At 45.7% G+C, this 72,089-nt stretch overlaps 2 protein-coding genes across 2 annotated transcripts in view; both read right to left on the reverse strand.

Annotated features, from left to right (window-relative positions):
• The window catches only part of LOC101994843 (guanylate cyclase soluble subunit beta-2-like), a 55,914-nt gene extending 54,547 nt beyond the window's left edge, over positions 1 to 1,367 (reverse strand). The window contains exons 1-2 of the mRNA XM_013355124.2: positions 1,350 to 1,367; positions 654 to 727 (exon numbers count right to left, since the gene is read on the reverse strand). Coding sequence (XP_013210578.1) covers positions 654 to 727; positions 1,350 to 1,352 — 77 coding nt within the window. The 5' untranslated portion in view covers positions 1,353 to 1,367. The remainder of the gene's footprint in view (positions 1 to 653; positions 728 to 1,349) is intronic.
• An 11,577-nt stretch (positions 1,368 to 12,944) lies between these two features.
• On the reverse strand, positions 12,945 to 38,687 carry CUNH13orf42 (chromosome unknown C13orf42 homolog). The gene is made up of 5 exons (XM_026777987.1): positions 38,297 to 38,687; positions 36,174 to 36,193; positions 16,350 to 16,497; positions 13,982 to 14,216; positions 12,945 to 13,156 (listed from the first exon to the last, which is right to left on the reverse strand). The coding sequence occupies exons 1-5, from the start codon at positions 38,685 to 38,687 to the stop codon at positions 12,982 to 12,984; spliced, it is 969 nt and encodes a 322-aa protein (XP_026633788.1). The 3' UTR covers positions 12,945 to 12,981.
• Positions 38,688 to 72,089: the final 33,402 nt, after the last annotated feature.

Raw genomic sequence — 72,089 nt, forward strand, 5'->3', positions numbered from 1 at the left:
CATCGGGGGGACCCTGTTTTAAGGCTTATTTTAGGAATAGAGAAGATGGGGAGCTGAGAAGATGCCTCAGTCAATAAAGTGTTTGTCACACAAACACGAGGGCCTAAGTTTGGATCCCTAACACCCACGTAAAAGCAGGGCATGGTGGTACACATCGGTAACCCAAGCATAGGGGTGGGGGAAAACAGAGGCAAGCATGTCCCTAGAATTTGTCAGCCAATGGTCTAGTTAAATCAGTGAGCGCCACGTTTAGTGAGATACTCTATCTCAAAAAAGATAGTGGGAGAGATTGAGGAAGATACCTGATGGCTCTCTGGCCTTTCCATGCAAACAATACACATGTAACCACATACTCACACATGGACACAGTTGCACAAAACCCAGATATGGTTTAAGGAGTTTCTTCTGTTTCTAGCTAGTATGTTTAAGTGTCTCCAAGTCACTAAAACTCCCTGAGAATTAGAAGGGTACAGTTATCCACTCAACTGACTCTCTCATCAAGAAATCAGTAAAATACTGGAACCCTTCAAAGCAAAAGAAAACAAACAGCAAACCACGTGGAAGCCCACAGGGTGCTTCACCTTCCTACTGATGTACAACAGCAGACCACGTAGATGCTCACGAGGTACTTCACTCTTTTTTGATGCACTTACTTCAGTTTTTCCCACGTCTCTTCACCAAACTTCTCTGTCACAAGAGACTGCAGACAGGTGTTGATGAATCCATACTAGAACACAAAAGGAGAGAAAATTTGGAAAATGAAGCATGCCACCTTAGGCCTAGCTTTCCTGTGGGTATCTGTGGGTGGGCGTGGCCCTTGGGAGCTGACTGTGGCTTTTCTGCGGTTCTCTAGTCACTGAGTACTAGCTATCACCCTTTCCTGGCGGAGGAAAAACTGAGCAGCCAGAGGCTGGTAGAATGCATACAGGGATCGTGGGAGCTGGAGTTCCAATATTACATCTTCAGAAGGTGTTTCCTGCTCCTTGGGGCCCCACTTTGAATAGGAAGTTTCTTTTGTTAGATGAAGGGTTCAAAGGTGTTACATTAAACATTGGAAGACTAAGGGTACACACTTCACATCAGGTCCAAGAAATCACTAAAAGTAGAAATTGTTTTTTTCTTTATGAAAATGAATCTAGGGGCTGGAGAAATGGCTCAGAGGTTAAGAGCATTGACTGTTCTTCCAAAGGTCCTGAGTTCAATTCCCAGCAACCACATGATGGCTCACACCATCTGTAATGAGATCTGGTGTCCTCACCTGGCCTATAGGCAGAAAAATGCATATATAATAAGCAAATAAAGTCTTTAAAAAATGAATCTAGGAACAGAGGCCACCGCTCGCTGCTTACCATGATGTCCAGTGACGTGTCTCCAGGAGCAAGCTGCACACCCTGTGTCCTGGCTTGTTGAGTCTCTGGAAGCTGTCTTGCAGCAGTGGAGATAATTCCACAATGAAGTTAGAACTAACCACGGCCTTCTGCTGAACCCGGCCCAGGGACTAAAAGGCTAGGCCGTCGCTGTTGGGAGCATCAGGACCTGCCACCTGCCACCCCAGCGGGGTGCACATCTCCTGAGCTAAGCTCTCAGGAGTTAAGTGTGAAGCCTGAAGCATCCCCCTGAGTGTCAGCACAGTAGCCTGGTGCCATGCTCTCCCCATGGAGGCTGTAGCCCATACAGCAGAGACTGGTAGAACTCCAGATGGCCTTGCCACTTGTGTGTGGCAAGTTGGGAGACTTGAAGGGAAAGAGAGCCACAGTCCTGCCACACCCTCAAGACTCTGGTGACTGGTGACTCTTCATGCTGGTTCTGCCGTGTGTGCCCTCCCTCCATAGAGGATGGCTGGTGTCTTCCTTCATTCCTTCTTTCCTTCCTTCCTTCCTCCCTCTTTCTTCCTTCCTTCCTTCCTCCCTCTTCCTTCCTTCCTTCCTTCCTTCCTTCCTTCCTTCCTTCCTTCCTTCCTTCCTTCCTTCCTTCCAAGACAGGGTCTTTATGTAGCCTTGGTTGTCCTGGAACTCACTAAATTGACCAAGGTGGCCTTGAACTCAGAGATCTGCCTGTCTCCGGCCCCTAAATCCTGAGGTCAACGGTATGCCTGGTTCATTCTGAGAAACAGACGCAGAACTTCCTGTCTGCTGTTTGACAGAGCCGCTTTGCACACAGCGTGTTTGAGGACTGAGGAGAATGGGCGCTCACTGCAGCAACGCTGTTTCTTGACCCCAGGTCACAAGCGCATTCCCAGAACCCTGAACTTGGTTTCAAGAGGACCCCTGCATCCCTCAGGAAAGCGGCCTCTTACAGGAGAGTCTCTGCTGGGAGGCCTCTAATGAAACCCCTTTGGGTGACATCCAAGAAATGTCTGTCTCGACCAGCACTTGACCCTGTAATGCTATCGATGTGGCGTCTCCTGGGGCCTGAAAACTTTCTTCTCCCACTGAACCACTGAATCACTGCTATATTGAGGGCTCAGGTAAGTTGTTGGCCTGAAGTCTACTTCCTGAGTGTCTCTTGGGGTTACAGATGAGAAATACAGCCGCTAACCGGATCCCATGAGTGTTGCCTGAGGCTGTTCCAGCGGACCTGGTAACTGTGGCGCAAACACAAGAGGATGGATAAATAAATGCAATAAACTGAAGGAGGAGGGTGTGTTAGACCCTCCTGGACACACAGCATGGAGGTCCCTGGCAGCCACTCAAATGTGACATTCAGTTAAGACAGCATCTCATGACCTTGGCCATGAGGAGGCTGCGCTGGTTCACTGACGTCTGTCCAGACAGACCCTGGAGCTCTCCTGAAGACAACTGGCCATGGGTCTCAGGAGCTCCAGCCTGGCAAAGGGTGGGTACCCCTCACATTCTCCTCTCCAGAGCCCCCCCCCCAGCTGCAGCTTCCCTGAGAAAGCTTTCCTGGCATCCCTATCGTTGACTTCCTCCGGCTCCTTGATCCCCTCTCTTCACTCTCGCCATCCACTCTACAGAGAGGCCAGACCCTCAGGGACACCAGGACCCCGGGAAGCCCCTCCTTACTACAAAATAGTGATCTTGCAGATTTACAAAAGCTCGGTGACTCTGAGCTGCTCCTATGAGGAGGGGACATGTGGTCCTGAGAAACTGCCTCCAGAGTAGACGATTTCCATAATTACGCTCCCCAGACCCTTCCCACCACGTTCAGCTGACAGCTCTTTCGGCCCTGCCAAATGGGCTTGCTCTGGCTCCCCCTTATAGCCCACACCCCCCACTCTGTTTCTTCAAACATACAAATGCTCACACTTCACAATAAGTAAATGGTTTTCTTAAAAAAAAAAAAAAAACCTCCCCCTTTCTTTTTCATGAAGCAGATGGCGGGTCTCAGGAACTTGGTGGGAATTAGGCTTTCTGATTTTCTAATAATTTTCAGCATCTCGCACAAAAAGCACAAGCTCATTTTCATTCTGATGTTAAGTACCATATGGCCCATCATCCGTGGAACGTGGCAGCTTCATAACCAGAGTAATGTGGAAGGGAGGAGCTTCCTTACGAGGCCAGTGTGAATGAGCCAATCGGACTCGAGGGCGACTGCCATTTGATAATAATATTGTATATGGCAGAGGCCTAATTATCCCTCTTTTATGGTATGTGTTAATTTTCTCTGCCAGTTTCCCTAATTACAACTGCCACCCAAAGGACGACTCTTTGTAAATACTCCGTAAACATTTGAAAAGACAGACAGTGTGTGCACGAAGAAAGCCGTGCCCGGGTTGCGGAGCTGTCGAGAAGATTAGCTGACATTGCATGTGTTTGTCAATTGCTCAAGCAGCCAAAAGGACTTGTTACTGTATGGGAAGAGCCCTTCCTTTCCCATGACGTCATGGGCGTCCTGTATATTCCGGGACCACTGTTTCGAGGGACAGTTTTGGTTTTGTTTTTTTTTTTTTTATGGTTGCCTTTTGTTACTCTGAAGTGAACTGTCCCGCGAATTCTGGCAAATGTATATGCCAGCATTATTCAGACCCAGATATAAGAGTGTCTCTATTGTCAAGCAAGTTCCCTTGGTGCCCCTTCTCTGCCAGCTGGTCCCCAGCTTTCCACTGCTCTCTTCCCTGGACTTGGGGATGGTTTTGCTTGCTCTCAAACTCCACACGCACTGGGTCATAAAGCACGCCTTCCTTCTGCTGTGTCTGCCAATTTGACGTTTTGCCCCCTTCCCAGTACACTCGAATCCGACATTATCCTTTCTTTTAAGAGGACATTTATAAACACAGCTTCGTCAGGTGCACTTCTGGTAAGATGAACACTGACCCAGAACGACAATCTTATTGTTATGTGCAACGAGAAACTTTCATTGTTCATAGGACAGCAGGGAAAGGCAAGATACCACACACTCAAGTAAACTTTAGCTATTGTTTAACAATATAAATTAGAAGTATGTATCAGGGGCAAGGATCGGCTCAAAAACCCCACCCTCAGCTGGTTTTGTTGAGTGTTTTACATGTGCATTTGTCTAGCTTTGTATGCTTCTTGATCTCCCCTGCCATGGCTAACACCTCAAGGTGGCTTGGGTGGGGATGCCTAGGCTGAAGGTATATCTGGGGTTAAAGCCAGAGTTTCAAGTCAGGCACCGTGGGACTGGCTGGTGGCCCTAGCTAGTTGGGAGACTGTTTTACAATAGATCAGGCAATGGAACAAGAACCTGTCTCAAAACCGAACACTGTTATGTCAGAAGACTGGTGTGAATGGCGCTTGTAATCTCACCGCTAGGATGGCTAAGGCAGGGGGCATGAGGAACTCAAGGCAGGAAGACCCTGTCTCAAAACAAATGAATGAAAACCAACAAACCAAAGGCTCCAAATTTCTTTCAGTTCTATTTCCAAAGTTATTGATCCAGCATTCAAAAGCCAGGGAAACCAATACCGGCAGACCAAGCAGTCTTTTTCCTTAAATGCCCACAGCCACAGGGTGCTTTAGACTGGCCACACCAGCTGTGGAAATCATCGGGTTTTTTTTTCTGCACCCCCGCACTGCATCTGGCACCGCGCACTCGGCTTGGTTTACGATAAATCACACAACACTGCCGGGTTTGCTCCAATGGATATGAGCAACGTCCTTCTGGTCTGCCTAATTCCCTTTCCTCCTTATAACGACCTTGTAAAGTTGGTCCTCTAATTAACACACACACACACACACACACACACACACACACACATCCCGAAAGATGAAAACAGGGTAGAAGTCAGAGGCTTTCTTGAGGCTGCCACGCTAGCGGGGGGTCAAAGCTGGAACTGCCCCCTTTCTTTTACAGTAAAAGCTTAGGGAATCAGGTGATGTCCCCTTCTCTAGCAAAGTCAGCTATCAGGTCTTATTGGTCCGTTTTCCCTCTTCTAACAAAGAAAGATGGGAGTTTTGATTTGCATGTGGACCGAGGCTTGGGTTTCAGCACCTAGCCCTTTCATTTCACATCAGAGTCTTCGCTTGGGACCCAGGAAACCAGCGAGAGCGTAGGCTTTTTCCACAGTGAGGCCACCCACTCACGAACCCAGATCGCCTCCCTGCGGACTCGTGTCCACACTACCAGGATCTCACTTCCTCTCTTCGTTTGGCCGTTTATTTTCAGCCAGCGGCGGACCGGGAATTGTTGGGCGTGGAGCGCCACCATGTGGCCAAAGTCATGCACCCCGGCAGATCCTTAAGAGGGATGTGGGGTGATCCAGCTACACAGCCTTGATCACCAACCTAAACTGGGGCTAGTATCTTCTCCAGGCCACCGTCCTTTAACTGCAGTGCTACACACAGAAACAGGCTTGAGAGGTGGTTATAAATCTAAATGTACCGTGACATGCAGGGGCTCATTTAAGACCAACTTCAGCTTCCTTTAAGTTTAATTGAATCTGATTCACTTGATAAAGTAAAAGCCACCTGCAAAACAGATAACCCAACTGTCGCGTTGCGGACAACTGACTGTCGCTTAGATACGGGTGCTTTGAAAGCCCGGAAAATGTTAACCGCAATACTGACCATTCCCACTGTGCCCCAGCCGCTGCCTTGAGGACCCAGGCACCATCCAGACATGATTCTGCATTAGGAGCTGGGGCCCCGGAGCAGTCCTCCGCAGACACGTAACTTTGGAGAGCCCACTTTCACCACAAGTTGGTACCCTGTCTTCCTGAAAGTGGTTTTCTTAGTTGGTTCTTCCTTCAGCGATGCTTAGAACATTCTTGGAAGTTTTATTTCACTACTGTTTAAGTGTGTGGCAAAAATTAATAGCCTAGGCGATAATTAATCCAGCTTCATTATAGCCAGTTAATGATATGGGCAGGCCTTGCACTTAGACAAGTAATGATCACTTAATCATCACCTTAAAGCTCTAAGTTAGAAGTGTTAAACCACATATGTGAGGTGCACTGTCTTTCAAGCGCCGTTCCAGCACAGGAAGTCTGGGTCCAGCCTGGGTCTGACGTCAGGCTGAAGATGATGATGATGTCAATGATGACAGTGAGGCAGGATGGTGGCACACACCTTTAATCTTGGGACGTGGGAAACGGAGGCAAGACCTCTGAATTTTAGGCCAGCCCAGCCTACATACTGAGTTCTAGACCTGTCAGAGCTACATAAGGAAACTGTCTTTAAAATGGGGGAGAGGGGCTGGAAAGAGGGTTCCACTCGCTGTTCTCCCAGAGGACCCAGGTTTTATTCCCAGTAGCTATATCAGGTTTCTCACAACTACTTATATCTCCAGGTCCAGGGGACCCGATGTCCTCTGCCTCCCTGGGCACCTGCACATTCACGGCATACATAAGCTCATGTATCTATAAATGATTATGTATAAATGAATGCATTTTTATTTTATTTTATTTTGAGACAGTGGTTTTCTTTGTAACCCTGGGTGTCCTGGAACTCACTCTGTAGACTAGGTTGGCCTTGAACTTGGAGATCTTCCTGCCTCTGCCTCCCAAGTGCTGGGATTAAATGCATTGCCATCACTGCCAAGTATGAATACATATTTTTAATTAAAAAATAAAATAATAATAGCAGAGCTAAGCATAATGATAATCTAAGCATTTAGGATGTAGTAATAATGATGATGATAAAACATAATTATACTAGATTCACATTTGAGACGAATAAGGCTTTATGTGTCCTCAAGACCCCCCCCCATGCTAACTGGTTGCTGCTCACACATCCCGCTGACATTTATCTCGTTCTGCTTCAGGGTTCCCCTGCAGTCAGTGTTTGACATCTCTGCTTGTTCTGTAATATCTCATGAATGAACTGAAGCCCTGAGCCCCTCAAACGAGCCAAACCTCCTCCAGCATGATACAGCCTAGGCCTGAATCCCTCTCTAGCCTCCAAACCCTTCACAAGCTGTTGCCTCTTGCTGTCTGCCGATCTTAGTTCTGCACTTCACTCTGTTTATTCAGATGAGCTGCAGATCAACCCACCCACGATTTGTCATTAGCGTGGTTCCAAGCACCGAGGACAGAGAGGACTCCAAGAGAAACGGGGAGTGTCTGTGAGTGAGCATTCATCCACTCAGGTTAGGTCCTGGTGAATACAACCAAGAGGACCCCTGCTGGCGGGATGGAGAACCGCGCCTGCTGGGAGTGCCTGCGAGCTGACTGTAGAGCTGGAGAGAAACTTGGCAAGGTCCGCAATATCTTTCACCGCTAGCCTCTTCTCCCTAAGAAAGACTTTCCTGTGACAAAACTGGGGTGACATCAAGGACCTTCTGCAGAGCTTGCTGCCATCCTTCTGGCACTTCACACTTCAGTGCAATCTTGTCATCAATGTCTGTCCCGCCCACAGAATTAAAACCAGGCAGGCCTCTATTCATATTATAATCCCAGACGCAGGATAGAGCGCTGCTCAGTATTCTGGGCCAAATGACAAATAAATCGACAAAGACACAATGCCCTTTGCCCCACCCAAGAGAATATCCATCATATGCTGGCATCTTGTGTGGCATGAGATCTATTCAGTGTCAACTCTGGCTGGAGGCAGATAGCCACTGGGGAAGCAGGCTAAACCACACACACACACACACACACACGGATCACAGAGAGATCCAGCCCAGGGGTTCCTGGCCATATCTGGCAATGTCTTTGGGTGAACACCATGATCCCAGGAGGAGAAAGATCAAACAGGATGGAGAAACTGAGGAGGCCGGGTCAAGCAGGAGCAGACAGGAGGCCGGAGAATGCCTCCTGAGGATGGACAGTTCAGACTGATTATCACAACATCCTGGAGACTTGCTACCTCTTCCTCCAGCTCCTGCAACTTCTCAGGAGGCTGCCTCACCTCCCCCTTCCCACCTCAGCCCCAGCCCATGGTCGATGCTTTATCTCCATGTGATCAACTCTTTCAACTTCACCTCCTTTCCATGGCTGCCTGTTAGAAAACCCCGCCTTTCCATCAGGAGCATCTCTTGGTTGTGCACACCTTCCCCACACTTCTGATGGGCTGTTCTTTGAATGCTTGTTCCCCGACACAACATGCCCCTCTGGAACTGTCTGCTGGAGCCTCAATCCATCTTTCAGGACTCCAGGCACCCACAGAACCTCTCCCTCTCCAAGCCTAGGCTACATAAACTCTCTCTATTTATGAATTTCCTGTGCAGGTAGAGACCCTGGATGAAGCAACAGGATCTTGACTGTTTAACCCAGGTTCATGCTGATCTCTCCTTTGGATTGCCAGCTACTGAAGAAAAGGAACTGTCTTTATTCTACATAATGGCTGCTTAATAAAGATCCCATGGAAGGCCAACCACTCTTCTTTGCAGAATGGAACCACCATATTCATCTACTTGGGGATTCTGTATAGCTGGAGTCCTCCTGAAACTGGAAGCCATCTGGCAAGACAGAATCGACTCGTAACATAGGGTAGGAGGCAAAGGGATCTGGGAATAGCAGCTCTGCCAAAATGAGCTTGTCACTGAGCTATCAGAATCAAGTGTCAGTGGTGATCAAGTCGAGTTCATAAGGACTAGACTATCTTGTGGTCCTGAATAGGTACAGTTGAAAATGAATGGCCTCCCAAAGATGCTCACCCAACCCCAGAACCTGTGAGCATGACCTTGCCTGGCAAAAGAGATTCTGATATTTTATTAAATTAAAGACCTTGAGATGAATCAAGTATCCTGAATTACCCAAATAGGAGAGACTGATATTATTGCAAATTTTCTTATAAAAGAGAGGCAGGGATCCAAATGAGCAGTCAGAGCTCTGAGGAAGAGTCTGGGGCCATGCAAAGAAAGGGCCACTAGCCAAGGAATGGGGGCATCTCCAGAGACTAGAGAGGGCCCCCAGAAGAAACAACCCCTTCCACACTTAATCAATATGGCTGATTTGGGCTTTCTCACTTCCAAACTTTAAGAGAATAGACTTGTGGGTATTGTATGCTTTTATATTTATGATAATTTATAATCATAACTCACTTGTGATCACTATTGAGATAGTAATTTGTGATAACTTATTAATAACAGCAAGAGACAAATCCCTATAAAAGGTGCAGGGAAGACAGCCTCCTGTTAGAGCCACGCTGGCTTAACACCAGGTGGCTGTGTTCTCAGCTGTCGCATAGTAACCCAGGAACAGGAGGCTTACATGGGGTCAGAAGTTATGGGTGAGTGGACAGGAAGCCAGTGGCTAACGTCCAAGGAGTCTCACTCTCTTTTGAATTTCTTTCTTTCTTTCCTTCTGTTCTTTCTCTTGTGCATTTACAAATTATGAGCCCATGTGTGCACACATGTGTGTGTGTGTGCACATATACGTGTGTGCGGGCCAGAGGACAATCTCAGGTGTCTTTCCTCAGGTGCCACCCACCTCGCTTTTTGTCTGAGCTGGGTCTTTTATTGGTCTGGAGCTCACCCATCAGATACTTTAATGGACCATGGGAATCCCAAAGATCTGCCAGTCTCTGCCTTCCCAGCACTGGGATGACAAGTGTGCGCCACCAAACTTGGCTTCTAGAGATTTCGTTCTACTTAAAAACAATTTTATCATGGGTTGTAGAGATTGAACTTGCAAGGTGAGAACTTCATTGACTAAGATGTCATTTTACACACACACACACACACACACACACACACACACACACACACACACAATTTGACATTCCATCTTTGCAGGTTTTCACACACCCAAACTAAGAAAGTTTTGACCAGCTGATCCCCTTGAATAGTTGGTCACCCCAGGAAGGACAAGAAGCAGTCAAAGCATCTTGGTTTTGCAAATTGGCTGTCTTGTTTCCAGACTGACTTATCTCAAATTCTTATATTTCCTAGCCAAGATTCCTAAGCCATAGCCCAGATCCTGGTATTTAACACCAACTTCGAGGATAGGAAAGCTGTCCCAGAAGACATGAGTTCAACCTTTAGAACTCTTCAGGCAGACTGTGTCTTACTAAAGACAAAAGCATCCAGAACCCTAAGCAAAGTGGACCAGCACAGCTTCATGTCCAGTGGAGAAGAAACCCTAGAGAAGATGAAAGTGTGTTGGGCTCTGAGCATCTTCTCTATTCAAAGCACAAGATTTGCATGGTCCACTGGAGGGGCCCATAATAAACTGTTGCCTGGTGAGGCTGAGGGGACTCCCCACCCCCACCCCCACGTGCATCAGCAGCAGAGAAAGTCACATTCAGGGAAGACATCTATGCTGAGGGACCACAGCATAAAAACTGTCCATTAAACTCTCTCCAGACATGGCTTTTCTGGTCAAACAACACACAAAAGAACCACCGCCTCCCCAGATACTGACATTGGCACTTGAAAAGCACTGAAGAGGAAGACACCAAGGGTGGGCATGGATTCTCCAGGGCAGCGCGCTGGCTTGAAGTCCTTAAGGCTGCTGCACAGTTGCTGCTGATTTTCCTCCTCAGAGTTCAGAATTCTCAGCTTCAGACATCCAAGATCACAGAAATAAAGGTTTTTATTCTTACTATTTCATCACACAGACCATGCAGTTGTCATGGCCACTAAGCCTGGAGTGTCCCTGGCTTGATTTAGATGATACTTCTCTTTTGATGTCTGCTTCTCTGTCTCAGGTAGGCTCACATTCATGAACATGCTCCCCTAAGAGTCACTGCTATACACACTCACACACACACACACACACACACACACACACACACACACAGTGATCTCAGCTCTCTCCGAAGTTAAATAGGTATAGGCCTTGTGTGGTGTTTTGATTGATAATGGCCCCCATAGGCTCATTTATTGAATACCTGGGCCCCAGTTGGTGGAACTGTTTGGGGAGGATTAGGAGGTGTTGCCTTGTTGGAGGGGGTGTGTCACTGGAAGCAGCCTTGAGGTTTCAAAAGCAAAATCTATTCCCAGTTAGCTTGTGTGCTGTTCTCCTGTCAGCTGCTCTCACTCTTGCCCTTGTCCTCATTCCGCCTTATGATGGTTTTCTCAAGATGTGAACTCTTAGCTTATGCTCCAACGCCATGCTGGCCTGCTCGTTGCCATGGCTCCCCACCATGGAGGGGAAGTGGTGGTCATGGCTTCACCCTCTGGAACTATAAGCTCCAAATGAATTCTTTCTTCTATAAGCTGCCTTTCTCACGGTGTCTTATCATGGAACTAAGACTCCTGGTTAGTAGTTGGGTGAAAGAAAAAGCAAGAAGACCAACATGTAGTGTCTTCTGTAACCTATGGCTTTTCAGCTTGACTGGGGGCAACTCTCTGGCGAATGAAGAAGCAGGCAGAGAGCCAACATCAAAGGGAAAGAAAGCACATGGGCTCAGGGCCCCCCAGGTCAAGTGCTCCACACAAAGGGGATTTCTTTGCCCCAAGGGACAAAGGGCAGGGAATAAGAGACAGACAGGAGATAGAGGAAGAGGGAGAAGGGAAGGAGAACAAGGGAGGTGGGGAAGGGAGAGGGGGACGGGGTATTTGTCCTGGGGGGGGCTGTCTCTGGATAAAGGAGAGACAAACATGGCACGTGGGAAGATGGCATTTTATAAAGATAAAGGGGAAAACCCCATGTTAGGATGAGGGGTTGAATTTTTGTTTGGGTTTGTTAATTAGGTGAGCTATGGGGCTTCCAGTTACTTGGCTTCAATACTTTGGTAGCTGGACCTTGGTGGTCAGCCTCAGGAGGAGGAAGTGGCCAAATAAAAGAATAGACATTAGTGGCTAGATTCAGGGATAGAATCAAATGGTTTTTAGCAAGGTGGGGGGAATGGGGGAGAAGGGAAGTCCTGCCCGAACCATGCTCAAGTGGGTTAGTGTCTCTTCACAGACAATGTCGAAACTACAAAAAGTCTTCCCAGTCAGAAAGAACATTATGCTCCTAGCTACCTGTAAGTGGGAGGTGCAGCACCTGTCAGGGGCTGGTTGCTTGGATACAGCTCTTTATCTGTGTGAGAATTGGAAAAGAGGAAGACCCACCTACCTCCACCGCCTTGAGCCAGCCGTCTGTGTGCAGAAGTTCTGGGCGGCAGTGTGATCACCAGGCAAGCCACGATACAACTGCTCCCTACCCTACTGCCTGGATATGGGTGTCTTTTTCAGCCTAACCTAGCAACCAATTTGTGGAAACCTTAAGAGGACCTAGAGCAGAAGGGGCTGCTTTCTTGACTGTGTTCTTCATGAAAGGACTCCAGGAACTCAGGACGTCACCATTGGGCTTCTGAGACTCATCCCTGGAGGCCGTGGGTGGGAATTCTAGATCAGCTCCTTCCAGTTCTGAGCATGTGGAGCCTTCCCCACCATCTTCTGTGTGTGACAGGCAAGGCAGGACAGCAGGGACACTCATTCGAGGCCTCTGTGCTTCTGCTCTAGGCCATGAGCAGCCGGGCTCTACTCCTTTCCTGCCCATTACTGTGAGAAGTCCAGTCTCTGAGTCCCCCAGGACATGTCCCCTGGGAAGCTCAGGCTCTTTTTGGCACCAGCTGGGCACTGTCAGGCAGTGTCGGAGTTTGGTTGTGTTACAACTTCATAACTTCATTTTCGACTCTACCCAATACCCCAAGCAAATCCTGTCAAAGACCCAAGAGAAGACTAGTCAAGTCAGGGCACGGTCCGCTCCCAGAGTCTTTCTCGAATCAGCCATTGCCCTTTGGGATTCTCTGCCTCGAAGTGAGCCTCCTCCAAAGCCCCCAAGGACTCCTGTGTAAAGAGCTCCTCGTCCCACTCCATGTCTTCTCTGGAGAAGCCGCGGAGGATCTGTCTGGAGCTCCCCAGGCTGCAAGGGAAGGGTAAGGGAGAAAGAAGGTCAGGCTCAAGCTGGCGGCTGCATAGAGGGAGGGACCCCCAAGTTAATGCCATTCATACTGAGACTATCCATTGTTCCACCAGTTCAAGGCTTTAGGGAGAAGCTTAAAGTGATACAGGGTGGGGTGTGGGTGGACTTGAGGGGGCCATTGACCTGGCCTTGAAGGAGGTCAAGGATGAGGGATGGATCATGGCTTCACTACCGTTGAGCGCATGGTTTATTACTATGGGAGTAAACTGCTATCAAGAAAACCCTGTATCTATCAGAGTTGAAGGACTTGTGAAGGAGTCTGAACAGGCTCTTGTGTCCTGTGGCAGGGCCTGAGTGGTTGCCTTGTGTAAGGCAAGGGAAATACAGGGAGTTAGTTGGTCCTGGGAACTAATCTTGGGAGAGAAGGGTCTGGCAGCAGAGGTCACAGAAGCCAGTGGCATTAGGTCCTCACAGGGACCAGGCCAGCAGGAAGTCCTGCTCTGCCCAGCAGAGGCTGAGTCAGTGCCTTCCAACACAACAGTATCTCAGTGTAGGTTTGCTTGCTGCTTGGCACTCCACTCTGTAGGTAGAGCTGCCATTAGAGAATACGCAGCAGGTACAAGCAGCAGACCAGAGAGGAGGCAGGTTTGAACAAAGGACAGCAGTGAGCCAGGCTGCTGGAGGACAGACTGTGAGAAAACACATCGCAGCCAAGCCCCGCCCCCCATAAAATCAACCAATTCTGCCCGCGGGATGAGGGACCAGCACTCCGCGAGTCTGGAACACGTGGAGATTGTCATGTTTCTGCTAAGTCCAAGCACTTACTCTTTTTTGTGGGCTTTGGGCTTGAATTTCAGGGTGTTGAATGCCCCTTCCACAGCCTTGGGCAGGTAAATGGGGTGTCTCTCGAGCCTCCTCTGGGTGCCAGTGACCCTCTGTTCTGTGCTCCTTCGAAACCGGCTGTCTGCAGTGGCGGGAGCAGAGACGGCCTCGGAATGTCTACGTGGTGCCCGCAAAATCCAGTTGGAATGCAAGCTGTGCTCCTGGGAGCTGGTTGCCACTGGAAGAGAGAAGCAAGTGACCTGGGCAGCTGGCCACTATCGGGGGAGCAGACCTTAAAAGAGGGCGTGAACAGGTGGGCGTTCCACAGCAAAGGAAAGACAGGAGGCAGCAGGGCCCGGGGGCGGAGTCTGACTCAGCAAGCTTGAGCCTGGGGCGGAGCCCAGATCCGTACTCACTGACAGTACTCACTGAAAGATGTCCCAAAGTACTGCATATTGCTCAAAAAGATTCTGGTTTTTGTTCAAAGTAAAATCTGAGTGTGTTGAAAATCCTCCGTGAAAGTCATATGCCCAAGTGTTAATTAACAGTGGTAGTGACCTGCAGGTGGAATTTGTCTTTTAGTTTCTTCTTTCAATTAGTTTTTAGTTTTAATGATGAGCATGTGAGGGTGGGTGCTCTCAGAGGCCAGAAGAGAGGGTTGAACCCCCTGAAGCTAGAATTACAGGAGCGCCGTGTGGGTGCTGGAAACAGAACTCTGATCCTCTGTGAAAGCAATGGTATCTGCTGCCAGCTGAGCTGTGGCTCCCAGCACCTTTCCGTTCTTAATGCTTCTGTGTGCCGTCTGGTTCATTTGTTATACAATGGACATCGGTTATTGGTGATATGGGGGAGGGGGTGTCAGAGACAACCTTCAGGAGTCAGGTCTCTCTGGAGGTTGAATCCAGGGTTTCAGGCTCAGGCACTTTTGTCACCAAGCCCTGTCACTGGCTCTTGTATGACTCCTTCCTCCCAATTGCAGCCCTTCCTCCACATTTCCTGGGGGGGTGGGAGGTGGGGGGAAGGAAGGGAGGGAGTGCTCACCAATATCAGTGATGAACAAAAGGTCACACAAGGTTACATGTGCCAGAACAAAAACTTGGAAGACGCTGGAGGTCCCCTACTCAACACCATAGAAAGCATTGTAAACATTTATAATTCATATATATGTGTGTGTGTGTGTGTGTGTGTTTGTGTGTGTGTGTGTGTGTGTGTGTGTTTAGAGTTTATATAACTATAAACAGCTGCTGGGATGGAGACTCTGAGCCGCCAAACTGTGGAGAGAAAGATGCAGGACTGTGATGTCCTGAAGGAGTCAGGACTCGGGACTTGTCACCTGTGTTGGGGTGGGCTGCCTGGCGATGCAGGTGCTTTTGAGTTACCCCTGCTCTTTGTAAGTAACCCCTCACCCCTACTCCTGTTCATAACCTCAATCAAAATGCACTGGTTCCCCAATTTGGACATTGGTGCAACAACAAGGCTCAGAACTGAATTTTCAAGTCACTTGCCCAATTTTTTCTTTTATAAAGTGTCCGTACATCAACTATCTACTTCTTTAGCCTGTGTGCTTTTGCTTTTGGCTTTGTTGTTTTCGTATATTTGTGAATATGCCTTCCTCGGTTTCTCACCACCCTTTTGTTTTGTTGCTTTGTGTTTAAGGCAGGGTTTCTCACTGTCCTGCTCCCTGAATCAGCTAGCCAGGCTAGACAACAAGCCCCAGGGATCCCTCCAGTTTCTGCCTCCCAAGCACGGAGATCATATGCTCACACCATCACATGTACCTGGCTGCTGGGTCCTGAACTCTGATCCTCACTTTTGGTGCAAACACGTTATAGACTGAGCCATATATTCAGTCCCTGAGTTACAGATTTTTGAAACAGAGTCTCCTTATGTAGCCCAGGCTGGCCTGCAAACTCTGGTCCATCCTTCTAGCTCATCCTTCCAATTGCTGGGATTATAGGTGCGCACCATCCTGCCCAGCCCATTTTAGTCATTCTGAGTACATCATTAGATAGTACGTTCATATTCGAGAATGCTTTTCCCTCTTACAAAACAGAAACTTTGCCCTGTACGGCACCATTCCCCATTGATAACTTCTTTCTTTAACCATCTCCTCTTGCTTTCCCTTATGACAGTTGTAGTAAAGAAAAAAAAAACTAAACTAAACAAAAACAAACAAACAACAATAAAACACCTCAGATGTAGGCTGAGGCGGTGGCCGCAAGAGCGACTGAGACAAGTTAAGGGATCAAGCCTAACATGACAGTGAAAGAGCCCCTTTCAGCCAGGAAGTTGTGGACCCTGATGCCCTCCCAGGGGCCCACTCACAGCCCACCTCCCCTCAGCACATTAGGGTGCCTCTCCCAGCACTCACCATCAAAGTCCACATCTTCGTTATGCAGGTCGGCCTCAGCCGTCCTCGGCCGTTTCTCTGTGTCCAGTTCTGCAATGATGGAGTCGAAGAAGGCGATAGCCTCAGCCACATCGGTGCTGAGCTGGGAGTATTTCATTGAGGCTGCTTTCTGCAATGGAAGAATGGGGCAGGGGTGCTGAGAGTCTTTTGAGTGCCAGAAACATTAAAAAGAATTAATATTCCTAAAACTAAATGCATGTGGGGGGTTGGTATTTGTGAGGTTCCAGAGGAAAATTAGATGGTCGAGATGTGGGTTTAATTAGGGGTACTGATTCCTGGACAGATGGAATCTTTTAAAAGACGGAATACTGTGTACCCACAGAGAAGAATAGAATCTGGTCGTTTGTTACAATGCAGACGGAACTGACGGCCATTACTTCATGAGAAATAAATCAAATACTGCAAGGCAAACACCCATGTAATCCTTCACATGTAGAAGTTAAAAGATTTTATTTGGTAGAAGTAAAGTGGGGGAAGGGAAGAGAAGGGGAGAAACACATAGAGGTTAATGTGGGCTAAGGCAGACAGGACAGGTTCTAGAGTTCTGTGGCACAGCAGAGGTTGTAGTTAGAACAATTTACTCTATGTTCTATAAAGAGCAAGAAGAGAAGCTTGAAAGACAGAAAGAGTGAGCGTTTAAGAAACCATCACAGTGGAAATGCTCATCCACTCCTTTCTGCACACGCACATCAAAGCATCACGCTCTACACATCAACGTGCATAGCTATTGCACATCAATTAAAGCAATGCAAAGGCGCATTTGATGGAGAGTCTTCTGGAAGGAAGACCCACGGCCGCTGCAGGATTTCTTGTCTCAGAGGGGAACTGTGAGAGGGAGGACAACAGCATCTATTTCTATCCTGGTCGGAGATTTATCATCAGACATGAGAGAAAATAATTTGCCCTTCTTTTGCCTTCACACTGCCCCAGAGACCTTGGGAGAGATCCATCTCATGAAGCCCGGGTACTGTGATAGGCTCCACAGAGAACTTCAGGTGAGGTGGGCAAGAGAGACACACGAACTGAGAAAAACTCCATGAAGAGTTCCAGAGAGACAAACAGGACAAGCTTCCTGAACTATAAGAATAAATCTATCTTCTTCATAAATTACTCACCAATGTGGGCTGTTGGATGAGACATGGAATCCCATTCTGTGAGGCTTTGAGTGGGCATGGCATTAAACATGAACAGAATTAAGTCACGGAGCAGAAGGTGGGGTGGCATCTCTAGGTGCACATTATGGGCTACACCTTGTATGACTAGGAAGCAGTAACCACAGACTCCATTTCTTCCCTATTTTCTTCTTCGAATTGCAAAGAACTTTCTTATAGGAAAAACTGACAAAAGACCACAGCACACACTGAATATTTTGTCTTAAAAGTGGGAGATTATTCTCAGACCTTTACCAACACTCTTTAAAGAGCTGCTGAAAATGAGAGCAACGAGGGGAAGTGGGAAGCCCGCTGGCAAAGAGAGCTCATCCTCCCACAGGCAGACCTCATGCCCCCCCCACCCGCCACCCATGTTTCTAGAAGATGGAAAGCAGTAAGAGGAGGCTGGGGCAGAAACCGCAGTTCCCAGGACAGCAGGAGTAGAGAGAGCAGCTGGGCACTATTTGAGCACCAGAAAGCTGAGACGTTGCAAATGTGGTGTCCTGGGTACCAAGGGCTGAGAGTGGTTTCAGGACTTCCGATGTGACTCACTTCCACCTCAGCTGCATGCACAGCCTTGGTTGTTCCATGTTTCCTATTCCTTTGTAACTCTCTGCTGTCTCTGACTTAGAACAGGATGTGTCATGGAACGCAAGACCCTTGACACTGAACTCCCCAGCTTCCTGAACTATAAGAATAAATCTATCTTCTTCATAAATTACTCAGCATCAGATCATCTGTTAGAGCAACTGAAAATACACTAAGACCACAAGTTTTATACTTTGGTGATTTCAAAAAATTATTGTCTTCCCAGTCATTTGATGACAATGCTGCATTGTCTTTTGAGTTGTCTCTGATGAGAAATCTGCAGCTTTTAATCTTTGTCCCATTGTATAAAATATGTCCTTTTCCCTCTTAGCTTCCCAGCAGTTTTCTCATGAAACACCTAGGTTTTACTGGTGTGATTTATCTTCCTGATCATTATTTTAAGCTTCTGGATTCTGTAGTTTGCTGTGTACAGTCCTTGTTGTAAAGCCCACAGCTACCGGGTCCCCAGCGCTTTCCTCCCTCCCTGCTTCTCTGATTGCATTTGAGTTGCTCCTCTACCGTCCCACACTGGCCAGAGCGCTGCTGGGCTCTTTTGCTAACTTTTCTTGTTGAGTTTGTTCTGAGTGTTTCTCATCTTCCATTCTGTCTTCACCTCTGCTCATCCCTTCCTTGTCTGTCTGCTGTCTGCTGGTGAACCCATCGTCTTAGTTAGGGTTCTTTACTATAATAAAACACCGTGGAGAGGAAAAGGTTGATTCATCTTACAGCTGTAGTCCATCACCCAGCAAAGTCGGGCTGGAAACTCAAGGCAAGAACCAAAAGCAGAAACTGCAGCAAAGACCATGGAGGCGTGCTGCTGACTGGCTGGTTCCCATGGCTTACTCAGTCTTCATATAGCACCCAGGACCAGCAGCCCTCAGGTGACACCAGCCATGGGGACTAAGCCTCCCATATCAATCATCAATCAAGAAAATGCCCACAGACTTGCCCAGGGGCTAATCTGGTGGATGGGTGTTTCTTAACTGTGGTTTGCTTTCCCCAAATAACTCCAGCTTGTGTCAAGTTGACATAAAAAAAAAAAAACAGCCAGAACAATTGATTCCTTGTGAATTTGACATACAAACACATTTTTATTCAAATTATAACCTTTCCTTTCTTATTTATTCCCAAGATCTTATTGAGACATTAGTATCAATGCCTCAATATTGAGACATTAGTATCAATGCCTCAATATAAGACATATTCCAACCTTTTAAAGTCCCACATACTTTAAAAATTCAAACATCTTTTAAAATTAGCTTCTTTAAAATACCCAAAGTCTCTCTCAAAGTTCAATTTCACTATAGCATCCAGTCTCTCTAAAATCCCCAAAGTCTTTTAAAATATCCAGTCTCTCTCTCTGAAATATTCAAAATCTGTCTAAAATTCCAAAGTTTCTGTAAAATCCCAAAGTTTCTCTAAGATATCCAAGATGCGAGTTCTTGCAAAATCAAAAAGCAAGTTATTATTTTTTTATTCCAAGAAGGAAGAACCAGAGCACAGTTGCAACATGAACAAGGCAAAACTAAACTCCAAAAGCGTAAATAGCTCAGTGTCTGATATCTGACATTCAGAATAATCTTCTGTTCTCCAGAAGACGTGGAGAGCCACGTTTCTCTGGCCCCACCCTCACGGCACACTCAGCCTGTCTCACCAGCTCCAGCTACCTGCGCTCCACAGTGGCCGCTGTTCTCAGAGGTCATCCATCCCGCAGTTCTGGCATCTCCGGATTCCTGGGGTCTCTGCAGCTGGGCTGCACTGTCACCAATAGCCTCACATAGAATCTGTCTTCAGGAACTTGAACCCTGCCACACAGTACCAAACCTTAACTTCTCTCCATAACCTCTTCAGACTTGGGTCTTCAATTACAACTGAGGCTGCGTCTTTACCAATGGCCTGTCCTGGTGCCAAGCTGATCTCCATGACCTCTCCGTGCTTTCAAATCCAGGAGTATCTGTGGGATTCTTAGATGCACAGTTAAGCTGCCAGGACAAGGTACAGCCGTGGCCGCCCTGTCCCACAGATTCTGTGTGCTGGCCGTGAGAAACACTTCCCTGAAGATTTTGCCTCCAAGATTCTTCCTTCTCCCAATCACAGCTGATCCTTTAGCTTCAGCTCATCAGAACCCCAGAAGTGTTGTTCAAAATATTGAACAACCTGAGATTCTTTAATGGGTTCTTTCAAACTTCCCTGTAAAATTTCAAAGGCCAGGCCTCCATTACCTGTATTGCTCTAAGCATTGTCCCCCAAGTTCCCACAACAGCTTATTAAGCTCTGGGCACTCAATAGCATTTTCTAGTCCAATGTCTCAAAGTCTTTCCACAAACCTCCTCAAAATAGGTCTGTCACAGAAATAGTTATTAATTTCTGTCTTAGATAGAATTTCTATTGCTGCAATAAAACACCATGACCAAAAGCAAGTTGGAAAGGAAAGGGTTGATTTCATCTTATAGCTACAGTTTATCATCTAGCAAAGTCAGGCCAGGAACTCAGGGCAGGAACCATAGACAGGCCCTGAAGCAGGGACCATGGAGGAGTGCTGCTTTCTGTCTGCCTCCCATGATTTGCTCAGCCTGTTTTCTTATAGTACCCAGGACCACAAGCCTGAGGGTGCCACCTCCCAGTGAACTGGGACAAACACATCAATCATTAACAACAACAACAACAAAAGTGCCCACAGGCTTGCCCATGGGCCAAACTCGCAGGTGACTTTCTCTGTTGAAGCTCCTTCCCCAAATAATTCAAGATTGTGTCAAGCAGACAGAACAGGAACTAACACCCTCACCGGAGGCCCTCCTTATTCGTGATGCATCTGTGGCTTTTCTGGTCTGGTCACTGGACTCATTCTGAAAGTTTCTGTCTTTTGACTGGAATTCTCCACAGACATGTTTTCTACTTTTCCACTCAGACTTTCCAGCATCAAAAAATTGTTTAGAAACAATTCACTCTGGCTGGTCCCAACGTTCGTCACTCTGAGTCTTGTCTGTGTGGTGTCTTGTTTCTTGACACCTCTTTCATTTCCCCTTCCTCGTGTGATGTTTTTGTTAAAATCCACACACTGTGTTGTCAATAGGCACTGCGGATATGGGTATCTGAAAGCTGTCTTTGTTTTGCTAGACCTTCAGTTTGGCTTTTTGTCAGTCTTAGGCAGTCTGCTGATGTCAAACTCTTTTGTTGCTATGGTTACCATGTGTGGATCATTTTTTAATCTCTCTTGAAACACCATGCTTAAAGTGGAGGCTAATTAATTTCCAAAGCACTTCTTTTTCCTCGGTGTAGGTCCCCTCTGTGATGCAGTTGCCAGAGGCTCCTTTCCCCACTCTGTGGCTGTCTCCTGGCAGTGTCCCGTCTAGGCACCTACTAGATGCTTGTTTGCATGGTAGTGGGGGGCAGGGAGACAGACAGTCTGCTTTTATGATCAGTCCCAGTCTTAGGTAGTACCCTGCGTTTGAGGATGTGACCTCTCAGAAATGGTGCACTCCTCAGCATCTGCTGTCTTGGACCCAATATCCCTCAGAAACTCCCATACTCCCCTCCCTAGGAAGCTTGTTTCAGGAGCTGTAGAAGAATAATCTGGCCTGAGGTTTTTACGATAGCATCTGGAAGGAACCTTCAGCATCTGGTCTCTCCCATAGGCCTGAACTGTAAGGGATACTGGCTTAGGGTCTGCCAGTCTTTGTGGGCATCTATTTATGATAATAGAGAGAGCTTCCTGTATTTGTGACTTTCTGGACCTCTTCTGACTCCCCAGTTCCTGCTTTGCCAGTTGTCAACAGGTCTAGGAGGCTTTCCAGGTATGTGGCTGCCTTACTTAAGCAGGTACAGCTGTCCTGCTGAGGCAAGATGAAGGCAACATGATGAAGACAAGAGAAAGGGGAAAGAGCCTCCTGTTGTATGGGAGGGCGCTTGTTTGTTCCTGGCTGCTCAGCCCCGAAATAATCACACAGAAACTATACTATTTGCAATACTGTTTGGCCAATAGCTTAAGCATATTTCTGGCTAACTCATATATTAAATTAACACATCTCCATTAATCTTAGGCTTCTCAGCTGTCCTGGGTGTGTCTTACTTTCTTTGTAGAGCTTCTCGTTTTTTTCCCCTCAAGCCTTGTGTTAAAGCTTACATGAAAATATTAACAAACTCTGCTTTATACACTAGCCAGTCCTGAAATTCTTCTCTGTATCAGAGTTAAGATTCCTGCTTTGGCCTGAGGTTTTGGCCTAAACGTCTAGGCAAATTCCTAGAGCTGTCGGGAGTGACAACAGGGAGCTCTGCTGCTGCCTCCGCCTCCCCCAGTGAATAGCAACACTTACTGCAAGCTGCATCCAATTCTCCCCTTGGATTTTAGTTTGGCTGATTTCCCAGGGACCTCAGCTATCTGATGCTGCCAAGAAAAACTATAAACTTGCTGCATATTTGGGTTGTTGTTGTAGAAATGGGTATGGACAAGGAATGGCTCATTCTTCAAATCTTAGAACCTTGTAAGGGGAGGCAGAGGATCAGGAGTTGTGGCCTTCTAGGCTGTATGACACCCTACTTAGAAACATAAAATAAAATATTAAAAAGATGGAGTGGAGATATAGCTCAGTGGTAGAGCACTTGTCTAGAACAAATGAAGCACACAGTTCAATTCCCAATATCATCAAAACATAAGTTAATTGATTAATAACATTAACTAAAATGAGAATCTTATTTTTCTAGATCTCTGCATCCTGAATATCTCTCAAATTAATGTTATAATTTTCATTTTTCTTTTTTTGTACCTATTTTACATTGAAACAAAATAACTTCTTGTATCTTACTGTATGTACAAGATCAAGTCAAAGCAAGAGCAACATCAACCTTGAATGCTTTTCAAGACAGGGTTTCTCTGTGTAACAGTCCTAGCTGTCCTGGAACTTGCTCTGTAAACCAGGCTAACCTCAAATTCACAGAGGTCGGCCTGCCTCTGCCTCCTGAGTGTAGTCCTTAAAGGACTACTCTTTTGTTTAATTCTTTAAAAGTCACAACTGCATTCATGGTTCCACCAAGTTTTGAACCATTGCTCAAGAAAGAGGGTGTTTCCATGACGGCCTCTTTTCCTTGTGTCCTGGATCCTCTAGTTAGTCTTTGTCTGTCTTTCTGGAAATATAAGATTTCTTTCTGGAAATATAAGCAAACATGTAGGGCACACACAGGATGATGAAAACATATAATCCCAAGATCCAGATAACTGAAATAGGAGGTGAGTTAAAGGCTAGCCTAGGTTACACAGTGAAGTGAGTCTTATCAAGATAAAGTAAGTGAGGAACCAAGAGATAAAGGCACTTACTACAGAAGTCTAATAACCCTGAATTTGACCCCTGGAACCCATCCAAACATAGAAGGAGAGAGCTCTGACCTCCACATGTATGCCATGCCATGACCCATGCATCCATCATGCTCACACACACACACACACACACACACACAATAATAAGTAGATAAATTTTCTGTTTTTCTCCTTATTATGGTGTTTTGCCTGTGTATATGTTTGTGTACCATGCATGACCCTTGGAGGTCACAAGAAAGCACTGGATACCTAACCAGAGTATTGTGGTTACAGATGGTTGTGAGCTACTTCCTGGGGGTTGGGAATCCAACCCAAGTCCTCTAGAAAAGCATCGAGTGCTCTTAACCACTGAGCCATCTGGGAGACAGCTCAGAGGCTTGCTGTGTGAGTGTGGAGACTTGAGTTTGGATCCATAGAACCCACATGAAGTCAGGTGAGGTAACAAACACCTGGAGAATCCCCAGGGAGGCTAGCCTGGTTTACACAGCAGTGAGCAAGAGTCCCCATCTCAGACACAGTGGAAATCAAGTACAGACACCCCAAGTTGGCCCTCTGATCAACACATAGACAAACATCCATTCACAAACATGAGCAGGCACACATGGACACACACACACACAAGATTTTCAGAAACAGTGAGTATATTTATTCTCGTGTTTACTCAGTGAGTCATATATAATACACACCTGTGAACACTGCCATCTTCACTCTGCATCCAGAGTTCAGCTCTCTAGTCTACAGAGAACCATCTTGTCCCTCTTAATAGCTGGATAGTTTTCCATTATAGCCACACACCATGGCAACAAATAATCTTTGGGTTATTCTTCATCTTCGACTCCAGCAATTAGTGCCGCAATGAAGAGTCTCATGTCTGTGTTGTTTTGAACATTGCCAGTAGGAGCCTAGCTTAAGGTAGAGCTGGGTGCGTGAGTGCCCAGCTTACTGTGAATAAGTATTAAAGCCACAGTGGTGAGTAAATGACAGCTGGGCGTTTCCTTCATGGATCCCCTTGGAAACGCCTCTGAGTGTGGGGCTATTTTCACATGCAGAAGATGAGGCTTGCTTCTGATCTTCCTGCCTTCCACGGTTTCCCTGACCCCGCGCTTATGACAGTGCCTCCTCTCACACATCCAGAGGCTGAGGATTTCAGGATCCAGCTGACATTACAGAAAAACCTACCTTACAAAGAGGTGACCAGCAGGATGGGGTGTCTGTCACCAGCACACTGAGTGAGCTCAAGAGTCCTACAGCCAGGAGCTCAGAACTCCAGGCAGACTCCGCTGTTTCCTCTGTTCCTTAACTGTTTAGAAAGGCCTGGTGTAATGCATGTAGTCTGCTTCCTGGTGTAGGCTGATGACCCCTTTGCCATTTGTCCTTCTCCAGCTGCTAGGGAGGGGGTTATCTATGCCAGAGAACAGAGGGCACTCATTTGTGCTATGCGTATCATTGTCCAAGCTCCCCTGGCCCTGCTGCTTCATCAAGCAGAAGCTTGCATTGCTCTTCCTGGATGGAATCTTTTGCACATTTCCAAGCCAAACCCCCTCATAGTTCTCACTTCAGTTTCTGGCTCCCTGGAGGCAAACACCACGGTTTTTCTGCATTTAGGCTGTCAGTATGCTCTACTGGTACCTAGGCTGCTTCTTTTCTTCGGGGCTCTGTGAATTATTATCTGCAGACCTGAGTCCTTCCATAGGAACTTCCCATGTAAACAGCAACCAGAGGAGGAGGAGGGAGATGCTCACTGCATCCTGTGCCAGGGAAACCTCCTTGAGCTTCTAATCCCTTTCACCCTTTCCAACCTGTCTATCCATGCCCTCCTACCCCACCCTCCCCCACCCCGATGGTCAGAGAGTCATTTCCTGTTTCTCTCCTCTTTGAAGTCCTCACCATGGTTGCACAGACAGAGCTGGGCATGCTCTTCCATGCTAGAGTTCTGCCTTGTGTGCATAGGTCCACCGTTGGACACTGAGTCATGCCCACTGCCACTCTACCCTAGAGCCACACCTCTTTTGGCCAAGCACACAGGGTGGAGGACACTTCTACGAAATGTGATCTAATCAGAGGACTTTAAGATAAGCTTTGAGAGCTTCAACTACCTTATCCTGCCTTCTGCCATCCCTGCGCGTGGGGATGAGGATGATGTCAAAAAGCATTGTGTATCTTTATTTCTTTTCTTTCTTTGTTTTAGGCAGGGTCTTATTATATGCCCATCTGGTCTGGAACTCACAGAGATCCACCTGCCCCTCCTTCCTGACTGCTGGGATTAAAGATGTGCACCCAAATACCCAGCTCCAATATGCATCTATTCTTTTAACACTACAGTATTTAAAGAGCGAGGTGCCCACAATTGAATAGGATTTTATTTCTTAAAAGGTGAGAGTTCGTGAAACAAGACCTATCGATAAGCAGAACAACTCCAAGAGAGTAGTCACTGGGATATGAATGCAGGCATGCAGGCATGCAGGCAGCCGCATACCCGTTCTCCACAGAGAAGCTAGCTGATAGACTTGTCCAACCTGAACGAAAACTCAATGAAGTAGACAGCAGAGCTGAGGAGATCAATGCAAAGAGATAAGAGAGGAAATAACCCTAGAACCACTGGTTGTTGCTGTTGTCTACAACCCTTAACCACTATAAGAGGAAAGACATAAACTCTCAGTCAGTAGCAGCCAGGTCCTGTGTTTGCCTGGAACTTCCAGTTCGCTGTGGAAGCCGCACCTCTCTCTCCAAACCCCACCCTCTCAGAAAATCTCCAACAACAACAACAACAAAGCCACCAAAAAGTCCAGTTCCACATTCTTGGCGGCTGCAGTGGCTCCTCCCCTGAAGTTGCTAGCTGCCCGAGTCCCCACCCAAAGCACACCATACTTGGGTACACACCTAGTTTGTGGCAAACACGTCTTTGCCCCTCGACTCTAGGGTACATAAACACCCCGATTTAGCTGGCCATGTGATTGTGATTTTCTTCTGCCTTCATCTCTGGAATCTGGAGGAGTCACCTGGGAGTTGCTTTGCCCAAAATAAAACTAGTCTTTTACTTTTTAAATTCAGCTTGATCCAGCTTACTGATTTGGCAATGAAACCTTTTATTGGGGTACAGAAGACCTACTACTCAGACCTCAGGCCACGGGGTTCTGGTGCTGTTTACCTGAAGCTAATATGGATCCTACAGGGAGGAAGCTCAATTCCCAGAATGCCCCTGTTTCACAGCTGCTCAGTGTCCCAGGTCTTTGTTATATCTGTGCTTCTGACTGTGGTTTTATGATTCCTGGAAAGAAGCCGCATTTGCAATGACTGTGTTGTGGGTCCCCCAGATAGCCTACCTCTGTGTCAGTACTAATATTCTGTGAAAAATTCAATATCTGGACTCTTTTAACCTGGCAGGCCCACCAGCCCCCATCAAGCCAAAACCTGGAATGCAGTCAGATATCGTCTGAGGCCCTGTGGAGAGAGAGATTCCTCCATCTTGTCTAACTGTTTCTCTGGCATACCCACCAATGTATTTTTTAATTACCTTGATTTATGGTTTTTTTTTTGTTCTGTTACTATAAAACTACACAAAACTGCTTCCACGTTAGAACATTATCTTTGGGAAGACCCGAATATGTGTTCCTGGGTCATGGGAACTTAAATATGCTCTATAACAAATCATATCTTTTATTCCTCTGAGGTGAGAGCCACTTGTTTCAGCATGAATGAAATAAATCAGGGTTCCTACCACCTCCTCCTTGGATTGTTAGTTTCTGACAGAGACTCATGTGACTCTGCTGTTAAATGAAGCATGTTATGAAGAAAATCCATAAAGAAAGGTAAAGGGACAGATGGGGCAAGGTGTGCTGTGCAGGGGAATCAGCTCCCATGTCCCCTAGGGGGCGCTATAATCCCAAACCTCCACTTGTTCTACTTGCTGGTAGAAAGACTTCTGGAACCCAAACTTTCTGGGGGTTATAGGGAGTCTATTACATAGATAACGATTGATCAAATCATTGGTCACTGGTAACTAGGTCAACCTTTCCCCATGCCCAGAGGGCTGCAAGTCCCAAGCTCTCACCGGGCTTTGGGCTTTATCTGCAGCCAACCCCTTACTACTGCTACCAAAGGATCAGCACACAAAGGCAACCCAGTGGAGATCCTAAGGATTTTAGAAGATTAATGCTAGGAAACAGAGATCAAGACAAATACCCGTTTCATTGCATCATGCAAGTGGAGAAGACCCTTAAAGTTAATGGACATCCACCTCTCACCAACAAGTCATGACTCTAGGAATCTCTGGTTTAAAATCTCAGCACTTGGGAAACCAAAGCAGGAGGATTGCCATGAGTTCCAGGTTAGCCTGGGCTCCAGGGTTAAGCCACCTTGACTCAAAAAAAAAAATGTAGCATAAATAAATAAATGCCTTAGAGACCACAGAGTAAGATATACTCATGTATAATCTTTTAATAATCATTTAAAGTGAGTTTTTAGTTTTTTACCTTTAAATTTTTTACTTATAAAAACTATTGAGACCCAGTTGTTTACATAAGTTTGTTACTACATAAACACACACACACACACACACACACACACACACACACACACATACATACACACGCAAGTACTGGGGTTGCCAAATTTGACAAATAAAAATATGAAATGGGAACTAAGCTTTGATATCACACAATGAGTAATTTTTTTTCAGTATAAGTAACTACCAAGCCTGCGATGATGTCCCAGCCCTCAGTGTCACAGCTGTCCCTCCCAGGCAGCAGAATCACTTGAGCCTAGGAGTTCAAGACCAGCTTGGGCAACACAGCAAGACCCCATTTCGAAAACTAACAAACAGACACAAAACATAAAAACTCATCTCTCATTTACTGGAAATTCTAATTTAGCTGGGTATCATTTGTTTCAGTTTGCAACCCCAGTGTGGAAAAACAAATGATTGACAAAATACACACCTAAGCTATTATAGTAATTATTTTTAGATCATGGACTTCTAAGTTATTTTTATTTTCTTCTTTCTATTTCTTATGTCCTATAAATTTTATCTAAAGAGCAAATATACCTTTCTAAAAATCATATCTTGTGAAACTGAGCAGCCTTGGTGGGCTGACCCTGAGAGCTAAGTATCACCAGGAGAAACAAACCCACTTTGATCATTTGATAAAATTCAGCTGCCTGTGTGGCCTTTCTCTGCAGTCCAGCTGCTGCCCAGCCTCTGTTAGAGTTTTGCACACTTCAATGGGTTCTTGACACCCTTGTGATATCAGGTGACTTTCTTCAGTCAGGTGACAGAGAGAGGTGTACATTTTGCAGTTAATTCCTTCATGCACAACCCAAGCTACTCAATGCTAGAAGGTCCAGGGAAGAATGAATGCGCTTTTGTCTGACAGGGATGGGTGAGCAGGAACCCTGACTTAAATAACAAACATCCTACACACTGCGGGCTCCATAGGAGTCAATTCCCTCCCCCAGATGACCCCTCCTCAGCTACCCTGAGCTCTAGGAGTGTTTCTCCATGATTCCAGGATTGAATGCAGGTCCTCATGCTTGCAGAGGCTCCTGGCCATTGAGCCATTTCCCCAGCCACATAAAAAAACTGATATAAAACCATTCAAAGAAAATGGCTTCTTAAAGAGTCATTAGCTGTAATGTACATATTATCTATAGTTTGAGGACACCAAAGAGCAGTCACTTAGGGGTTCTGAAGTGCCGCATTGAAAATAGTAAACTCCATCTTATCTTCATTCTCTCTCTCTCTCTCTCTCTCTCTCTCTCTCTCTCTCTCTCTCTCACACACACACACACACACACACACACACACACACACACACACACACACATAGCTGAAATGGAGGATGGAAATGTCCAACTAGATGGCAGTTAAAGTTTCATAGCTCATAGCATCTCAGCATCACTGACTTGGACATTTCAAAGGGATGAGCTTTGTATGCATGAATGAGAGCTAGTTTTTAATGGAGTTAAGGAATGATTACAGGGAAAGAAAGAAGTAAAACAGCTCAGGACATCAACAGCAGGAAGCGGCACTGTACATAGAGAGGAGCAAGGAGAGGGCCCCCAAAACCTAAGCAAGCAAGTCTGAGGGAGGGGCCCAGAGAGAGCCGCAGAGGATGCTGGGCTTCCTCGTCCTCTTTGATGTGAGGTGATGGCAGAAAAAAACAGGAAAGTGGCAAGACAGCGGTTCACCATCCTTAGGGAGAGAGTATCTTCAGTGTTCTTGATGTTGCTGCTTTGTTCCTGAGTCAAAGTCTTTTTATGTAGCCTCCAAGTCAGCCTTGGACTCACCCTAAAGCCCAGGCTGGTCTTTAATTGACAATCCTCCTGCTTCGGGCTATTCAGAGAATTTTTCCCCAACATTTTTATTATACATGTGTGTGTGTGCATGTGCACGCGCATGCACGCACATGCACACACACACACACACACACACACACACATTCTCTGTGTGCGAACAGGAGTATCATCTCATATACCATGGACAGTTCCTGACAGTGTGCTCTCCATGGACGCGCTAATAAATGAATAACACACGATCCCTAAAACATCACTGAAGACATTGTCAACCACACATCTTCGGGATCCTTACATCAGGTACCATATAAGAAAGTTTAAAATCCGAAGTTGGTGGAGGGGGGGTGAATGGTGAATGTCACTTCCCTAAGCAATGGGCCTGGTGCTTTCATATCAACAGAATTTTGAACAAGTCCAGATCTTCCTTGTGTCTTCGCTGTCCAGCAAATACCCAGGAAAAGCTGAAGATCACTGTAGCATCTGGATTAGCTCAGTGATGACATGTGCTTTTGCATGGCCCTGACTTTCTGTGAATGTTTCTTCTTTCCTAATTGCCCAGCCTCTGCTGCCCCTTCATTACTCAGGCGCGCAGGTCATCTCAGGTGCTTTGAGTGAACGTGTATGGAGCCATCCACTCTCTGATTGGCCTTTTACTGGGCTCTTTCTCCCTCACCCTCTCTCTCCCTTACCTTTTTTCTTCGTTCTTTGAAAAAGCTGTTAGTTGAAATATAGGAATTTGAAAGTTAACTGTAGAGGCTGGAGTAATGGTTCTGTCTATGAGCATGTACATACTCATCCAGAGGACCAGAATTCAGCTCTCTGTATCCACACCAGGCAGCTACAATCCCTACTAACATTCAGAATCTGAGCAGATTTATTCTGTATATAATAGGCAATAGCTGTTATAAAGTCTTGCCCCCATGCTTTTAAAGGGTAATTAACTATTAAAAGGGTAATTAACTAATTAAATATGCTAATGTTAAGTGCCCAGAAGAGGTCTAAGCAGGCTTTTGCTCAGTAAACTTCAAGTATAAACCTAAAAGAGGAAAATGTATAGAACTGGCCAGTACATAGAGACACCCTTACTTTGCTCCAGATGAAACATACATGTATTTTGACCATGATGTGATGGGAGAATTTCTCAACTGGAAAGACAAAGTTGTCACTCAGTGTCGAGTCATTGTTAGCAAACAATGCACTGTATTATAGGCAATGTTATGAGATTATGTGTTTGCACATCTAATTCTGCAGTATGTACATTATGAATTTATCAAGCTAGAGCAAACCTCATTCATAAAAAGGCAGTGTTAGATTTGAGGTCTCTATGTTAGGTCATTTGATATTTATATTTGTAATAGATTTTTCTGCTTGTTTGTTTTTTGAGACAGGGTTTCTCTGTGTAGTTTTGGTACCTATCCTGGAACTAGCTCTGGTAGACTAGGTTGGCCTCGAACTCACAGAGATCTGCCTGCCTCCGCCTTCCGAGTGCTGGGATTAAAGGCATGCACCTCTACTGCCCAGCCAGAAAATGTTCTTACAATGTATGCAACATAGTGCTATGCATGTAAGCCTCTAGCAGATACAACATGATAAAACTGTTATTAGAAATTTTGTTCATTTTTAAATGACATTTTAGGTATGAATTTAATGATCATTCAATGACTGTATCAATAAATGATTTCAGATTTTGTCTGGAGTATAGATATAGCTACAAGAAAAATAAATCTTAAAAGACTTATATGTAGTTAGGTTAACCATAAACAAAGTGCTGTCTACAAGGTCTTTTTAGTAAAGTTTTAAAAATGTGTTGTATCTAAAACAGTTAGTGTTTCTTAGATTACTGATCTACTTTTGGTAAAATTTTAAAAGGGCTAGCTCTAACTTGAAAAAAATAAAAATTTAATGTTTTTATCTTAGTTTTTCCAAGTCTTCTTTCAGAAGAATCAGAGTTCATTTAAATTTCTATTTAAGCTGAAATGATTTTAAAGACTTCCTAGCCCTAGTTAAATGGGTCCATCACACACATGTGCACTAAGTGCTATCTCTTTATGGTAATTAATGTGATTTTATAGAAACTATAAAAATATTTCAAAATAACTTTATCTAAAGAATTTCACAGGGTCAAATTTTAATGCACCAGAGCTGGGGAGCAGCTCAGTGGGAAAAGTGTTTCCTGAACAAGCTTGACAGTCAGAGCTTGAATCTCTAGCACCTACCCCAAGATGGGGACAGACAGGCAGATCTCACAAGATACTGACCAGTAAATCTGGCCAAAAGAACTCAGTGGGAGACCCTCCCTTAAAGAGGTAGTGTAGACAGCAATAGAGAAGGCTATCTACTATCCTACTATTGGTGAGTGAGCACCCACGCAGTCAGCATCCACACACCTCTGAGTTTATACCACACATGTGCACAAATACACAATTTAATGCACTAATATAAAACTGGAACTTAATTCTCTGTGTCTAAAGTAAGAAAGCACAAGTTAAATGCATGTCCCTTGTGCGTTACATAAGCCTTCTAAGATGCAGTATTTAGGAGAATGTCTGAGTTACTTTCTTTTGGCAGTGATAAGACTCTATGACCAAGGCTACTTATGAATGAGTTTGTTGGGGCTTGATGACCATTTCAGAGGGTTGGAGTCCATGACCATTACAGCAGAGAACATGGCAGCAGGCTGACAGGCATGGTGCTGGAGCAGTAGCTGAACGTTTACATTCTCACACACAAATTAGGGGCAGAGTGAGAGAATTAACTAGAAATGGCATGGCTTTTTGAACTTCAAAGTCCACCCCAACAGTGACACGCCTCCTCAAAAAAAGGCCACATCTTCTAATCTTTTCCAAATATATTTGCCTAATACTGGGCATGTTTAATTATTAAAAGGCAACGGCACTGGTCATCAAGTAGTACAGCTATATGTCAGTACTCAATTTTTCAGAGTTTTTTCTTTTTAGGATTTATTTATTTATTTATGTTATTTTTATATGTATGTGTACATGTGTGTGTGAGTGAATGTCATGTGTGTGCTTAGGGAGGCCAGAGAAGTCACTAGATCCTTGAGCCAGGATCTAGTGACTTCCTTTGCTTGGGTTTTCTGAAAGAGCAGCAAAGGATGTTGACCTCTTTGCCATCTCTCCAGCCCTACAAACTAGTTTTCTTTAAGTATTTTTATTTATTGGCTGTGTTTTATATTCGTCTTATGTAACTCAGTGACCACCACTTGTTAATATCATACAAAATCAGTTTCTAACAAAGGACCTTGGACTAATCCCCCTCTCACACACACCCAGGATACCAGGAAATCATCCATAGGACAGACAGCAGGAAATTCAAGAATGAACTTCAAATGGGCTTGGCCTAAGAGCCATCCCTTTAGCCATATTGCTTAGTTGATTAAAATCTACCATAAAGGGCTTTATTGGCACTAACTCCTTAGTCTCTCTTACTTGTCCCTCATGATGTGGGACCATATCAGCCCATCTGGGACAGTTCTTGTCTCAGTAATGAAGGAAAGTTGATATTAAACCAGATGGCTAATCATGAATATCTTCAAAGAAAATTGCTCAGAAGCAAGAAGGGGGGTTATCATCTCAGAATGAACGCACCCTGGGCAGGGGATTCCTGCCTTTCATTGAGAAGCTAAAGCATGGGGGTCTTGAGTTTGAGGACAGCCAGGGTTTCATAGGAAGAACTTTGCTGTGTGAGCTCCTTCTGCTCCTTCAGCCAATAGCCTTTAAGATACCAGCCCACTTGGGTGTGGTCTCTTGTACTATAATTGCAGCTGTAAAGCATGCACTTGCTCTCTTGCTTCCTCTGTGTCTTTCTTCCTCTGTGTCTCAGTAACTGACTGCAGACTGACCTTTCTTCTTCCCAGCATTCTCCTGTTCTCATCACCCAACCTCTACTTCCTGCCTGGTTGCCCCACCTATACTTCCTGCCTGGCTACTGGCCAGCCAATAAGTGTTTTATTAAAATACAAGTGACAGGGAACAGACCATTGTCCCACAGCACATAAAGAAACCCTGTCTCAAAAAGCCAAAAATTAAAAATATAAATAAAAGAAATAGAGTTTAAAATAAAGCCATGTAAAGATGAAAAATACACAGAGAGTCTGGATACTATATGTTATTGTGTTGTCTTTAAATTATTTGATGGCTAAGGAAGGAACAAAAGCTGCTAAAAAGATATTTGATTATAAATGCTGTTGGATTAATCCAACATGTATATTTTGAAAATGCCTTGACTTCAAAATTTAAGTCAATAGGTATGTTACTTTAGAGAAAAGATTTTTCTTTTGTTTCCACAGGAAATGAGAGGCTATTGATTCATTCTGGGCTAAGAAAAATAAGGTTTGATCAAGGAAGACCTCCTGAGAAATCTCTGATATGAGCAGATGGCCCAGATGTCTGAGTTCTACATCCCAGAACAGTTTCAAGACTGCTGGCTGAGATGATCAAGCTTCACAGAATATTCCATTCAGGACTTGACCATAATTCAAAATTTTCTTTAGGTCCCCATAAGAATATCAGTGCCCCAAATCAATAGGAAGTAGCCTGGAAATACCCACATTCTGAAAAATGGATTATGGAGGCTTGCCTTTGTTTAGAATATTGGTTACAGGGCTGGAGAGGTGGTTCAGAGGTTAAGAGCACTGACTATTCTTCCAGAGATCCTGAGTTCAATTCCAAGCAACCACATGTTGGCTCATAGCCATCCATAATGAGATCTGGTGCCCTCTTCTGGCATGCAAGCATACATGGAAGGAATGTTGTATACGTAATAAATAAATAAATCTTAAAAAAAATACTAAAAAAAAGAATATTGGTTACATGTTATGGATAGTAGTTAGAAGAAAAGCTAAACAAAGGAGATTTAATTCAGAGTTCTTGTTTTGAAAAAGTGGGGGAAAGTGCTGTGGGACAATGGTCTGTACCCCGTCACTTGTATTTTAATAAAATGCTGATTGGCCAGTAGCCAGATAGGAAGTTTAGGCAGGCGACTAGGCAGGAAGTAGAGGCAGGGCAATGAGAACAAGAGAATTCTGGGAAGAAGAAAGATTCAGTCTGTAGTCATCATTCAGACTCAGAGGAAGCATGATGTGACTGCCTCACTGAAAAAGGTACCAAGCCACGTGGCTAACACAGACAAGAATTATGGGCTAATATAAGTTATAAGAGTTAATAAGAAACCTGAGCTAACAGGCCAACCAGTATATAATTAATGTAGACCTCTGTGTATTTCTTTGGGACTAAATGGACATGGGACCTCTATCAGCAGAATTTGTTTCAAAACCAGCAGCAGAAATGAACTCACTTATGCCAGGCTTTCCAAAAGCAACTTGAGCTGAAAAGTTACAGGACTGTGGCCTTATGCAAGGTCGCATGTGCTCTAACCTTGGCCCCTCCCATGCTCCTTGTGATATTTGTTTCAGCGATAAAAGTATTTCAGAGATTTTCACAAACCCAGCATATCACCGCAAATACCTCAAAACTGAGGTCTGAAGACAAAGAAGAGAACTGTCTGGACAGTAGTGAAGACATTTTAGACAGGTTTGTGCTGTCAGATCGCTGAAACAATGGTTCCCTGAGAATTAAAAAAAAAAAAATCTCAAGGCTAAGAAACTACATCAGTAGATAAAGTGCTTGCCACACAAGCATAAGGACTTGAGTTCAGTCCCACCACCCACATAAAAAGTGCATTTACAATCCCAGTGCCCAGGAGGTGGGTCCCAGGGATTTGCTGGCCAGTCAGCCTAGCCTAATTTGTGAGCCCCAGATCTCAGAGAGAAATGCTGTCCCCAAATCCAAGTAGATGGCTCATGAGCAGTAAGTCTGAAGTTGACCTCTTACGTGCATGCACACACACACACACAAAGAAGAATTTAAATTCCCCTAGGCATCTTACGCTTGCAGTAGGGAAAGACTGAAACCCTGCTCTCAGAGAAGAAACTTGCCTCCAGGAAAGAGACATCCAACGGTGCTAACAACTTTTCTAGACCACCCTGCAGGACAGACCAGAGGCAAGCTGGTGATGGATTGGTCAGTAATGAGCGGGAACACACTTTGCCCAGGACTGTTTTCCTATACATCCTGCTTGTCCAGTATTAAGCCTGAATTCACGTCAGTGCCCTAAAGATGAATAACTTTTCTCCTCCTCCCACTGCAGCCGAATTAGCTGCCTCCCCTTCCTCCTCTTCTCAATAGTCCCATCCTTTAACTGCTGTATGGGGTAGACTGCTCATTATGCCCCCCAGAGCCCGGGCTTTGCTCTAAAACTCTGGGGACCGCTGGCCTCCTCTATTTGATCTTCTGCCCGATGTGGCCACGTTGACTAAATCTCCTTTCTCTGCCTTTCACGGCTGCTCTTCTCCTGAACTGGAATTTGCTGAGCCTCCTGAGCCTGGGCTTTGACCCTAAAGCTTCCAGTTGCACTGTTTCCAACTCTGATCTCCTTCTGTGGTGCTGGGACGAGATCTCCAACATGTGAATTTTGAGAGACAGCATCCAAGTCAACCCGTAACGGAGAACAGGAAAAAGAAAGTGCAGGCCTAATTCTTGACTGTTGGCAGGACCACGAGGGCATTTCAGGAGGAAAGAGCTCTTATGGTGGCTACCCTGCTGGCCCTGGAGACTGAATGCCCGGCAGCCTACTTTCTGTAGGCTGAGGGCAAAGGATGCCAGCAGCTGGTCTGTGGCTGCTGGTTGGACGTTCCTGGCATTTCTGTGGGAATAAACATGGGTGTAGCAGGATGGACTGGGTACCAGCACCTGTAGGATGGCACTACTCCTCCCAAGGCATGGCACCACATCCAAGGTTTGGCCTCAAAAACAGACCCAGAAAAGTGGGAGGAGCAGGAAAAAAAAAACCAAACTTTGTTCTGTTCTCCATCCGCACCCTTTCAGTCTTCGCCCTTTGAATGTAAAAGACCCTGAAACAATGGCCCAAAGAGCAACAAAACTGCCCAGTGCCAACAGAGAAAATAGACTGAAACCCTGGCACCAGGAGGAGGAGCTTGCCTCCCTGGAAGGGATGGCGCAGGGCTCAGACAGCCTCTCTCACAGCTAAATCAGCATATGCATGTCTTTCCATAAAACTGCAACGTTGTCTTTTCTATAAAATTGAAACGCGATTCCAGGAAGGGGAAAGAATCTAAGAATTTTCTCCCTCTAGTTCTGGTCAAACTGTAAATAAATCCATTTTTCTTTACCAATGGCTGCTCCCAAATAAATTTCTTCTGAAATCCGGGGAAATGAAAGAGTAGTTTCTGAACGGAGCTGCCAGATAGCCTGCAGTGGTCACACCTGGCGGGTGGCCATGTCATGCTCCGCGGGGAGCAGCTTTTGTGTGCCCATCCCCCGTCCTCAGCACTGTCAGAAGCCAGCTGTGTCCTAAAAGGGAGGGCTCCATCTGCAGGCAAACACAGAGCTGTTCTCCGCCAGCAGCTAAGCAAGACCCCATTCCCAGGAGACTCCGGCTGGAAGGAAGCCCAGAGCCTTGCGGCCCTCTTCATCCCCAGTACCAGTTCCAGTAGAAGAAACTGGCTCAAACCCTATAGCTAACTGGCATGGGTTTCAGCATCTTGACCCCAGACTAGGAGGCCCTCTTCGGGGCTCAACACTGACACACTTTTACAGCTAAAAGGATTATTTAACCCATTTCCACCTGGTATTAAGTGCAAACAATTGAAACCTGTTAGCTAAGCCTGGCCCTGGAGATTTGATAACAGTCCAATCAGCCATTCAACATTAATGGACCTTGGGGAGCCCACAGAACTCTCTGGGGGAGGGAGTGGGGTCTGCTCTGAGCACTTAGTCTGGCCATCAGGAAAACGTTCATTAGAAATATTCAACAGGCAACATTCAAACTACGGGTACAATAAATAATGAGAAACAACGGGAAAGAGCAGCATGACGACAGAGTGGCCTGGTGGCACATTCAGGGGGCCCAGTTGGGAAGACTGCCAGCTCAGGGCCATCCTAGGCTACGTAGAGAAACCCTTGGCATAAAATGAAACATGCAAAGGAAATGAATAAAGGGAGTCATTGGCCCAGCGGACAGAGATGGGTCCCTGCACCTCAGTTTGCCCTTCCGAAACAGGTCTGGCATATTCGCGTGCTAGAAAAGAAGAGGAACGTAATATCTGCCAAGCCTTGGAGTGAGCACCAACAGTGAGGTGAACACACAGGTTTCTCTCCCGGATGTCACCCTTGTGTCTGGCTCCAGGCCTTTCGCAAGTGACGACAGCAATTGTTTGAAGAAGAGTAAAGCATTCGTGGGAAATTCCTTGCTGTTCCGCTAAGCCATGTAAGCATTGCCCCCTTTATCAAGTCAGACAATAAGTAATATGTTCAGACACCGGTGCGGAACCTGGTGGCTCTGAAGCCCCAGCCCTTGCCCCCTGCTCTGGATCCGGTCCCCCTATCTCCTCAAGATCCAGGGAGGTGTGGGAACTGAAACCCATAATGGAACCTGTCAGACCCACTCAAGAGGGAGGACGTCCAGCAAGTGTCCCAAGAGCAGGAAGAACCCCGGCTGGCAGCCAGCCTGTTCCACACTTACTTTGCCTTCTGCTGGGGTCTTTTGTGCTCCTTTGGAGGACTTGGAGGAGGTGGACCCAACGCCCTGTGCGCGCCGGGGCCTCAGGTCACCCAGGCTGCTGAGATATTTCTTTCGCAGGGCCAGCAGCTCCTGAAGATATTGCAGGCAGTCCTGGGTGCGGGAGTACATCCAGGCACGGTCCTCCTGCTGCAGGTAATGCAGGCTGGTGTCCATGCTGTGGGCGCTTCTGTACTTCTTCAAGGACTCGCCGGCCTTCTCAAAGTGGTCCCCAACCACGTACATGGAGCTACTACGAATCAGCCTGACATTGGGGTTGGCTCCTGCGTAGTAGGGGCCCTCGGCTGCCGCCTTTCCCTGAGGGCCGTGGTGGAGGATGGAATGGATCTTTCTGAACATAGTCTCCGTTTCCCTCCGTGGGAACCGTTGGCCGACCGCACGGGGGTGTCACTTGATCCAGCGGCAGGCAGAGGAGCCCATATCCAGCCCTGCGCCACCTGCCTCCCAGTAGGCTCAGTTCTCTCGATTCCGGTGAGAAACAGCTGTATCCCGTGCGCAAACTGCACCTCTCTCATTGGGTACTCTTAGCTGTAACAACAAAGACGACTTGCAGAGGGGTCCCCGGCTCCAGGAGGCAGTGTCCAGGCAGGCCTTTCGAATCAGTCGCTGCAAATATGTCCTGTGCTTTTCCATGGAAAGCTTCAGCTGAAGGGAACATTCTACCTGCTGAGCCGCTGTCTTTCCCTCGTGTTTTCCATCCTCAAGAGGGGTCTCATCCGGCTTTGCTTGATGGTCACAGAGTTTTTACAGTTTGGCCTAAGCTGAGCTGGCCCTGGTGCTGAATCTGTAGATCAGAAACAAAATCGTACTCTTTCAGGGGTACTCTCTAGCAAAACCCAGGAGTTGTTCTGGGTGAGATCCAACCCCCCTTGTAGGCCAGGGTGGACACGACCAGGGCCCTTGGCAAGAGCTGGAAGATGCCCTGATAAACCGGGCACTGAGCAGGCATCCGAGAGTCCTGGAGGAGGCCGGCTCTGCGTAAGAGGACCTCACGGTGGTCATCCGATAGCAGGCAGGCCTTTGAGGGCTGGAGGATTCAGGTATCTGGATCACGACTTTCAGCACAAATGCGTCAGTGAGCAGATGGGTGATTACATCCACTGGGGAAGAGTCATTTCTCCCGAGTGCGTTTTAACTCTGGACAACCCAAACCAAACAAATTACTTCTCGAGAACACTGAGCTCCCCAGGGACCTTCCCCCCCCCCCAGGTTTTCACAGTTCCATCCAGAACTTTCACTGCTACACTGGTTTCTCTCTAGAGTTTTTTCTCCTCCAGGCAAGGATCTGAGAACTGAGTTCTGAATGATTCTAGTGCAGGTATTTCTTTGGGTATGGGTTAGGGTATTAGAGGAGTTGGGGACTCGAGAGTATGTGTGAGGTATTTTTGCCTATATCCACACACTTTATTTTTGCTATTTATTGGGTTTGCTTTCTTTTATTTTTGAAACAGAAAGCATTTCTAGCTTCATAGGACACAATGAAAAACATGCTTAAAAGTTTATATCCTGCTCTAAAGTAGCCGTTTATTTTTAAGTGATTACAGAGCACTTTATCTGTAACCACTGTATGAGGCACCCTCTGCATGTGTTCTTCTCCTAGGCAGGCTGGGGGCAGAGTTCCTTGTGGGTGAAGCTATTTAAGTCTCCCCATTGCAGAGGGATTTGGGAAGATGAAGTATTTTCCAGTGAAGTGATATAGTTAGTATTTGTAGCTTTCTGGGGCAGGAAGCGAGGTCTCAGCCACTGTCTTTAATGAACATCTGTACTCTGGAAAAAGGGGAGCCCCTGGGAGAGATTTGTCTAAGGTCTAAACAGCTCAGCTGCAAGTCCCATGTTCCCCCTCAAAAAGCCAGAGCTGCATCTCCCCTTGACTCTCTGTCTCTGCCTTTACCGGGACACAGTGTGGAGCAGTCCATAGGGGGCATATGTCTAGCTGCAGCTCTTCTCGGAAGTGCCCATGACGGAGAAACTCAGCCTTCCTTAGGAGACGATGCCGGTGACTAGTGATCATGTTTGCACTGCCTGGATCAAGAAAATGTGTGAGGAGATTTTAAAGATGGCACCTCCTTTCTGGAATGTCACCTTCAGCCTCACCTTTTGCTCACAAAGGGCATAAAAGTTCCTTGCTCCACATGCTCACCATCTTTGTGCACGCCTCTCTGCTGGATTCTTCTCACTGGCCAGACTTAGGGGGAACCTCTGGTAATGGCTCTTTCTTGCACTGGAGCCTGACAACGTGAGTTCAACTCCAGGAAGAAGAGGGAGAGCACTGACACCAACTCCCACATGCTCTGACTCCACATGTAACCTCATGGTATGCACACACACAGGCGTGCACACACAGGCGTGCACACACACAGGCGTGCACACACACAGGCATGTTCGAGCATACTCATGTGTCAGACCTCAACAGCTGCTCACACCACAGCCACACTTGAGAGAAGAGGGAAATGCAAGCATGCTTCATGCTCAGCTAGCTTTCCCTGCTCTTTAACTGTTCAGGGCCCCAAACCAGGGAATGGCGCATTCCACTTTCAGGCTGAGTCTTCCCAAGTCAATTAGAGTAATTGAGACAAGCCCCAGAGACAAGCCCACAGGCCAACCTGATCTAGAGAAGCCCTCATTCAGACACTCTGACAGTTAAAACTAACCATCATGCTAAGACTGTCAACACTGTGACGAAACAGCCACGAAAAGCAACTTAAGGAAGGAAAAAATATATTTTGGCTCACAGTCACTAAAGTCCATGGTCAGCTGGCGCTACCTCTTTGGTCCCGAGGTGAGACTAAACATCTAGGTGCAGGGTGTATAGAGAGGAAGCAATCTCATCCAGAGCAGCCAGGAAGCATAGAAAGGATCAATCAGTGAAGTTTGAACACTTCAAAGGCCTCCAATGCTCTGTTCCCTTCAACTCAGCCCCACCTCCTAATTGTGCTACTTCCTCAAAATGTCATCAGATTACAAAGATATGAGTGGATTAACCTTTCTATGATGTCATAGCCCCTGTGACCTTACACCCTTCCCAAGCCTCTGCTCTCAAAACTGCTGCAATCAGAACTAAGCCTTCCTTCCACCCATGAACCCTCCTGGGAAGCACTTCCGAATCAAACCAGAGCAACAACACATCTCTCTCCCTACTTTGCTTCTCTTCCCACCATAGTTCATTTTCCATCTCTATAGATTCAACCTTAAAATTCCACATAGAAAGTGTGATTATGAGATACTTTTCAATCTGTCTTAGCATGATGTCCCCAAGGCTGTGTTTGTTGTGGCAAGTGACAGGATCTTCTATTCTGAGATGGAATAATATCCCACTGTATATCTGAAATAGTTTCTTCTTCTTCTCACTGGTCAGCAGATATTTTGACTGTTTTTACAACCTGGTTGCTTCCACAGTCTGCAGATACATAAGACGGGTCCAGAGATCAAGTGTACTACATGAAAACTATGGTTACTAATACTGTGTTTCATTGGGATTCTCCCATATACAGAGAAATAGGCTTTAGGTGCTCTTGCCCAGGAAGAGGAGTGGAGGATGGTTCTGTTAGATCAAGAGCATGTTAGAAGTATGTTGTGTGTCTCAAACATACACAACAAAAATTTTAAAAAGCGAGAAAATGAGATAATATAATGAGAGCACCAACTGTCCTATCTCCTCCATCACAAGTTGCATTTTAATTATATAAAATGTCACCATGGTTTCCATTTCATAGCCCCTGTCAGTTGCCAAGCTCTTTTCCCATACAAATGTTTGGATTCAGTCACAAGCAGGAAGTCTGCCATGCTTTGATATTTATAGAGGTCCATGGACCTGGATGGGTCGCTAAGTAACAATCAGACAAGATACTGCCGCTACCATGAGGACAATCTGTTTCCTAGATGCCAGTTGGTTGGCCTGTCTGGAGCAGCCAGCGGCTTCCCAGGCCACCTGCCCTGTGCCTTTCCCTTCCTGCCAGGATTCCATGAGCACCCCACCTACTTCCCAACAGCCAGGTGCACAGCAGCCATCGTGGAACAGCCTGGAACCCCAGTGGGATGCCCATCTCAATCAATGGGCAGCAGGTCAGTGCCTGAACGTCCTAAAGAGAGAGCTGACTCAGACAACAACAAACTGTCAAACGTTGATGCTCCCAGTGGCAAGTCTGGAAGTCTCTGTCACCCTGTTCCCAACAGGAAGAAAGGTGACTTTGAGTCAGCTCACTGCTTCCCAGAGGTGGATAAAACGTTGGAGCAGCGCAGTTGAGGGGCCGGAGGAAGAGTGTGGAGGAAGAAGGGGACGCTGAGAGAAGGAAGCGGTCAAGTTCCTCTGCTGAATAGTTAATGAAGGATAAGATTACAAAGTTCGACAACATGGATCCCATGTCATGGTGGTCCATTTGCACAGCTTACTGGAACATTCCACTTTCTGAGTGTGCTGAATAGCAAGGAAAAGAATTCTCCCTACAGACAGCTTCCCTGACTCAGGAAGCGCTGCTGTTTGCTTGAATCTTTAGCCCTGTCCTCTTCCCCATGGGCTTAGTGAATGGTTAATGCTGCTCTAGGACTCGTCTAGGATGATTCTAAGGACTCACCTGTTCCAAAGAGGAGTAGTTGGTTCTAAGAAGCATTGATTTGACTGAATTAATCCTTTGTTTTATGTAATTGATCATACTGTTTAAGATGCAGGACCCCGTCATTAATCCAATCCGAATGGAAATTAAAGGCCAGCCAATGCTAATAACAGAGTAGTTAGTGAACCAGGGGGTCCAAGAAAGAGAGATTGGTACCAATTATCTGACCTCTCCTCCTCTCTCTTTGATGTTTTCCCCAACCATGGCAAAATTTTCTTTTAATTACTCTTGATCTATTAGCATAAAAACCATGTTAATGCTAATAAAAACCTCCTGAAATCCTCCCCTGTTTTATGAGAATTAAGTCTAAACCTCTCTGATTTTGTAGGACTACTTCCACAAGGGAATCTGCTGTTCTAATTCAGAAATGGAAACTCTTTATTCCTCAAAGTCCTGATCAACTTGTCTGCTTAGTTTCTTAAGTTATTATCTCATGATAAAGGTTGATGTGCCTATGGGTGTTGAGTGGACTAAACCAGTTCTGACCAGGATAAAGACAGGCACAGTCCTTTTTTACCTTTGTAGTCCCGGGTCCATATTAAAATGTATTTTTTCCCATCATATAGGTATATCTGGGGCAGAATGTGTGCTAAGACACATAAAGGGGTTATTTATCTCAGTTTGGAAAACATTAGAAAAGGCACACTTAGTCAGACATGAGTACATACCAACCAGGTAGACTCAGGGACTTGGTAACATGGCTGTTGTTCAGATGAGTTAACCTGCAAGTCAAAATAGCAAGCATCAGAAAAAGGGGAAGAGCCCAGAGTAAAGGTTTTAGATATTAGACAAGTTTCAGCCCCTTGTAAGTCCTCTAACGCTAATTTGGACTGGCCCCAGCCACTATGATTTTTATCAATCATGGGCTGCCAGTCTGGTTAGTTCCTATCCCTATGTAGTACGAGGGCTGAGGTGTTAAGTTTAAATTCCTGGTTAATGGAAATCCACCACCACTGATGTAATAAGCCAATCAATCTGAATCAATAAATCCAGGTTTATTCTGAGCACAGCATTCGTGGGTGGCCCCAAGGGAAATTGAGGAGAACACAAGTTTGTTCTCTGGGGGGGGGCAGTTTAAATACTCTGTGGGAGTGGTCTTGAGCATCTCTGGGGAGGGATCATTATTTGGTGGGCTTTCTCATGGGCAGAGTCTGGACTGAGATAACTCTGAGGGAAAGGGACTTGGGATGGAGCCCCTACATGAACATTCCAGACTCTAGATATATGGATGCCAGGGGTTGGGATGATGCTTCTACCAAAACATGAAGATCTAAGTATAACCAGCAATCCTGACCAATTTCTGGCTGGGAATGATAAACTAAGCAGTGGACCTTGTCAATAGTGGAAAATGGGGATGGGGATCCCTCTGCTGCCTGGATAGGAAGGTGGGAGTCTGGGCCCCGGATATGTCAAGTGAGATAGTGTCTTTGGAGGAAGAGTTGGTTGGGGCTTTGAAACAGGTAAAAGATTTTTATTAGGACCCAAAGGTCTGGGGACCTTGGGTGGGGAGTTTCTTCTGGATAGTAAATCTATCCTCAGTGTCCCTTCCTGTGGCCTGAAGTCTGTTTCCCCAGGATTTCCCTGTTTTACGTAGGCCAGAATATCTTTTAAGAAACTTCTAGACCTTTAATTTTATGGGCATTGAATTATATTTTCTATTGGATATCCCTTAGGATGGGGATACACACACACACACACACACACACACACACACACACACACACACATCCATGTGTTTTCAGAAAGCCTTTGCTTCACAACCCCAAATCTTTCTTTGGAAACTCCTTTGTCTTTAGCAACTAGGGCACCTACCTGTAGGCCATGCATAGAATTATAAACTCTGTGTTTCTATCTCAAAAGATAAATTCCCACAGCTCCCCTTTCTCTAGTACAACCAGACACTTAAAGTGGGCCTCAGTTCAGGGTGGATTATGGGTTACATTTCCCCTGTATTTGTCTTCCTAGGTTCCCAGCTTCAGGCCTGAGGGTGGTGGGAGTTGGACCATGATCCTGACTCATACCCATAGGATGAAACACAAGACTCAGGAGGAGGAAGAGAATAGAAGGGAATAGGTAGGGAATAGATCCTTAATTTTAATGGGTCCATAGTCTGGGAGACTATGCTGGTGGTGTCGCTGGCTTCCACTTTCTTGACCTAGGTGTGGTGGATCCATGGCATAATGCCAGTTATCTTCACGGCTGTAGGTGTGGAGAGAATCACTGTGTATGGTTCTTACCAAGTTGGTTCCAGCACGCCTTTGGCTACATGCTTGACCCAGAAGTGAGAAAGGAAACTGGTTGCATTCTCAGAGGACAACTGTGCCTCTCAGATAGCCTTTATGAAGGACGGGGGTAGGGGGCGCTGTAGTGGCTTGAGAAAGGGGTGCTTTGACAGTTCTGCCAGTTGTTGGTTTCTGAGCCTGGGAAGCTCTGGGGGAGGTCTTCCAAACGTAACTTCAGAGGGGGTAAATCCCTCCCTACATGGAGAGCAGGGGGCTCAAAGCAATACAAAGGGAAGGAGGTCTGTCCACTCTGCCAGATTCTAATTAGAATGTTTTTAGAGTTTCTTTCAACATCTTGTTTACTCTTTTTACCTCCCCAGAACCCTGAGGACTATCTGCACAATGAAGTTTTCAATCTATGCCAAATGTTTTAACTCATTGAGAGGTTTTGGTTATGAAGGCCAGGCCTTTGTTGGACCCCATTGCTAGGGAAAGGTCAAACTGGGGTACCACTTCCTGGAGAAGCTTTTTAGCTACTAGTTAAACAGTTTCAGTCTAGATGGGGAAAGCATCTACCCACCTGAAAAAGTTGTCTATAAAAACTAGCAAGTACTTATATCCTTAGGTTGAATCTCTGTGAAGTTGGTTTTCCAGAGTTCTCCAGGGTGTTGGTCGGTAAACAGAAACTGCTCGTGCGTTTCCCAGATGCCCAGCCCCAAATAATCACACTGAAACTATATTAATTACAACACTGTTTGACCAATATTTTAGGTGTCTTTCTAGCTAGCTCTTATATTTTAACCCATTTCTTTTATTCTGTGTATCACCATGAGGGCTGTGGCTGACTGGGAAAGGTTCTGGTGTCTGACTCCTTTGGCAGCTACATGGCAGCTCTCTTTTTATAGCTGCCTATACTCTTTTTCTTCTTCTTCCCAAGCCTGTGTACATTTATCCAACACTGTGACCCATTCAGAGGTCATTTTTATCTGAATCTGTCTTTATTGAGTATCTGCAATCATTTTCTGACCAGGAGCGCTTCTTAAAATGCTAAGCGGCATGGCTGGGGCTAAGGCTGCTTTGGCTTTTGGCCCTGCCCAGTCCAACATGGCAGAGGTACAATCATTGCCAGCTCTGTGAACCACGCTCACCACCCCAGCTCCAGGGACACAATGAGTCTATGCAATTTGTAGCACGCTGCTCACAGGTTCCATTTAAATGCAGGACCTCCCGAAAGAACCGGAGTTCATTCTGCCAGCATGAATCAAGAAGCTGTCCCTTAAAGAAGCTGTGTAATTTTTTTTTTTTGTTACTAACACAGAGTCAGGAAGACTTCTCTTAAAAGAGCTGTTCTTCTTCTTGCCCCAGCAAACAGTCTGCCTGAAAAAATGTGGCTACCAAGAAGCTGTGCTTTACTCTGTTCTTTTTGTGTCTAGAACTCCTTCCCAAGCTCTCTCAGTTTTTATGTGGATGTAGTTGCCCCAGCTGGTGCTCCATTCTGTGGACAGAGACTGTGCATTTGTTTCCTGACCACTCAGACCCAAATAATCACATAGAAATTATATTAATTGCAACTACTTAGCCTATTAGCTCAGGCTTCTTATTAACTAACTTGTATACCTTAAATTAACTCATTTCTATTAATGTATTGGCACAAGATGTGGTTTACTGGTAAGGGTCTGTCATCTGTCTCCTTTGGCTGCTACATGGCATCTCCTTGACTCCACCTACTCTCTCTATATATCTCTTCCAGACTGACTATATTCTGCCCTGCTATAGGCTGAATCAGCTTCTTTATTAACCAACGGTGATAAAAACATATTCACAGCATACAGAGGAGAATCCCACGTCACAGGACAGATACCCAAAGACCACTAAAGATGACTGAAATCCAAATTGAGAGCCCATATAGCCTGCAACTGCCTAGAGAGAAATACTTCTCACAGAACAGCCTCATATGCATTTTACAGGGACAAAGAACACAGTAAAACTGCAACCTTGTTAGCCGTTGCAAGGGGAAGTAGGGAACAGATTAGCAGAAGCCAAAAACTTGCAGTTATCTGGGGGCATTTTTATCCCAAATTTCTTAAACAGGGTTGGGTACATTCCCAAAGTGGGAGTGGATGGGGTGAGGCTCATATCAAAGATGGCTCCATCTGAGGCACGAAGGGGGTACCTTTGCCCTGTCACAACAGTGATGCCATTTGGTTAAAAATGTAGAACAGAGGTAATGTGACAACAGAATTGTGAGAAATTTCCATCTGGAGACCTTGAGATGGCTGAGCCAGAAAGATGCTTCAAGAAAGTCGGGCATTGGAACTGACAGCGCAGGTGTGTGAGCCCGGCAACCACATCTACTGCGTGACAACGCTGGGATTTGAGGCCAGAGCTGCAAGAAATGGGCAGGTTTACCACACTAGAGCCAGTTCCACCCACAGAGAAACGTTTGTCTCTTTTTGTTTGTTAGAAAGACCCCCCCCCAAAAAAAACTATTCTGGGGATTCAAACAGGCTGATCCAGGGCCCAGAAGCCTCAGACTTACCATGGAAGTTGCAGAGTGCTTCCAAATCGTGGAAGCCATTTAAAATTTAAAATAAGATAGCATTTGATGTGGTTAAACCAGACTTTGAGAAAAATAATGCTCCATGTTGTGAGGGTAAGAAAAGCTGGCGTGGGCTGCCATTCTCATGCACCATGAATCAGAATATTCTGAAACAATTTTGTGGGCATAGTTTGGAAACATCTACTAAAAATTCTAAAATTCGTGCCATCCCTTTGCCCTAGCTATTCCATTTTTGCAGTTGCAGAAACGATGCTGTAGAATAACAGATGATACCAAAATGTTCCCACAGTGCAAAAGAGCAAAAGGCCACAAAGGCAGCATGCAGACCACACCCCTTCTGCTTCATTTGTAGGGACCTTGTCTGTACTGGCTTTGTGTGGGTGCAAACAGCTTGCTCTCAAGTCATGTACAGAATAAATTTTAAATACATAAGAAACACTTATGGCATATTAATAAAAATGTGAATGTCAGAATATAGGATCGAAGAGAAGTCACAAATTCAAAACTGATTTTATAGGCTTTTATTTTCTATAACTTACATGGATGTTTGTGTATGTTTGTATGAATGTCTGCACACTTGTGTGCAAGTGCCTGTGTATCTGGGAGAAGGCACCTTTAGAGCTGACAGGCAGCTGTGAGCTTTTGGATGTGGGTGGTAGGGATCAAACTCCGGTTTTTCTTAAAGCAGAAAATACTCTTAACCACTGAGCCATCTCTTCAGACTCGAGTTTTGTTCATTGAGACAAAGTCTCATGTAGCCCAAATTGGTTTGAAACTCACATAGCCAAGGAGGGCCTTGAACTACTGACCCCGCCTTTACCTCCTACGTGTTGAGATTACAGGTGTGAACCATCACATCAAGCTTAAAGAAAAAAAAACAAAATAAAACTTTATCATCTTGTAAAGTGCCGGGGCAGTTGTCCGTTCTTTGAGTCGTGCCCCTGAGAAAGGCTAGAGGCATAGCAGCTCCCCAGACTCTTTGTGAACTTCTGCACTCCCTAACTGCTCCCTCGTACAGATCCAGCAGCTGCTAGGCTTGACCCCTTGTGGATCTTTATTCCGATCATCTGCTCTCACGAGAAGTCAATCCCACAGGAAGGTTTGCTGTACAGAGGAGAGAGGAGACAGTTAGCCTTCAAAAGGGTCCTTAAGCTTCCGGTTGTGCCACCTTAGCTAAGCAGTTCTCTCAAGCCTCCTCCAGAATAGTCTGGGACACGCAGAAAGAACTTGGCATCTGTGGGCCTGAGTGAAGAGTTTGGCAGATAGTGGGAAGGTGTAGGGTTCCAGAACCCTGGAAATGTCAGGGGTTTGGAATTGTACCCTGCCTACAGTCTGCATCCCCTCGCCATCCAGCCTGCCCTGAAACTAACTCCCTTGACCACACTCTGCTGCTATCTTACACGGTTTGAGTTTGGCTTGGAATTAGAACTTGTCTGAGTGTTGGAAGGGCATTGCGAAGGGAGATGGTTGTCCTTGGGAAGTCCTGGTAGTCACAGCCCACACACTCAGGTTGTCCTTGGGAGGTCCTGCTGGTCACAGCCCACACACTCAGGTTGTGTTTGGGAGGGCACACACTCAGAGCTCTTCTGACTTCCTGGCACTCACTAGGGTTGATGGGACATTTTCCCATGTTCCTGGAGAATTGAAGCGGTCTCCCACAGAGCTTCAAGAACTATCCAGTTAGGACCTCAGTTTGACGTAGGTTTTGTTTGTTTGTTTCTGTTTTTTAACCTTCTAACGCTTCTCATTTCTATGAGCCCTCATTCCTACAGTGAGTTTCTTTGCCTTCATAATAAAGCAAGCCGCTTTCCTCTGGGGCCTCCCTCTCCTTTCAGGGGTTGAATACGAGTTTTTCTTTTCATCAGCCGCCAAAAGAACATGCTGCTTTTATTCTGCAGCAAAACCCCACATAAACACTGCTAATTTCCCATCTTGAGTTTTGCCTGGGAAAAGGACCTGGAGATTGCTCCAGGGTTCAGGGTGTCTGCCACCAGCCTGCCAGCAGTGACCGTCTCTCCCCTGGGGACAGGCACCTGTCTGATTTATGACAAAGGAGGAACAGGTGTATATGAAGGCAGAATGTCTCTCCGGATCACAAGACTGGCAATCATGCCAGGCACCTGTCTACTCTGACCTGTAATTATGTCGCCTCCCTGCTAAAGCCACAGCTCGAGGCGTGCCTCTTCTTGCAAAGCTCTTTATTTGATCTTGAGGGCCTAGTGAAGCCGCCAAGGAAGAGTGTTCTGTGGTGTGGCTCGCACCTGCCAAGCATACATATTTCATTTCATGTCTAACCCCTTCTACCGCCTTTAAGTGGAGAAAAGGCTGCCCAGTTCCATACCGCAATTCAGAAAGTCGAGGGAGAGAAGCCTCACAATTCATTCCCAGTGCTGGGTGGATTAAGCAATGGCCAGAAGAGAATACTGAAAAATTTTAAGGCTCAGCAGGATTCCCACCGTGCATGCAGAACTGCCCAGATTACCTCAGCTGGCTTCCTGTGCCCAGCAACACCCATGTCTACACAGTCCCTGGGCTTATCTGCTGAACCAATCAGCAAATAGTCACTGGGGGGCGGGGGTGGTCTATGCTCATGGTTGTCCTGGACTCAATGGGGGTTTCCCCAGTTCTATCATTCTGACCTCTTTATCTGTTAAAAACAATAAAACCACAGCCTAGCAAGCTGATGCAGAGCCCTTGCCTGGTGATGTCTGATGTTGTCCATATAATACAGCAAGTATGTTTTGTAACTGTCTTCAGAGGGCACCCTTCCACAGCCACCCCTGCTCTGGTACTGGGTAGATAAGGACAATCTAGCCACGGTTCTCCAGGGTGTGCTGTGTGCAAACCTCTGTGGGGGCAACTTGCTTGCATTAACAGATTCTAATTTCTCGTCAGCGCCAGAGTGCCTCTGCTGCGGATGGGTAGACCTAGAAGAGCGTGCTCACGTTGAAGCTGTTGCAAAGACAATGTCACAACACTGTGCAACATTTACCAAACTGCCACCATAAATCAGAGGTTGTGCCGCTTGCTATAGCTTCCCCTTTAATGAGGATGCCTTGGCCAGGAGAACCTTGCACGAAGGGCAGCACTCCTGAAGTGGCCTTGTGTGTTCGTCTTATTGCTTAATAAAGCAAGCATTTCCCTCCGTTCCTGCTGATGTCACCTCACCGGCTTATAAAGCATCTTGACTGTTAATGCAGTATTAAAGAATTACATTCAAATGAAATTCTATCATGTGCGTTGTGTGTGTTGAGGAGTGTAGGCTGTGCATGCAGGAGTTTGCCCTGTGTCCGTACATCACATACGGAGGCCAGAGAAGACAGGCAGTGCTTTCCTACGTTGCTCTCCACCGTATTCCCCTGAGACAAGATCTCTCTCTGAACTCGAGTCTTGCTCTTTTGGCTTTGCTGACTGGCCAGCCAGTTCTTGGGAGCTATGTGTCACCACACCCGCATGAGTCTCCGGACCCCCATTTCTGGTCAGCCCATACCCTTACCAAATCAGGTTTCCATATCTGAGTTTCTAGAATGTGCTAGGCATTTCTCATGCTACCTCAGTCAACTCTGTGACCACCATGAATAGGTTACTCTCAGGTTCCTGCTGTGAAGATAGAGATCCACCCCACCCACCCCAAAGAAGTCCAGGAGAGCCTAGGTCATCTTTAGCCAAAGCCCAAGCTGGGGACCATGGGGAACAGGGCTCCTTCAACTCTTCCCACGACTTTCCCTTCTCACTGGAGAACTTGTTACATGGACCCAGGTGTGTGTGTGTGTGTGTGTGTGTGTGTGTGTGTGTTACAGGTATGTTAGTCAAAAGTTTACTTTTAAGTCGTAATGACACTTATTTTTTTTTCTAAATATTTATTTATTTATTATGTATACAATAGTCTGTCTGTGTGTATGCCTGCAGGCCAGAAGAGGGCACCAGACCTCATTACAGATGGTTGTGAGCCACCATGTGGTTGCCGGGAATTGAACTCAGGACCTTTGGAAGAGCAGGCAATGCTCTTAATCGCTGAGCCATCTCTCCAGCCCCATAATGACACTTATTAAAAACATTTTTCAACATGCCTATAATTTCATTAGTTACTAAAGACAAAAGCAAATGTGCATACTAATAAGATGTTTCAGTTGCTAGAGAGATGAGTCAGAAGTTTAAAAGCCTTTTTTGCTGCTATGGGGGCCCTGTTTGGTTATTAGCACACACGTGGTAGCTTACAACCACCTGTAGCTCTAGTTTCAAGGACTGCAGGTCCCTCTTCTGACTGTGGCTGGCTCCTGCACCCTTGTGATGCACGTACGTACACTCAGGCAGTACAGAGACATGTAAAATAAGTAAAATGCTTCTTTCTGTGTGTGGTTTTTCAAAACAGGGTTTCTCTGGGTAACCACTCTGGCTGTCTTACTCTGTGCCCAAGCTGGCCTCAAACTTAGAGATCCACCTGCCTCTGCCTCCTGAGTGCTGGGATTAAAGGCATGAGCCACCACCATCTGGCAATAAAATTATTTTTTTAAAAAAGAATTAAAATCTGGCTGAATATTTGATATTGCAGGATGTAGAGCATCTTCAACATTTTTCAGAGTTGGTTGAGAGATGTTTTGATTTTATGATTATCAGTGTTAAGGATGCTGCTTTGCCTAAATACACAGGACAGACTGGAAGAAATACATTTGACAACATTTCAGAAATCGTCGAAAATTCTTAATCCTAATCCCAAGACAAAATTCATTTAACTATCATTTTCTGAAACTCAAGTTAGCAATTCAAGTAGTAATTTTTAAAACCAAACATTCTGGCTCGATACATCCAAAGATTGCTAATTTGAGGCTTGCATGATGAGAAATGACAATAGAAAAGTCCTCGGTCTTTGTTTTTAATAATTAAACCATTGTGTTTCCATAGAAGCAGAAAACATTGCAAGCACAGTAAGAACAGAGCGGTCCATATCATATACAACTGTAGCATGTGGGCGGAAGTATTTTAGGCTCACTCCTTGGCAGTGGAAGGGTGCAATGTTGGCAGCGGGACGTGTGCATGCTGTGTCTTCACAACCATGCTCTTAGATTCCTCATTGTTGTCTAGGCAGAATAGCTCATTTTAAAACAGTTCTGGGTCACTCCAGATGTGGGGGTCGGGGTCTCCAAATGATCCCAGTTCTGGAGATGAATGGATACCTTAGTTGTGTGCACTCACAGCTCTTTGTTGTCTGACAACTAAGAGCACACGGAAACATTAAGTAAATCCATTATGTAAATCTGTTTCATCAGCAGCAACAGAGGAGTTTGATCCTGGTCTTTAGCCTTTCAAAAGCTACCTGGAATACCTGCCACGCCTGTGTCTGCACTCAGGCCTGGACTAACCCTACCATTGGGCTTCGAACACTAGGGCAGGCTGAGGAGCCATGACTCTCCAAAGCCCTGTCTACCATTCATTTCTCTGTTTGGGGCTCTGGTGACATGCATGGGTCCTCCTCCATCTCACCTCTCTTCCCCCTAATGAGGTCCAGGAAAGCAGATGAACTTGGGGTACAGGGAACGAAGCAGCCCTGAAAATACTCTGCTTTGGCACAACACACCATACACACGTGATGTCCTTTAACAGCAGCCGGTTTCCGGTGAAGGGCCAGCTAGCTCTAGGTGGGGCCTCCAGGTCCTAGGGCTTCCGTTCTCCACACCAGTGAACCAGTGTGCCATGCGCACCCCAGCACGTGTCAGGGACACCTGTAGACACAGCCCTGCTCTGGAAGCCCCTGCTTAAGCAGCAACATGGAGGACAAGACAAGGAGGATAACTAATGATGCAATGGCGAACTGAGCAAGCATTTGAAGGAAGCCTCCAGGCTCCGGCTGAGACCAGGGTGAGGCTAGAGGCCCTACGGGGCTGTGACACCAAGGCGAAGTGCTGCAAGCTAAGAAGGAGGCAGTCCAACCCTGAGCTTCCAGGGAGTCACGTGGCACCTAGGGATTAGGTAATAAAAGGGATGTGGCTAGTTTATGGACGGGGCAAGAGCCCACTCCCACTGGACAGGGACCAGCTGTAGGAGATGGACGAGCCAAGCCCTTTAGCCAGCGGGAGACACAAATGTCCCTATGGGCCTCAGCAGTCAGGCCTGGCTGATGAGAGAGCCCTTCCCCCTCCCCCTGACTCCAGCAGCAGCATCACAAGCTGATCAATCAAGACTATCTCAGGTAGCCCTTTCTTTCTCCAGAGAAAGCCACAGGAAGCTACTCCCCTGATGGACAACGGCACGCTGTTTTCTTTCCATGAAGGCAGAAGCATCCTTCTGCCTGGCCACGTCTGCTGTCTACAGTCACGGAAAAAGTCCCGAATCTTCAAGATGTTGAAGGAGGCCTTCTGCCCACTGGAAGGATTGGAATCCTTAGCCAACCTCCCCCGCGCACCCCCACCCCCCAGTTTCTTTCAGGCTGGAACTGCTGTGACAGCCTACAGTTTCCCCACTAGGTGGGGCCCTTGAATTCTGCAGTGTCTTGATCTGCTTGGAAGCTGCAAACTGGTACAGCCGCTTTGGAAATTAGTATGGAGATTTCTCAGAAAATTAGGAAACAACCTACCTCAAGACCCAGCAATACCACTTTTGGGTATATATCCAAAGGATGCTCAATCGTGCTATAAGGACATGTGCTCAACTATGTTCATAGCAGCATTGTTTGTCATAGCCAAAACCTGGAAACAATCTAAATGCCCCTGGACCAAAGAATAGATAAGGAAATGTTGTACATTTACACCATGAAGTACTACACAGCAGAAAAAAAATGACATCTTGAAATTTTCTGGCAAATGGATGGATTTAGAAAACATCATATTGAGTGAGGTAACCCAGATCCAGAAAGACAAATATCATATGTACTCACTCATAAGTGGCTTTTAGACATAAACCAAAGAAAAACCAGCCAGAGAACCTAGACAACAATGAGGACCCTAAGAGAGATATACATGGATCTAATCTACATGGGAAGTAGAAAAAAACAAGATCTCCTGAGTAAATTGGGAGCATGGGGACCATGGGAAAGGGTTGAAGGGGAGGGGATAGAAAGGGAGGGAAGTGGAGAAAAATATACAGAGCAATAAAAACAATAAAATAGAAAGAAATCTTTTATGGCAAGTTGCCATAAGCTGAATTTAAAAAAAAAACAAAAACCATAAACCCTTGAAAATCTGCCCTGTTTTTCTCCTTTCATTTGCAAAATAAAGGGCAAGCAGAGGCGGCTGTGCAGGTAAGCAAACTGCGGGAATCTGAAAGATGGACACGAAGGAGGTCAGCTAATAGTGGTTCTCAACCTTTCTAATGCTGTGACCCTTTAATACGGTTCCGCATGTTGTGCTCACCCCCAACCTTAAAATTATTTCCATTGCTACTTCATAACTGTAATTTTGCTACTGTTAGGAATCGTAATGTAAACAACTGTGTTTCCCCGATGGTCTTAGGCGACTGCTGTGGAAAGGTCATTTGACCTTCCAAAGGGGTCACGACTCGCAAGTCGAGAACCGCTGTACCACAAAAATAATTTCTGTGAAGAGCCATGTTGATGAGCGCTCTGGTTGGCTGTCCCCTTTGAAGCCTTTACTCTCAGCCATCAGGCCGTGGGGAATATCCTTTGCCCTGGTATCCATCACTATCATTGAACATCCCCAGCCTGCTGATGAGTGCATGCCAGGTACCGTGAAGCCAGGGAGAAGCTGCCGCCAGCAATTAGGATTCTGGATTCTCAGATTCACGTTACAGTACCTCATCCTGACTCGGACTCGGCGTGAGCGCTTCCTCGCCGATACACACGCAACCCTGACCCCGTTTCTTCACCATGACATTTCGAGGCAGAACTAAGGATGGTAGTAGGCATAGAAAGGGCAAAAACATACTGACTATGCCTTAGGGAGGCTACTTTTACCCCGGAAACACAACTTTTAGTAGAAAACAGTGTCAAGGCACACATCTTCATACCGCTTTAGAACTCGGCTCACGCAAGAGGAACTCCCGTTTCTGATTGGGAGAGCGGTAGTGGGGATGGAGCCTAAGGGTCTTGCACATGCTCAGCAAGCACTCCCACTGAGCTATACCCACAGCCCTTTTTACTTTCTAACACAGGACCTTGTTAAGTTGCCCAGCCAGTCTTGAACTCGTTGTTTAGCTCAGGTTGACTTTGAACTTGTGGCCCAGCAGCCAGTCTCGATTCCATCACAAGCTGTGATCACAGACCTGTACCACCAAGCCAGGCAACTCATTACATTTTGAAATTTGACCATTACACAGGCAATCTGCAAGAGGAGTCACCAGAGGATGATACTGAAGCGAGAACACTCAGCTGACCACAATTTTATTCCCTATGAAAGTCCATTGACAGAGACTGCCACCCCCCTCTGGCCTCACCCATACTTCTTCATGATTGGAGATGTTCTTGACAGTCTTTGGGTACCTGGCAATTATTGCACTTGACAGTGATTGCTCAAATTTCTAGCCACAGACTCCAGCTGGGAAAGCTGGGTGGGAGAGATGCTGGCCTCTGTTTGCATGACATGCTGGGAACAGGTTCAAAGTCTGCAGCCACGGAAGAAGTGCCTTGGAGACTTCTCCATTCTTGTCATAAGTTCCCAGCATATACGTTCTTGCCATGGTTTGCCATTACTTTTATGTAAGCTGCATACATTTTCAGCAGCAGAAGCTGAAGGGCCTTCTAAGAACACGGAATAAAAGCACCTCCTTGCCTCCAGAGAGATGAGCCTAGCCATAGCCAATCAGTCTCGTGCCACCACGAAAACAAGCACAAGTGACTCCTCATAGCTGCAAACAGGCATCCAACAAGAGGCAACTGGATAGAGGGATTGGAGCTCACAGTCTGAAGGTCCAGCCAGGAAGCAGAGAGGGGGCTGGAAACGGGGCCAGGCTAGGAAACTCGAGGGTGAGCCAAAGGTTCCATAGGCTCCTGAAACAGCATCACCAGTGATTCATGTGCCCAGATTCATGAGTCTGAGGGGCACACTCCACTCTCAAACCACAGCAGCCTTCATGGTTGCTAACTTCTCTGCTCAACGTGGCTGAACTTAGAACCACCCAGATTTGTGCTCTGGATCCATGCTGATCTAAGCATCCGCATAGGTATCTCATGCATCAGCAGGCCACGTGTCTTGAATGGGAACACCGGGCAAGCTTGACTCTAAAAACATGTAGTCACAAACATCATCATGTTTTTGTTAGAAAGTGGGACTTTCAAGCCATGTACGGTGGCCCATGACTTTGGCTCTACCATCTATATTGCTTGTCTGTCTGTCTGTCTGTCTGTCTGTCTGTCTGTCTGTCTGTCTGTCTGAGACAGGATCTTACGCTATAACCAAGCTAGGCCATAAACTCATGGGTATACTCTGGCCTCAGCCTCCCAAGTGCTGGGATTATGGACATGAGCTACCATGTTTGCCTTCAGCTCTAGCAAATATAATGGAATAATTTTTTTTTGGTCTAGCCTGTGATATCCACCCCATAATAATTTACCCTATATCTTCAAATTGCTGCATTTTGATTCACTTCTATCTCTAGTTGACAGTAAAACCCATCTAAAGGCTCTGAATAAAAGACGAACTTTTATTTTTTTAACATTTTATTTGTTTTATTTTATGTGCACTGGTGTTTTGCCTGCTTGCATGTGTGAGGGTATCAGATCTCCTGAAACTGGAGTTCCAGACAGTTCTGAGCTGTACGTGGGTCCTCTAGAAAGGAACCAGGGATCTTAACCACTGAGCCATCTCTCCAGCCCCCCAGAGCAGCTCTTTTCTTAGGACTTTGACACTAGGCTGCATGCATAGCCTCCCACTAGCCCAGCACCACAACCCCTTTGCTCTGCTGGCACTCCACTTTAACTCTGGATCCTAGACACACTGGGGCTGCTTTCCATTCCCTCAGAAGCCTGGAGACACTTCTGCTATGAGGGCTGAAGTTGAGTGGGTTTGTGTGCCTCAACTGGGGTTGGTTTCTGTGGTTTTATACGGTACCCAGGGAGCCATATCCTCCCAGGCTCCTCTCTCTTTTCAGAGCCTCCCATCCCACCCTAGCCCCATGCTTCTTCTACTGAATGTTTTTCTGCTCCCACCTAGCAGGGTCTGTCTCCAGAGAGGGCCAGACACGCAGTCCCTCCAAGAAGCAGAGCACAGTTCCCAGCACCCCTGAGACTCTGGCCCTGTTCTATGGATATCCTGTTCCTGAGGGAATGCAACATGAAATGGCATTCATGAAATGAACTCTCGCAGGCCATATAAGATCAGAAAAAGGAGAAGCCTTTCTTTGGCCTTCTTTGATTTATAGTAAAAGTCCACAGAGTAGAAAGTTACTCTCTAAACCAGCATGAGTGTTTGGAAGTAGGAAGTATATTCTCTCTGTGCAGCCAATCACAGAACTGCTTCCTCCTATGTTTTTATAACTAGACAGTTTCATGCATTCATATAATGTACTTTATATTCCACCTTTCCCTTCCTCATTCCCCCTCTTCTCCTGCTGACACCCTGCTTCTTCTCAAAGAGCCACTTCCTACCTTCATGTCTTCTTTTGGGTGTGGCCTGATGAGAAGCTACTTAGTGGGGCACAGACAACCTATACACCTCTGAACAAGGTGACACCTCTTCACCAATAATGGCTAATTGCCCATGGTTCCTCTGGGAGAAGTGGGGCCTCCTGAGCCTCCCCATTCAAAATGAAATGTCAAGGGGGGTCCAAGCTTGTGCACATAACCACATCCTCAGTGAGTTCGTTAGGGCAAGGATTATGTCATGCCCAGAAAACATCTTTTGCCATGCATTTTGCCATCCTCCGCTCTTACATTCTTTCTGCCCATCTTCTGTGATATTCCCCACGCCGTGGAGAGATACTACAGCTGGGGCTGAGCTCCACCAGCACTTCTTCTCAGCTTCTTACTGCAGTAGCCTTCTCTGATGGACACTGGGCATAGTCTTAATCTACGGGTAAAAACATGATTATTTAGAAGGCAGTTTGATAGCTGGATCGTTTAACAAAACAATCGTTGGTTCCCCGCTAGGGTCTATGAACATCCAAATCAAGGACTCTTAACCAGGTTTGCAGAGCCAGGCATGAGTTCCCTCCTAGGGGGGGGGGGGGTTCAAGTCCAACCAGAAAGCATTTGGTTATATCCTATCAATTGTACCATTGTTGTGCTAGAGAGTACGCTGCCCACACTATGATCTCTCCCCTCTAGCACGACCTAGATGAATGTTAACATTTTTGACCGGATAGACCGGATATCTGAGAAGTGATCCTGCTCAGGCCCTGCACAAGGGACCTCAAAAGGAGACTGCTTACATAAGGACCATCTTCTCCCTCGCAGGTCAGGAAAGGGCAGTTGCAGAGCCTAGGTGGGAGCCAGGCTCGTTCAGTAACGTTTCAGATTCCTGTGCGTCTGACAGAATGTGGAAACTGCCACCAAAACTAGAAAGGTTTTTCCCTTTTTTGTAGCAATTTGTGATACAATTTATGGTTAAAAATAACTCTTACATTTTTAAAGACCGGAGCTTTTGCTGGACCTCACAGGCAGTGTTAATGATACATTTTGAGATCACTTAAGACTGAGAGCCTACGGAGTCCTCTGCCTGTTTCTTTTGCTGCCTTTAAAGAAACAAGGTAACAACCAGGCTTATCTGCCTTGGGTTTCCCTTGTAATCAACTTTACAACCTAAACTAATGCATAGCTGTAATCTTATACTATGTATCCTTCCATGCCCTTGACCCACAGATTGCGTGTGTGTGTGTGTGTGTGTGTGTGTGTGTGTGTGTGTGTTGTGGTAATAAATGCTGGAAACCACAAACACTGAAGTGACTTTTTAAAAAAAAAAAATGAATAGCCACCATAGATGCTGGAAGCAGAATTCACACATTGATAGCATTTATTTGTTATCTGGGTCAGTTGGAGTCAATAACTTAATCCCTTGTTAAATTGTTAAAGATTTCTGAGAACTATCCCTCATTATTTCCCCATGCGATGCCTTCTGTGCTGTTCAATAAAAGAGAGAGCCGAGCCCTTTGCCAGGGATGCACACACAGATATAGACACAGGGACAGATTCAAAAGACAAAAGTGAGGCGGGCACAGATTTTGACTCATACGACAGACAGATGGGGAAGACAGAAGTCACGGGGGGAAAGAAACAGAGAATTCAAATCTGGGTCCACTCCATCTAACAGCACTAAGGAAAGTGCTTTACAATTTCTTTTTCTTAATGTGACACTGGGGCATTATTGGTGACTCTGAGTTTATCGTTAATGTGTTCAAATCAGCATACTCTGCTTGCTTGAGGACAATGGCAGTGTGACCTGAGATCAGAGGGATAATGGGTCTCAACCCTTCCTCCTGGCCTGGAGCCCAGAAGAAAGCTTTTCCACAGAAGCAAACCAGACTCGCTCGCCTTCCAGGCACTTGGGAATTTGGTGTCCCTTATCTATAGGGTAAGACAAAGGTAATGGCTAGGCCAGACAATTTTACTTTGTATCTCAAAAGAGGACACCTGACAGCCAGCAGAATAATTGCTAGTAAGCTAACATCCCTTACCACGGGCCAATAGAAATTGTGTGCCCAGTACTCCACACAGATTAGTCCCAAATGCCCCCGAGAGAGAGTTGCCATTATCCCCATTTTTGAAGAGGAGGACATTTTGGCACAGAGAGTCCAGAAACTCACCCAAGTTTACACAGCAAGGAAATGAGAAGCTGAAACTTGAATCCAGGAAGCGGTTCTGGAGCCTGTGTCCTCAAGCCAAGGATCCAGAAGACCTGGGTTATGATATCGCTCACCTCTTGCTTGTAAAAACCACTTTAATTTGCAGATTCAATGGTAAAATAAAACAAAAGATCCCTACATTATAAGATCACTGCAAAAATTCGAGGGAAAACAGGCAGTATAGAAGACCCAGTAGTCTTCCTTGCTTCCTCTGTATCTGCCTGGTGACTGTGTCTTTTTTCCTCTTCCTAGAATTCTCCCAGTCTGGTCATACTACCTATAATTTCTGCCTGCCTACTGGCTGATCAGTGTTTTATTAAACCAATATGAATGACAAAATCATTACAGTGTACAGAAGCATTTTTCCACAGCACTGGCATTGAAGGCACAGGGAATTTCCAGAAAGTCACTGCTCTTCAGTTCACATAGGAAGCCCAGGGTCGGTGAAGGGGTGTCATGGAAGCAGAGATGAACTGAACAGCATGATGGGAAGGCAAGCAGGCAAAATGCACAACTTGCCCTCTAACCTCCTTTTGTCTTGCTGTCACCAGAGTGAGTCTTCCCACGTCAAATCATCTGATCAAGAAACCCCCTTGCAGCTGTGTCCAGATGCAGAGAAGTGGACAACTAAGACTAACCGTCACCGGGTGATCAGAGGGAGATCACAGGTTCCCAGTCCTCCCTCTTATTAACTGCTGATAGACTGAGCAGCTTCTCTTCATTCTTTAAGTGGTGAGACAAGGAAGAATGATGCCCACCCAGCTGGCTTACCGAGAAGTAACCATAATGGATAAAAGTGCCTCTCCTGCTTGATACTCACTGAGCTCAGGGCAGTGGGTGACAGCAGCCACCCAGGGCTCTCCAGAGGCCACTGCAGGCCACAAGGACAATAGCTGTATCACAGAATAAGCCTTACCTCCCAAGTAGCGGTGCCATCCTTGGTAAGACTGCTATGTCAACATCAACACAGTAAGCTTCCCCAGGGCCTGTCTTTGGCCTTGGGTCCCCACAGCACTTTAGAGGCTTGGCAGCAACTGAACACACAAGTCAAGCAATAGACCCATCCATTCAGGGAAGCAACCCACGGTTATTGATCGCTGGGCTCTCCCTCCCCGCTGCTTGTTTAGCTGAATTGATGGGCACTCTGTGGAATCGATTGCACCCGCCAGTGCTTTCCATGTGATAGAGACAAAATGACAGTGTGCCCCCAGACAAGGAGCGAAGCAGCTCATTAGAGAGAGATTATAGCAGGTATTTTTCCAGTGACAGTCTCGCCCTGTCTCTGCTCGCGCATAGGTGATTGGAAGGCACTTAGATGCATTTTACCACATGTCGATATGCTGCTGAACTGATTCCCTGTTAATTTCCTGACAGTTCCAGGGAGCTTGTTAGATGCCGAAAAGAATTCACCCACTCTCTCTTCCTCCCCGTGTAGACACTGACTAGTTCTGAGTCACTGAAGCTGTTATGTCCTAATTGGGCCCCTCTACCACCTGCAATCATATGCATCTGGGGGCCATCATTAGTGTTAGATAGAATTCAGACAGGCAAGCTAACAGATCACCAGCTCAAGGTAACTTACAAACCTGCGCACGGTAGCTCCTTCCATGCACGCGATTTGTGTGTTTTGGAGAGCTCCACACTTGCCTTCACTGACAGCGATGAGCAAACAGAAGCCATGGTAGGGCTGGAGAGGAATGGAGGGACTGGGACAAGAAGAAAAAATGGTTCCAGACCCTCTCTCTGCGCCGCCGTGCCCTGGTGTTTCCTTCAACCTCCAGGAGGCACCAGCTCGCTGACGTCTCCCTAGAGAACGGATTATAACTGGATTTTTACTAACTTTCAGACATCAGCAGCCACTCTGAGGCTCTCCTGCTGTCTGTTGTCACTGTCATCCCACCGCTGTGCTGAGACCCTGAGGACCTGGGGTCCCACTCACAGGAGGATGGCGATGACGGAGAACATAGTGTCTACTTCCAGTCTAATGCGCCGCGTGCGAGTGAGGCATGACCTGTCTGCTCGCTCGGGGAAGACACAGTGGCGTTAAGTCAGTGGAGTGCTGACTTTGAAAACTGTGACTTGTTCCTTCCTCTCCACTGCCATACTTTAGTGTTCACAAAGGTAAGTCAAGAAGCAGGCACCCCGCTCCTTGAAAATGGATGAGGGATGGTGAATGTGACTACAAGATACTCAACACTAGGGAATTTCTTAACGGTGTGAGGAGAGCCGCCCTCAAAGTAGCAAGTAGACTGTGAGTGGCCACATCCACCCATGACTGAGATCTCTTAGCAGGCTACAAACAGCCACGGAGTCCTGGAATTCATTGTTGAGTGCCTATTAAACTCCCACGGTGTGTACTGCTCCCCATGCGATCCTCTCTGAAGTGAGAACGGGACAAGGCACTGTCAGGCCAGCCTGATAAGAAAGGAAAAACCCTGCAGTGACTGGCAACAGAGAGACAAATCCCCTGAGGAGCGGGGCCCATTGGACTTTATTAATGAGATTCCTGACTTTTCCTTGGGCTCTGTCTGTGGGCACATCATCAAAAGATCAACAGGTAAGAGGCCAGGCTACCCAACTGTGGATCTCTGCATAGCTGCTCTGCCGAGCAGTGGGTTGAGTCTGTCTACCGTTCCCAGCCAGTAGCTCACACATTCTGCTTCCCTTTCTGGGTTCCAGTAACCACCTGCTGTTTCCAGCACCAGAACACAGATGGTCCCTAACTTAAAGAGGATGCGACAATGTAATAGATTGTTTGACTTTATACTGGTATAAGAGCGATACACATTTCGTACAAAACCATTTGAATCTTGACTTTTGGTCTTTCCTGGTACAGGAATGGCTTGGTAGACATCCTCTCAGCCCACTGGGCAGTGACAGAAATCTCCATGAGCAGAAGAGGGAACAAGCCTACGGTCTGAGTACTGTGCTATTGATTGAGCATGTCTGCATGGTAAATATATTCAATGCATGTTCCACCTACATTATCTCCAGCAATGGGTTTATTTGGACATAACCCCACCATAGTTGCTGGAGTTCTGTATTCATTACCTACAGCAAATGCTCTAAATGATGCTTGTAAAATTGCTCCTCAAATTTCTCAGTTTTTTCCTATCAGGACACTAACTAATGTAGAGATAAAATTAAATACCACTTCAAGACTAGGAACCAGTGGCTGTCAACCCAAGAGGCTGAGAAGAAGGGAATATGATGGGGGCTCAACAGGAGACTCCAGAGAGGAAGCAGAAGGTCCAACAATGTGTGAGCTTCCTGGACAGTGCACACAGCAAGAGTCTCAGGACAGACGTCCAGCTGTGTCAGGGACACACACAGGGCTCAGGAGACAAGGGATGACAAGGAGTGCTTCCGCTTAGCAAGAGGGTAGTCACCGATGAACTTGATTAATGCAGTTATGTGGCCTTAGTGAGGGGTGGAACCTGCGTGTGCAGAGATCTTGGGAACCAAGAGAAGACTCTGATGAGCTTCCTGATGATGCTACAAAGCAATGGCTTCTGGGAAGATTGACTTTCAAGGCCCTGGGGCTGCAGCTCCATAGAAGAGCTCTTGTATACCATGCAGAAGGCCCTGACTTTCAGTGCCCAAATCATAAAATATTGGTTATAAAACTATATTGAAGCCAAAGTTTTAGTCGCCTACCACTATCAACATGCAGAGAATCATGAAATGATGAACCATAGGAAGCCAACATCCAAAGCCCTCAGCCCCGGGGTTTAGCAGTGCTGTCTTATTTAATCTCTATGATTGCCCCATTAGACCAAATTACTGTTTCAACTTGATTGATTTATTCAACTGCAATTTATTGAATGTTGTGAGCAACGTAGCACTCTATTTATGGGGGTATGTCAGTAAAGAGAATTATATCTTCTTCAAAGAACATACATTCTGGGGGTAACATTCAAACATGGAACCTCAACAAGGGAAGTTATATCATTTGTCCAAGTTCAGAAAACAAGAAAGGACTGTTCTGCCATTTTTGTGACTTTGGGATAGCATACAAACAAATTTACCACTTAAAAGTTTATCTTTTAGCCAAGCAGTGGTGGCACACACCTTTAATTTAACCCCAGCACTCAGGAGGCAGAGGCAGGTGGATCTGTGTGAGTTCAAGCCCAGCCTGGTCTACAGTGCTAGTTTCAGGACAGGTTCCAAAGCCACAGAGAAACCCTGGAAAGGTTTGGGAAGAGAGAGCCGGACATTGTGTGCCTATGGACAAGGCAGGAAGAGTGGATTTCTAGGCAACAGCCCACCGTGCACCGGCTCAATCTGATAACAGCCTTTGTGGGCTTCTACTCAGAAGCATCCCCCATCAAGCCCTAGGAGCTTTGACTCTGAAAAGCACTGCAGGGGTCCATGTTCTCAGCACTCTGCCCTGACTTGCAGCACTACAGTTTGAAGAGCATGCAGTCTCGCAAGACAGAGCTAGACTGATATAAGTAATTCATTTTAAATGCTGCACCACTCCCATCTCCTCAGATTCCCCCCAGTTCTACTTCCTGTCAGCCACCATATGAGGGGTCCACCCCGACACCCCCAACACACAGTCCTACCATCCTGAGCTAGGCCCTAAGGACCTGCAATCCCTCTGCATCTCGAGCCAAAGCAAACCTTTCTGCTACCAGTTGTTTCTGTCAAGTATTTTGATCAAAAAGAAAGAAAGAAAAAGAAAATGTGAAAGCAACTAAAACAGCTTACGAGAGCAGGAGTATCCAGATTCATCCCTAAAAGAGAGTCCAAGGGAACATGAAAACCCAGGACTCCTTCCCAGAAGATACAGAGACTAGCTGACTGTACCCGAGGGAAGACATGGAGCCTGTGAGTCTCTTTGTAAAGCAAAATGGCAGGGAAGTGACAGACAAAAGATCCTTAAATTCTATTTTTATGGTTTGAAAGTCACTGCGTGTCCGCTACTTATTTGTAAACACACAGCCTACCCTTGTGTGTCCAGGGGTTTCTGACTCCATGCAGGTATGCCAGAAGAAAACATTCACTTGTAACCTAATGACAAGGTTTTGGATGGATTGCATCTCCCCCCACCTGCAGCTTTCATTTTTATTCTCCATGAGCCCTGTGAGCCCAGGGAGAGGCCCTGCAGCAGCCGCAGCCCAGCATGCATGTCCACACAGGAGGCCCGATTCCCATGAGCAAGGCAGGGTCCAAGCCTTCCCCCAGCTACCCAACACACCTGATGGAGCATTCAGCCTTCCGCTTTCTAGAAAGCATTCATCCCGTTTACCATCTCCATTTCATACACAAGATGCACCCCAGGGAAGCTCAAATTGCAGGCGATACAGGCAAGATTCCGTTTCAATGGTTGAATGCCCAAGAGTAGTTAACCACTGGCTGACTATCCACCCTCAACAGCCGCTCTCCCTGCTCACTCAGTGTTAGGTATATAAGTAGGCTGCCCAAACCAAAGCTGGTTTTTTGACCTTCTTCACAGCACAGTGACTAAGTGCTCATGAGCAGCAAGTAGGGACATGCTACAAGCTGATATCCATGATTCATGCTCCTTTTACCTGCCCTCCCTCAATCTTTCCTTGCTTCTAGTAATTACTATTTTCTACCTTTTACTGTGAAATCAACTTTTTAAAATGTTACATATGAAAAAGAACATGCAGTCATGATGGACATGGATTGTTTTGTTTGCCATAACACCCTCCAGTTTCTCCCATTTTATCATCAACAAGATTTCACCCATCTTCATCGCTGAATGATGCTGTGGGTTCATGCATACAAGCATGTGTGTGTGCACATGCACGTGTGTGTGTGTATGCATGTGTGGATGTGGCATTTTCATTGTCCGGGCATCTGTCAGTGGATACCGAGGCTGATTACAACAAACCTTGGCTATTGTACACCATGCCTCGGACAACATGGGACTGCACATATCTCTTTGATAGGCTCCCTTAATTTGCTCTAGATACCTACTCTGAAGTGAGAGAGCTGGGTCACATCTCCACAGCATCGTCCTCTGTAAACCAAGCTAGGGCTCCAGTGCACACACCTGCTCAAGCAACACAGAATGTTAATCCAAGCCATGGTCTCTCTCTAGCTCGTTAAACTACAGTGGGCTAGAACGCACACAAACTCAGGCCATGCATGCTCTGTGTCTCTTTCACCACCACTCCTCCAAATATTCCTTTCACGGCAGTGGAATTCTGTGAAGGGCACGAGGTCCTTATGATCCCAGGCAGCACTAGGGAAACCAGGGGTGTTAAATATACAGGGTTTCCTCTTCAACGAGAGCGAATTATACCAGTTTCTGCCCAGAAATCTGGAAAAGGATGTAGTTAATAACCTGGCGATCTTTGCTATTTGTATGGCCAAACCTCATCCAAATCCCCCAGACTACTATGTTTATCCCAGACTCCTAAGCACTGTTTCTCAGTCAGTAGAACCCATTCTTATGGACGAGGTCACAAGAACTTTGCCAAAGGATTCTGATGTATCCATACCTTAAGCTTTATTGTGATAATTGTCACAAGGAAACTTTCTCCCCCAAAGTCATACCATGTTTAAATCTATAAAAAGTAAACTGCTCGGGGTCAGACTCTAGAAGTTTGAACCAACACCAGCTACTGAGTTGTGTAGGACTGGATTTTCTTCTTGCTTCACTGGCCATGACACTTTCAGGGCCCCCAAAGAACCCAGAAACCTCCTGAAACTGACTTCTCAAAGCCTTGAATAGTGCTGGGTTTTCAACATTCCTTTCAGTCATCTGCAAGGCCAGCTACCTGTCTTTGCTGAACAATTCTGCATTAATGAGAAACACATTAAGTTTGAACATTTTCTATTTCCAAAGACATATGCTATGTTCTTCTTTCTTTTGTAAAAGTTTTCTTGGGAGAAGCAAAGTCGATGTTAAGTCCTAGCTATGTTGGAAGAACAGAGAAACACTTTCCTCGCCAAACATACTTAGACTTTTCTGCAGAAGTCACTGGTAAGAAAGGGGTTAGACTTGGGGTCCAAAGACCTGGGGTTGAATCCAAGTTTTCCTGAGCACTTATTGTGCAACGTTGGGTAAATTTTAATCCTTCCTGGACTTTTGCCTCACCATCTGTGTAATTAAGGAGATGGTAACTTTGCCAAACAACCAAAAATATATGAATCATATCTGGTATCTGCTATTCACGCAATACATGGAATCTAGAATTCAGTTTGCAAGAATGCAGATATGGGTCAAAACTTGAGCGTTCTTTCCAGGTAGACCTGTCTTAGTATCCATATCAGTTCCATGATTTTGGAAATTCATTTAGCTTCCAGATTTTGTTTTGCAATAAAGTATTCGTGAAAATTAATGTGCTTGGAAGGAAGAGAAGGGCTGTTTGTAATAATCACTTAATGAGCAGTATGGGCCTTATAAGCAGTAACTGTTACACCATTGATATTTCTATCAGGAAGGCAAATGAATTTTTAAAATTATAGTACTGATGTGGATACTAATCCCCAAGAACCACACAAGCCAGCAAATTGAGGGGAAAAAAAACTGTACACATGGAGAAAGCAAGGGGCACCCAAAGCACATTGGTTAGGACAGGGACAGTACAGGCTAGAGAAAGGCTTTATTCGCATACTAAACATATCACACAGGGATGTCATGCCTTCTCACGCCTCATGTCCTTACTGAAGGTGTCCTCATTCACTTGATGTTACTCTGGTGGCATCCCACCCATTCCAGCCACAGCCATACTTAGTAACCAATACGTAAAATCCATGCTAGGGCAAACCAGCACTCACCATTTTATAACACCCACTAAAGCAAGCTACAGACAGACAGATGTGAAAGCGTCAGCGTAAGAATAAATAATAGTAAACATGGACTTTATTTGAGAAGAGGAAATTGTTTTTCCAAGCTTAAAAAATTCCTAAAATACAAAACATAATAAACTTGCCTATATAAAAAGTTAAAACCTGGTGTGAAGAAAAAAAAAAGAAAGAAAGGAATGAAGAAAGAAGAGAAAAGAAAAACATGTTAAATGACAAACAACAAACAATAATACTGACAGATAATATGGCAGGCAAGGAAGTGATATCTTGAATATAGAAAAGCTAGGAATTAAGGCAGTATGAGCAAAGAGCATGAACATGATCTGCAGTGACAGGAACTCAAACGAGCAATACATGTACAGGCATTTTTCAAGTATTCAAGCTAGCCAGACAGGAACATTAAAACACTGTACCATCCTTTCCCTCCAAGTTGCTAGCATTTAAACGCCAAGTTATAGGTTTATTTACCAAGGGTCTGGGAGACCGGTATGTATAAGGGCTGCTATGAAGAACTAGATTTGTGCCATCTCCAACCACCATACTAGGTTTGGAGACTAAACAACTCATTGCTGAGTGATGAATGCGTCAAAGATGACATCAAGAAAGAAACAACAAGAACTCCTGGGACTAAATGGAAATGAAAACACAACAAAATTTCCGGGACGCCCTGAAAGCAAGCCTAAGAGGGAACTTTGTAAGAGCGCCAATAAACAGCTTCATCTCAACTCAGAAAGTTAGAAAAATAAGAACAAACAAAATCCAAACCTGGCTAACGGCGAGAAATAAAAATCAGAGCAGAAGCAAAGAAAACAATACAAAGAATCACCATATCCAAGGGCTGGTTCTTTGAGAAGATAAACAGGATTGACAGACCCTTGGCTCAATTGACCAACAGAAAAGAAAGAAAGAGAGGACCCAACTAACAGGAAAGGAATAGGGAAAGATTACAACAGACACCAAAGAAATTCAGACTATTATTCAGGGATACTTTAAAAACTTTTACTCCCTTAACCCTAAAAGAAATGTGTAAATTTCTTTTTTCTTTTTTTCTTTCTTCCTTTTTATGGGGGGGGGGATGTTTTGTTTTTCAAGACAGGGTTTCTCTGTGTAGCTTTGGAACCTATCCTGGAACTCGCTCAGTAGAACAGGCTGGCCTTGAACGCACAGTGATCAGCCTATCTCTGCCTCCTGAGTGCTGGGATTAAAGAACCGTGCCACCACTGCCCAACTGAAATGGATGAAATTCTATAGACAGCCAAACCACAAAAATTAAACCAAGAAGTCAAGAACCTAAACAGACCTTTAGACAGAGATTGTACTTTTGTTTCCTGACTGCCCAGGCCTGAATAATCACACAGAAACTGTATTAATTGCAACACTGTTTGTCCAATGGCTCAAATGTATTTCTAGCTAGCTCTTACATCTTAAATTAGCCAATTTGTATTAGTCCATGTATTGTCATGTGGCTGTGGTGTTACCTCATTATCTACATGTCTTATTTCCTCAGCAGCTGGCTGGCATCTGCTTGACTCCACCTACACTCTCTCTACATATATATCTCTCTGTTTGGATTTCCCACATGGATTTACTCTGTTAAGTCATTGGCAGAAGCAGCTTTATTCATCAATCAACAAAAGCAACACATATACAGAAGGACATCCCACAACACAGACCCATAATAAATGAGATTGAAATAGTAATAAAAAGTCTTCCAGCTAAAAAGAAATCCACACACAGGTAGATTCACAACAGAATTCCACACATTAAAAGAGGAGCTACAGTCAGTCCTTCTATACTATTCAAGATGGCAGAGACAGATGGAGCTCTCACAAGTCCTCTTTAACTATTCAAGATGGTAGAGACAGATGGAGCACTCACAAGTCCTCCTAAACCATTCAAGATGGTAGAGACAGATGGAGCACTTGCAAGTCCTCCTAAACCATTCAAGATGCTAGAGACAGGTAGAGCACTCACAAGCTCCCCTAAACTATTCAAGATGGTGGAGACAGACGGAGCACTCACAAGTCCTCCTAAACCATTCAAGATGTTAGAGACAGATGGAGCATTCACAAGCTCCCCTAAACTATTCAAGATGGTGGAGACAGACGGAGCACTCACAAGTCCTCCTAAACTATTCAAGATGGCAGATACAGATGGAACACTCACAAGTCCTCCTAAACCATTCAAGATGTTAGAGACAGATGGAGTATTCACAAGTTCCCCTAAACTATTCAAGATGGTAGAGACAGAGGGAGTACTCCCAAGTCCCCCTAAACTATTCAAGATGGTAGAGACAGACGTAACACTCACAAGTCCTCCTAAACTATTCAAGATGATAGAGACAGGTAGAGCACTCACAAGTCTCCCTAAACTATTCAAGATGGTAGAAACAGGTAGAGCACCTACAAGTCCTCCTAAACTATTCAAGATGGTAGAGACAGAGGGAGCACTCACAAACTCCTTTTACAAATCACTCTAATACCCAAACCAGGTAAAGGAACAAGGAAAAAGAAAACTATAGACTAACATCCTACAAAAATACTCAATATAATGCTTACAAGCAGAATACAGACACACATTTAAAAGATTATCCACTATGCCCATATTGGCCTTAGCCTTGAAACTCAGGGATGGTTCAACTACACAAGTAAATAAGTGTAATAAACACTAAAAATGAACTTAAAGACAAAAATCTCATGATCCTCTAAGTGATGCAGGAAAAGCCTTAGATAAAATTCAACATGTCTTCATGTAAAATTCATAGATAATGTAGAGCTAAAGGGACCATCATATCTCACCATAATAATAGTTATATACGAGAAACCCACAGCCAACATCATCCTAAATGGAAAAAAGGTTGAAGCAATCCCACTAAAGTCAAGAATGAAACAGGGATGTCCTCTGTCCCCCACTCCTTTTCAATATTGTGCTGGAAAGACTAGTTGGACAAATAAGGCAACAGAAGGAAATTAAAATCATACAAAGAAAAAAAGAAAGAAGTCAAACTATCTCTATTTACAGACTATGTGATACTATACATTATGTAGCCCAATAATTCTACTGGAAAACTTCTGGAAATGAAAAGCAAGCCAATAACATGGCAGTGTACAGAATCAATTTGCACCAATTAATAGCTTTTCTAATTATCAACAGTAAATATACAGAGAAGGTCATGGACACACCCCCATTTACAATAGCCTCAGAGAAATAAAATATCTAGGAATAAACTTAACTAAGGAAGTGAAAGGGCTCTACAATGAAAATTTTACATTTCTAGAGACCAAGATTGAGATAGGGAAGGACACTACATAATCATCAAAGAAAAATCCACTGAGAAGATATTGCTTCTGAGATCAGATGAGATCGGGCGCATTCAGGGTGGTATGACTATAGACAAAGATAATGCAAATCTTAATATTTATGAACCAAACACAAGGGCACTTGAGCTCATGAAAAAGACGCTACTACACCTTCAATCATATATTGACACTCACACACCAATGGCGGGTGGCTTCAATACCCCCACTCTCTCCAATAGGCAGGTCATTCAGAAAAACTAAACAGAAATGCCGGAGTGAACTGGCATCATAAACTAAATGAACCCAACAGATATCTACGGAACATTTCACCTAAACACAAAAGAATATTCCTTCTCCAAAGCAGCTCATGGAACTTTCTCCAAAATTGACTATATACTCAGACACAAAGCAAGTCTCAACAGTTAACAAGTGTAATTAACACTCTGTAGCCTACCTAATCACCACAAACTAAAGCTGGGTATCAACAACAGAAAGCTTACAAGTTCATGGAAAGTGAATGACTCACTACCAAATGA

Source organism: Microtus ochrogaster, unplaced genomic scaffold (genome assembly GCF_000317375.1).
Source record: "Microtus ochrogaster isolate Prairie Vole_2 unplaced genomic scaffold, MicOch1.0 UNK97, whole genome shotgun sequence".
Lineage (NCBI taxonomy): Eukaryota > Metazoa > Chordata > Mammalia > Rodentia > Cricetidae > Microtus > Microtus ochrogaster.

What these genes read in the sequence shown, in the direction of transcription:
- CUNH13orf42 (XM_026777987.1), bottom strand. Translation starts at nt 38,687, where the DNA reads ATGTTCAGAAAGATCCATTCCATCCTCCACCACGGCCCTCAGGGAAAG. An exon ending in ACAAAAGACCCCAGCAGAAG is followed by an intron (nt 36,194 to 38,296) that starts GCAAAGTAAGTG and finishes ATCTCGTCCCAG; the next exon opens with CACCACAGAAGGAGATCAGA. An exon ending in CACCACAGAAGGAGATCAGA is followed by an intron (nt 16,498 to 36,173) that starts GTTGGAAACAGT and finishes CTTCCATTGCAG; the next exon opens with AAAGCAGCCTCAATGAAATA.